Raw genomic sequence first — 72,089 nt, forward strand, 5'->3', positions numbered from 1 at the left:
TTGGACCCCAAGAAATAACATTCTTCTTAATTTGACATGATTGCTCGACTTCAGCTATTACACTGGGCTCTGTGGTAGTGCTTTATTTAAAAGTGTAGATAAATAAGTCAGTTTTAACTGTTGGCTCCAATCCTAGCCGTTAGCGCGCGCTGAAGAAATAGAGAAAAATTCGAAAACTACATTTCATTGACTTTCTAACGGTATCAGTCCGTTTGAGTTACAACGGTTGCGTCACATATTCGTACCAACATGTATTTAGCGATATGTTTCTGATGTTACTAGGTTGCATCGCTTTTAACGGTGGAACGATTGACTATGGGACTTAATTGAACTGTTTTTTAGGCTTTGAACTTATAAATGTCATAAATGAGACATGTGGATTCCCAGATGTAACATTCTTCTTAATTTGACATGATTGCTCGACTTCAGCTTTTACACTGGGCGCTGTGGTAGTGCTTTACTTAAAAATGTAGATAAATAAGTCATTTTTTACTGTGCGTCCAATCCTAACCGTTAGCGCGCGCTGAAAAAATAGAGAAAGTTTCTAAAACTACATTTCATTGACTTTCTAACGGTATCAGTCCGTTTGAGTCACAACGGTTGCGTCACATATTCGTATCAACATGTATTTAGCGATATGTTTCTGATAGTACTAGGTTCCATCGCTTTTAACGGTGAAACGATTGACTGTGGGATTTAATTGAACTGATTTTGGACTTTGACCTTGTTATTGTGATAAGTCAGCCGATTCGACTCTAAGAAATAACATTCTTCTTAATTTAACATGGTTGCTGTAACTTAGCGATGACACTAGTCGCTGTGATAGCGCTTTATTTAAAAGTGTAGATGAATAAGTCATTTTTTACTGTGGGACAAATCCTAGCCGTTAGCGCGCTGACGAAGTGGCATCAGTTTCAAAAACTGCATCTCATTGACTTACTAACGGTATCAGTCCGTTTCACCTACAACGGTTGCGTCACCTATATGTACCAACATGTATTTAGCGATATGTTTCTGATATTACGAGGTTGCATTGCTTTTAACGGTGAAACGATTGACTGTGGGACTTAATTGAACTGGTTTTGGACTTTGACCTTGTTAATGTGTTAAATGAGCCAATTCGACTCCAAGAAATTTTCATAATTTGACACGATTGTTGGAAATCAGCGATTACACTGGCCGCTGTGATAGCGCTTTATTTAAAACTGTAGATAAATAAGTCATTTTTTACTGTGGAACCAATCCTAACCGTTTGCTCGCGCTGAAGAAATAGAGAAAGTTTCAAGAACTACATTTCATTGTCTTTCTAACGGTATCAGTTTGTTTGAGTTTCAAGGGTTGTGTCACATATTCGTACCAACATGTATTTAGCGATATGTTTCTGATATTACTAGGTTCCATCGCTTTTAACAGTGAAACGATGACTGTGTGACTTAATTGAACTGATCTTAGACTTTGAACTTATAAATGTGATAAATGAGACAATTGAACCCCAAGAAATAACATTCTTCTTAATTTGACATGATTGCTCGACTTCAGCTTTAACACTGGGCTCTGCGGTAGTGCTTTATTTAAAAGTGTAGATAAATAAGTCAGTTTTAAATGTGGGACCAATCCTAGCCGTTACCGCACGCTGAAGAAATAGAGAAAGTTTGGAAAACTGCATTTCATTGACTTTCTAACGGTATCAGTCCGTTTGAGTTACAACGGTTGCGACACATATTTGTATCAACATGTATTTAGCGATATGTTTCTGATATTACTAGGTTTCATTGCTTTTAACGGCGAAACGATTGACTTTGGGTCTTAATTGAACTAATTTTGGACTTTGACCTTGTTAATGTGATAAATGAGTCAATTCGACTCCAAGAATTAACACTCTTCTTAATTTGACATGATTACGGGAACTCAGCGATAACACTGGCCGCTGTGATAGCGCTTTATTTAAAACTGTAGATAAATAGGTCATTTTTTACTGTGGAACCAATCCTAGCCGTTAGCGCGCGCTGACAAAACAGGATCAGTTTCAAAACCTACATTTCATTGACTTACTAACGGTGTCAGTCCGTTTCACCTACAACGGTTGCGTCACCTATATGTACCAACATGTATTTAGCGATATGTTTCTGATATTACGAGGTTGCATTGCTTTTAACGGTTAAACGATTGACTGTGGGACTTAATTGAAATGATTTTGGACTTTGACCTTGTTAATGTGATAAATGAGCCAATTCGACTCCAAGAAATAACATTCTTCTTATTTTGACATGATGGCTGTAACTCAGCGATAACAATGGCCGCTGTGGTAGTGCTTTATTTGAAAGTGTAGATAAAAAAGTCAGTTTTAACTGTGGGACCAATCCTAGCCGTTAGCGCGCGCTGAAGAAACAGAGAAAGTTTCGAAAACTACATTTCATTGCCTTTCTAACGGTATCAGTCCGTTTGAGTTACAACGGTTGCGTCACATATTCGTACCAACATGTATTTAGCGATACGTGTCTTATGTTACTAGGTTGCATCGCTTTTAACGGTGAAACGATTGACTGTGGGATTTAATTGAACTGATTTTGGACTTTGACCTTGTTATTGTGATAAGTCAGCCGATTCGACTCTAAGAAATAACATTCTTCTTAATTTAACATGGTTGCTGTAACTTAGCGATGACACTAGTCGCTGTGATAGCGCTTTATTTAAAAGTGTAGATGAATAAGTCATTTTTTACTGTGGGACAAATCCTAGCCGTTAGCGCGCTGACGAAGTGGCATCAGTTTCAAAAACTGCATCTCATTGACTTACTAACGGTATCAGTCCGTTTCACCTACAACGGTTGCGTCACCTATATGTACCAACATGTATTTAGCGATATGTTTCTGATATTACGAGGTTGCATTGCTTTTAACGGTGAAACGATTGACTGTGGGACTTAATTGAACTGGTTTTGGACTTTGACCTTGTTAATGTGTTAAATGAGCCAATTCGACTCCAAGAAATTTTCATAATTTGACACGATTGTTGGAAATCAGCGATTACACTGGCCGCTGTGATAGCGCTTTATTTAAAACTGTAGATAAATAAGTCATTTTTTACTGTGGAATCAATCCTAACCGTTTGCTCGCGCTGAAGAAATAGAGAAAGTTTCAAGAACTACATTTCATTGTCTTTCAAACGGTATCAGTTTGTTTGAGTTTCAAGGGTTGTGTCACATATTCGTACCAACATGTATTTAGCGATATGTTTCTGATATTACTAGGTTCCATCGCTTTTAACAGTGAAACGATGACTGTGTGACTTAATTGAACTGATCTTAGACTTTGAACTTATAAATGTGATAAATGAGACAATTGAACCCCAAGAAATAACATTCTTCTTAATTTGACATGATTGCTCGACTTCAGCTTTAACACTGGGCTCTGCGGTAGTGCTTTATTTAAAAGTGTAGATAAATAAGTCAGTTTTAAATGTGGGACCAATCCTAGCCGTTACCGCACGCTGAAGAAATAGAGAAAGTTTGGAAAACTGCATTTCATTGACTTTCTAACGGTATCAGTCCGTTTGAGTTACAACGGTTGCGACACATATTCGTATCAACATGTATTTAGCGATATGTTTCTGATATTACTAGGTTTCATTGCTTTTAACGGCGAAACGATTGACTTTGGGTCTTAATTGAACTAATTTTGGACTTTGACCTTGTTAATGTGATAAATGAGTCAATTCGACTCCAAGAATTAACACTCTTCTTAATTTGACATGATTGCGGGAACTCAGCGATAACACTGGCCGCTGTGATAGCGCTTTATTTAAAACTGTAGATAAATAGGTCATTTTTTACTGTGGAACCAATCCTAGCCGTTAGCGCGCGCTGACAAAACAGGATCAGTTTCAAAACCTTCATTTCATTGACTTACTAACGGTGTCAGTCCGTTTCACCTACAACGGTTGCGTCACCTATATGTACCAACATGTATTTAGCGATATGTTTCTGATATTACGAGGTTGCATTGCTTTTAACGGTTAAACGATTGACTGTGGGACTTAATTGAAATGATTTTGGACTTTGACCTTGTTAATGTGATAAATGAGCCAATTCGACTCCAAGAAATAACATTCTTCTTATTTTGACATGATTGCTGTAACTCAGCGATAACAATGGCCGCTGTGGTAGTGCTTTATTTGAAAGTGTAGATAAATAAGTCAGTTTTAACTGTGGGACCAATCCTAGCCGTTAGCGCGCGCTGAAGAAACAGAGAAAGTTTCGAAAACTACATTTCATTGCCTTTCCAACGGTATCAGTCCGTTTGAGTTACAACGGTTGCGTCACATATTCGTACCAACATGTATTTAGCGATACGTGTCTTATGTTACTAGGTTGCATCGCTTTTAACGGTGGAACAATTGACTATGGGACTTAATTGAACTGATTTTAGACTTTGAACTTATAAATGTGATAAATGAGACTATTGGATCCCCAGAAGTACCATTCTTCTTAATTTGACATGATTGCTCGACTTCAGCTTTCACACTGGGCGCTGTGGTAGAGCTTTACTTAAAATTGTAGATAAATATGTCATTTTTTACTGTGAGACCAATCCTAACCGTTAGCGCGCGCTGAAGAAATAGAGAAAGTTTCGAAAACTACATTTCATTGACTTTCTAACGGTATCAGTCCGTTTGAGTTACAACGGTTGCATCACATATTCGTACCAACATGTGTTTACCGATATGTTTCTGATATTACTAGATTCCATCGCTTTTAACAGTGAAACGATTGACTGTGTGACTTACTGGAACTGATTTTAAACTTTGAACTTATAAATGTGATAAATGAGACAGTTGGATCCCCGGAAGTAACATTCTTCTTAATTTGACATGATTGCTCGACTTCAGCTTTCACACTGGGCGCTGTGGTAGCGCTTAACTTAAAATTGTAGATAAATAAGTCAGTTTTTACTGTGGGATCAATCCTAACCGTTAGCGCGCGCTGAAGAAATAGAGAAAGTTTCGAAAACTACATTTCATTGACTTTCTAATGGTATCAGTCCGTTTGAGTTACAACGGTTGCGTCACATATTCGTACCAACATGTATTTAGCGATACGTTTCTGATGTTACTAGGTTGCATCGCTTTTAACAGTGAAACGATTGACTGTGTGACTTACTGGAACTGATTTTAAACTTTGAACTTATAAATGTGATAAATGAGACAGTTGGATCCCCGGAAGTAACATTCTTCTTAATTTGACATGATTGCTCGACTTCAGCTTTCACACTGGGCGCTGTGGTAGCGCTTAACTTAAAATTGTAGATAAATAAGTCAGTTTTTACTGCGGGATCAATCCTAACCGTTAGCGCGCGCTGAAGAAATAGAGAAAGTTTCGAAAACTACATTTCATTGACTTTCTAATGGTATCAGTCCGTTTGAGTTACAACGGTTGCGTCACATATTCGTACCAACATGTATTTAGCGATACGTTTCTGATGTTACTAGGTTGCATCGCTTTTAACGGTGGAACGATTGACTATGGGACTTAATTGAACTGATTTTAGACTTTGAACTTATAAATGTGATAAATGAGACAATTGGATCCCCAGAAGTAACATTCTTCTTAATTTGACATGATTGCTCGACTTCAGCTATTACACTGGGCTCTGTGGTAGTGCTTTATATAAAAGTGTAGATAAATAAGTCAGTTTTAACTGTGGGACCAATCCTAGCCGTTAGCGCGCGCTGAAGAAATAGAAAAAGTTTCGAAAACTACATTTCATTGACTTTCTAACGGTATCAGTCCGTTTGAGTTACAACGGTTGCGTCACATATTCGTACCAACATGTATTTAGCGATATGTTTCTGATGTTACTAGGTTGCATCGCTTTTAACGGTGGAACGATTAACTATGGGACTTAATTGAACTGATTTTAGGCTTTGAACTTATAAATGTCATAAATGAGACAATTGGATTCCCAGATGTAACATTCTTCATAATTTGACATGATTGCTCGACTTCAGCTTTTACACTGGGCGCTGTGGTAGTGCTTTACTTAAAAATGTAGATAAATAAGTCATTTTTTACTGTGCGTCCAATCCTAACCGTTAGTGCGCGCTGAAGAAATAAAGAAAGTTTCTAAAACTACATTTCATTGACTTTCTAACGGTATCAGTCCGTTTCAGTTACACCGGCTGCGTCACATATTCGTACCAACTTATATTGAGCGATATTTTTCTGATATTGCTAGGTTGCATCGCTTTTAACAGTGAAAAGATTGACTGTGGGACTTAATTGAACTGATTTTAGACTTTGACCTTGTTAATGTGATAAATGAGCCAATTCGACTCCAAGAAAAAACATTCTTCTTATTTTGACATGATTGCTGTAACTCAGCGATAACAATGGCCGCTGTGGTAGTGCTTTATTTAAAAGTGTAGATGAAAAAGTCATCTTTTACTGTGGGACAAATCCTAGCCGTTAGCGCGCGCTGAAGAAACAGAGAAAGTTTTGAAAACTACATTTCATTGACTTTCTAACGGTATCAGTCCGTTTGAGTTACAACGGCTGCGTCACATATTCTTACCAACTTATATTGAGCGATATTTTTCTGATGTTACTAGGTTGCATCGCTTTTAACGGTGGAACGGTTGACTATGGGACTTAATTGAACTGATTTTAGGCTTTGAACTTATAAATGTCATAAATGAGACAATTGGATTCCCAGATGTAACATTCTTCATAATTTGACATGATTGCTCGACTTCAGCTTTTACACTGGGCGCTGTGGTAGTGCTTTACTTGAAAATGTAGATAAATAAGTCATTTTTTACTGTGCGTCCAATCCTAACCGTTAGTGCGCGCTGAAGAAATAGAGAAAGTTTCTAAAACTACATTTCATTGACTTTCTAACGGTATCAGTCCGTTTGAGTTACACCGGCTGCGTCACATATTCGTACCAACTTATATTGAGCGATATTTTTCTGATATTGCTAGGTTGCATCGCTTTTAACAGTGAAAAGATTGACTGTGGGACTTAATTGAACTGATTTTAGACTTTGACCTTGTTAATGTGATAAATGAGCCAATTCGACTCCAAGAAAAAACATTCTTCTTATTTTGACATGATTGCTGTAACTCAGCGATAACAATGGCCGCTGTGTTAGTGCTTTATTTAAAAGAGTAGATGAAAAAGTCATCTTTTACTGTGGGACAAGTCCTAGCCGTTAGCGCGCGCTGAAGAAACAGAGAAAGTTTTGAAAACTACAATTCATTGACTTTCTAACGGTATCAGTCCGTTTGAGTTACAACGGCTGCGTCACATATTCTTACCAACTTATATTGAGCGATATTTTTCTGATATTGCTAGGTTGCATCGCTTTTAACAGTGAAAAGATTGACTGTGGGACTTAATTGAACTGATTTTGGACTTTGACCTTGTTAATGTGATAAATGAGCCAATTCGACTCCAAGAAATAACATTCTTCTTATTTTGACATGATTGCTGTAACGCAGCGATAACAAGGGCCGCTGTGGTAGTGCTTTATTTAAAATTGTAGATAAATAAGTCAGTTTTAACTGTGGGACCAATCCTAGCCGTTAGCGCGCGCTGAAGAATCAGAGAAAGTTTCGAAAAAAACATTTCAATGACTTTCTAACGGTATCAGTCCGTTTGAGTTACAACGGTTGCGTCACATATTCGTACCAACATGTATTTAGCGATACGTGTCTGATGTTACTAGGTTGCATCGCTTTTAACGGTGGAACGATTGACTATGGGAATTAATTGAACTGATTTTAAACTTTCAATTTATAAATGTGATAAATGAGACAATTGGATCCCTAGAAGTAACATTCTTTTTATTTTGACATGATTGCTCGACTTCAGCTTTCACACTGGGCGCTATGGTAGCGCTTTACTTAAAATTGTAGATAAATAAGTCATTTTTTACTGTAGGACCAATCCTAACCGTTAGCGCGCGCTGAAGAAATAGAGAAAGTTTCGAAAACTACATTTCATTGACTTTCTAACGGTATCAGTCCGTTTGAGTTACAACGGTTGCGTCACATATTCGTACCAACATGTATTTAGCGATACGTTTCTGATGTTACAGGGTTGCATCGCTTTTAACGGTGGTACGATTGACTATGGGACTTAATTGAACTGATTTTAGACTTTGAACTTATAAATGTGATAAATGAGATAATTGGATCCCCAGAAGTAACATTCTTCTTAATTTGACATGATTGCTCGAGTTCAGCTTTCACATTGGGCGCTGTGGTAGCGCTTTACTTAAAAATGTAGATAAATAAGTCATTTTTTACTGTGGGACCAATCCTAGCTGTTAGCTCGCGCTGAAGAAATAGAGAAAGTTTCAAGAACTACATTTCATTGTCTTTCTAACTGTATCAGTTTGTTTGAGCTTCAAGGGTTGTGTCACATATTCGTACCAACATGTATTTAGCGATATGTTTCTGATGTTACTAGGTTGCATCGCTTTTAAGGGTGGAACGATTGACTATGGGACTTAATTGAACTGATATTAGACTTTGAACTTATAAATGTGATAAATGAGACAATTGGACCCCAAGAAATAACATTCTTCTTAATTTGACATGATTGCTCGACTTCAGCTATTACACTGGGCTCTGTGGTAGTGCTTTATTTAAAAGTGTAGATAAATAAGTCAGTTTTAACTGTGGGACCAATCCTAGCCGTTAGCGCGCGCTGAAGAAATAGAGAAAGTTTCGAAAACTACATTTCATTGACTTTCTAACGGTATCAGTCCGTTTGAGTTACAACGGTTGCGTCACATATTCGTACCAACATGTATTTAGCGATATGTTTCTGATGTTACTAGGTTGCATCGCTTTTAACGGTGGAACGATTGACTATGGGACTTAATTGAACTGATTTTAGGCTTTCAACTTATAAATGTCATAAATGAGACAATTGGATTCCCAGATGTAACATTCTTCTTAATTTGACATGATTGCTCGACTTCAGCTTTTACACTGGGCGCTGTGGTAGTGCTTTACTTAAAAATGTAGATAAATAAGTCATTTTTTACTGTGCGTCCAATCCTAACCGTTAGCGCGCGCTGAAGAAATAGAGAAAGTTTCTAAAACTACATTTCATTGACTTTCTAACGGTATCAGTCCGTTTGAGTTACAACGGTTGCGACACATATTCGTATCAACATGTATTTAGCGATATGTTTCTGATATTACTAGGTTTCATTGCTTTTAACGGCGAAACGATTGACTGTGGGTCTTAATTGAACTAATTTTGGACTTTGACCTTGTTAATGTGATAAATGAGCCAATTCAACTCCAAGAATTAACATTCTTCTTAATTTGACATGATTGCTGGAACTCAGCGATAACACTGGCCGCTGTGATAGCGCTTTATTTAAAACTGTAGATAAATAGGTCATTTTTAACTGTGGAACCAATCCTAGCCGTTAGCGCGCGCTGACAAAACAGGATCAGTTTCAAAACCTACATTTCATTGACTTACTAACGGTGTCAGTCCGTTTCACCTACAACGGTTGCGTCACCTATATGTACCAACATGTATTTAGCGATATGTTTCTGATATTACGAGGTTGCATTGCTTTTAACGGTTAAACGATTGACTGTGGGACTTAATTGAAATGATTTTGGACTTTGACCTTGTTAATGTGATAAATGAGCCAATTCGACTCCAAGAAATAACATTCTTCTTATTTTGACATGATTGCTGTAACTCAGCGATAACAATGGCCGCTGTGGTAGTGCTTTATTTGAAAGTGTAGATAAATAAGTCAGTTTTAACTGTGGGACCAATCCTAGCCGTTAGCGCGCGCTGAAGAAACAGAGAAAGTTTCGAAAACTACATTTCATTGCCTTTCTAACGGTGTCAGTCCGTTTGAGTTACAACGGTTGCGTCACATATTCGTACCGACATGTATTTAGCGATACGTGTCTGATGTTACTAGGTTGCATCGCTTTTAACGGTGGAACGATTGACTATGGGACTTAATTGAACTGATTTTAGACTTTGAACTTATAAATGTGATAAATGAGACTATTGGATCCCCAGAAGTACCATTCTTCTTAATTTGACATGATTGCTCGACTTCAGCTTTCACACTGGGCGCTGTGGTAGCGCTTTACTTAAAATTATTGATAAAAAAGTCATTTTTTACTGTGGGACCAATCCTAACCGTTAGCGCGCGCTGAAGAAATAGAGAAAGTTTCGAAAACTACATTTCATTGACTTTCTAACGGTATCAGTCCGTTTGAGTTACAACGGTTGCATCACATATTCGTACCAACATGTGTTTAGCGATATGTTTCTGATATTACTAGATTCCATCGCTTTTAACAGTGAAACGATTGACTGTGTGACTTAATGGAACTGATTTTAAACTTTGAACTTATAAATGTGATAAATGAGACAGTTGGATCCCCGGAAGTAACATTCTTCTTAATTTGACATGATTGCTCGACTTTAGCTTTCACACTGGGCGCTGTGGTTGCGCTTAACTTAAAATTGTAGATAAATAAGTCAGTTTTTACTGTGGGATCAATCCTAACCGTTAGCGCGCGCTGAAAAAATAGAGAAAGTTTTGAAAACTACATTTCATTGACTTTCTAATGGTATCAGTCCGTTTGAGTTACAACGGTTGCGTCACATATTCGTACGAACATGTATTTAGCGATACGTTTCTGATATTACTAAGTTGCATCGCTTTTAACGGTGGAACGATTGACTATGGGACTTAATTGAACTGATTTTAGACTTTGAACTTATAAATGTGATAAATGAGACAATTGGATCCCCAGAAGTAACATTCTTCTTAATTTGACATGATTGCTCGACTTCAGCTTTCACACTGGGCGCTGTGGTAGCGCTTTACTTAAAAATGTAGATAAATAAGTCATTTTTTACTGACGGACCAATTCTAGCCGTTAGAGCGCGCTGAAGAAATAGAGACAGTTTGGAAAACTACATTTCATTGACTTTCTAACGGTATCAGTCCGTTTGAGTTACAACGGTTGCGTCAGATTTTCGTACCAACTTATATTTAGCGATATGTTTCTGATATTACTAGGTTACATCGCTTTTAACAGTGAAATAACTGACTGTGGGATTTAATTGAACTGATTTTGGACTTTGACCTTATAAATGTGTTAAATGAGCCAATTGGACTCCAAGAAAGAACATTTTTCAAAATTTGACACGATTGTTGGAACTCAGCGATTACACTGGCCGCTGTGATAGCGCTTTATTTAAAACTGTAGATAAATAAGTCATTTTTCACTGTGGAACCAATCCTAGCCGTTAGCTCGCACTGAAGAAATAGAGAAAGTTTCAAGAACTACATTTCATTGTCTTTCTATCGGTATCAGTTTGTTTGAGTTACAACGGTTGCGTCATATATTCGTATCAACATGTATTTAGCGATATGTTCCTGATATTACGAGGTTGCATTGCTTTTAACGGTTAAACGATTGACTGTGGGACTTAATTGAAATGATTTTGGACTTTGACCTTGTTAATGTGTTAAATGAGCCAATTCGACTCCAAGAAATAACATTTTTCATAATTTTGACACGATTGTTGGAACTCAGCGATTACACTGGCCGCTGTGATAGCGCTTTATTTAAAACTGTAGATAAATAAGTCATTTTTTACTGTGGAACCAATCCTCGCCATTAACTCGCGCTGAAGAAATAGAGAAAGTTTCAAGAACTACATTTCATTGTCTTTCTAACGGTATCAGTTTGTTTGAGATTCAAGGGTTGTGTCACATATTCGTATCAACATGTATTTAGCGATATGTTTCTGATATTACTAGGTTCCATCGCTTTTAACAGTGAAACGATTGACTGTGGGACTTAATTGAACTGATTTTGGACTTTGACCTTATTAAGGTAATAAATCAGCCAAATCGACTCCAAGAAATAACATTGTTCTTAATTTGACATGATTGCTGTAACTCAGCGGTAACACTGGCCGCTGTGATAGCGCTTTATTTAAAAGTGTAGATGAATAAATCATTTTTTACTGTGGGACAAATCCTAGCCGTTAGCGCGCTGACGAAATAGGATCAGTTTCAAAAGCTACATTTCATTGACTTACTAACGGTGTCAGTCCGTTTCACTTACAACGGTTGCGTCACCTATTCGTACCAACATGTACTTAGCGATATTTTTCTGATATTACTAGTTTGCATCGCTTTTAACAGTTAAACGATTGACTGTGTGACTTAATTGAACTGATTTTAGACTTTGAACTTATAAATGTGATAAATGAGACAATTGCATCCCAAGAAATAACATTCTTCTTAATTTGACATGATTGCTCGACTTCAGCTTTTACACTGGGCGCTGTGGTAGCGCTTTACTTAAAAATGTAGATAAATAAGTCATTTTTTACTGTGGGACCAATCCTAACCGTTAGCGCGCGCTGAAGAAATAGAGAAAGTTTCTAAAACTACATTTCATTGACTTTCTAACGGTACCAGTCCGTTTGAGTTACAACGGTTGCGTCACATATTCGTACCAACATGTATTTAGCGATATGTTTCTGATATTACTAGGTTCCATCGCTTTTAACAGTGAAACAATTGACTGTGTGACTTAATTGAACTGATTTTTGACTTTGAACTTATAAATGTGATAAATGAGACAATTGGACCCCAAGAAATAACATTCTTCTTAATTTGACATGATTGCTTGACTTCAGCTTTAACACTGGGCTCTGCGGTAGTGCTTTATTTAAAAGCGTAGATAAATAAGTCAGTTTTAACTGTGGGACCAATCCTAGCCGTTAGCGCGCGCTGAAGAAATAGAGACTGTTTGGAAAACTACATTTCATTGAATTTCTAACGGTATCAGTCCGTTTGAGTTACAACGGTTGCGTCACATATTCGTACCAACATGTATTCAGCGATATGTTTCTGATAATACTAGGTTGCATTGCTTTTAACGGTGAAACGATTGACTGTGGGACTTAATTGAACTGATTTTGGACTTTGACCTTGTTAATGTGATTAATGAGACAATTGGATGCCGAGAAGTAACATTCTTCTTAATTTGACATGATTGCTCGACTTCAGCTTTTACACTGGGCGCTGTGGTGGCGCTTTACTTAAAAATGTAGATAAATAAGTCATTTTTTACTGTGGGATCAATCCTAACCGGTAGCGCGCGCTGAAGAAATAGAGAAAATTTCTAAAACTACATTTCATTGACTTTCTCACGGTATCAGTCCGTTTGAGTTACAACGGTTGCGTCACATATTCGTACCAACATGTATTTAGCGATATGTTTCTGATATTACTTGGTTCCATCGCTTTTAACAGTGAAACGATTGACTGTGTGACTTAATTGAACTGATTTTAGACTTTGAACTTATAAATGAGATAAATGAGACAATTGGATCCCCAGAACAAACATTCTTCTTAATTTGACATGATTGCTCGAACTCAGCGATTACACTGGGCGCTGTGGTAGCGCTTTACTTAAAAATGTAGATAAATAAGTCATTTTTTACTGTGGGATCAATCCTAACCGGTAGCGCGCGTAGAAGAAATAGAGAAAATTTCTAAAACTACATTTCATTGACTTTCTCACGGTATCAGTCCGTTTGAGTTACAACGGTTGAGTCACATATTCGTACCAACATGTATTTAGCGATATGTTTCTGATATTACTTGGTTCCATCGCTTTTAACAGTGAAACGATTGACTGTGTGCTTTAATTGAACTGATTTTTGACTTTGAACTTATAAATGTGATAAATGAGATAAATGGACCCCAAGAAATAACATTCTTTTTAATTTAACATGATTGCTTGACTTCAGCTTTAACACTGGGCTCTGCGGTAGTGCTTTATTTAAAAGTGTAGATAAATAAGTCAGTTTTAACTGTGGGACCAATCCTAGCCGTTAGCGCGCGCTGAAGAAATAGAGAAAGTTTGGAAAGCTACATTTCATTGAATTTCTAACGGTATCAGTCCGTTTGTGTTACAACGGTTGCGTCACATATCCGTACCAACATGTATTTAGCGATATGTTTCTGATAATACTAGGTTGCATTGCTTTTAACGGTGAAACGATTGACTGTGGGACTTAATTGAACTGATTTTGGACTTTGACCTTATTAAGGTAATAAATCAGCCAAATCGACTCCAAGAAATAACATTGTTCTTAATTTGACATGATTGCTGTAACTCAGCGGTAACACTGGCCGCTGTGATAGCGCTTTATTTAAAAGTGTAGATGAATAAATCATTTTTTACTGTGGGACAAATCCTAGCCGTTAGCGCGCTGACGAAATAGGATCAGTTTCAAAAGCTACATTTCATTGACTTACTAACGGTGTCAGTCCGTTTCACTTACAACGGTTGCGTCACCTATTCGTACCAACATGTACTTAGCGATATTTTTCTAATATTACTAGTTTGCATCGCTTTTAACAGTTAAACGATTGACTGTGTGACTTAATTGAACTGATTTTAGACTTTGAACTTATAAATGTGATAAATGAGACAATTGGATCCCAAGAAATAACATTCTTCTTAATTTGACATGATTGCTCGACTTCAGCTTTTACACTGGGCGCTGTGGTAGCGCTTTACTTAAAAATGTAGATAAATAAGTCATTTTTTACTGTGGGACCAATCCTAACCGTTAGCGCGCGCTGAAGAAATAGAGAAAGTTTCTAAAACTACATTTCATTGACTTTCTAACGGTACCAGTCCGTTTGAGTTACAACGGTTGCGTCACATATTCGTACCAACATGTATTTAGCGATATGTTTCTGATATTACTAGGTTCCATCGCTTTTAACAGTGAAACAATTGACTGTGTGACTTAATTGAACTGATTTTTGACTTTGAACTTATAAATGTGATAAATGAGACAATTGGACCCCAAGAAATAACATTCTTCTTAATTTGACATGATTGCTTGACTTCAGCTTTAACACTGGGCTCTGCGGTAGTGCTTTACTTAAAAATGTAGATAAATAAGTCATTTTTTACTGTGGGATCAATCCTAACCGGTAGCGCGCGCTGAAGAAATAGAGAAAATTTCTAAAACTACATTTCATTGACTTTCTCACGGTATCAGTCCGTTTGAGTTACAACGGTTGCGTCACATATTCGTACCAACATGTATTTAGAGATATGTTTCTGATATTACTTGGTTCCATCGCTTTTAACAGTGAAACGATTGACTGTGTGACTTAATTGAACTGATTTTAGACTTTGAACTTATAAATGAGATAAATGAGACAATTGGATCCCCAGAACAAACATTCTTCTTAATTTGACATGTTTGCTCGAACTCAGCGATTACACTGGGCGCTGTGGTAGCGCTTTACTTAAAAATGTAGATAAATAAGTCATTTTTTACTGTGGGATCAATCCTAACCGGTAGCGCGCGCTGAAGAAATAGAGAAAATTTCTAAAAGTACATTTCATTGACTTTCTCACGGTATCAGTCCGTTTGAGTTACAACGGTTGCGTCACATATTCGTATCAACATGTATTTAGCGATATGTTTCTGATATTACTTGGTTCCATCGCTTTTAACAGTGAAACGATTGACTGTGTGCTTTAATTGAACTGATTTTTGACTTTGAACTTATAAATGTGATAAATGAGATAAATGGACCCCAAGAAATAACATTCTTCTTAATTTAACATGATTGCTTGACTTCAGCTTTAACACTGGGCTCTGCGGTAGTGCTTTATTTAAAAGTGTAGATAAATAAGTCAGTTTTAACTGTGGGACCAATCCTTGCCGTTAGCGCGCGCTGAAGAAATAGAGAAAGTTTGGAAAGCTACATTTCATTGAATTTCTAACGGTATCAGTCCGTTTGTGTTACAACGGTTGCGTCACATATTCGTACCAACATGTATTTAGCGATATGTTTCTGATATTACTTGGTTGCATTGCTTTTAACGGTGAAACGATTGACTGTGGGACTTAATTAAACTGATTTTGGACTTTGACCTTGTTAATGTGATAAATGAGCCAATTCGACTCCAAGAAATATCATTCTTCTTAATTTGACATGATTGCTGTAACTTAGCGATAACACTGGCCGCTGTGATAGCGCTTTTTTTAAAAGTGTAGATGAATAAGTCATTTTTTACTGTGGGATCAATCCTAACCGTTAGCGCGCGCTGAAGAAATAGAGAAAATTTCTAAAACTACATTTCATTGAATTTCTAACGGTATCAGTCCGTTTGAGTTACAACGGTTGCGTCACATATTCGTACCAACATGTATTTAGCGATATGTTTCTGATATTACTTGGTTGCATTGCTTTTAACGGTGAAACGATTGACTGTGGGACTTAATTAAACTGATTTTGGACTTTGACCTTGTTAATGTGATAAATGAGACAATTGGATGCCGAGAAGTAACATTCTTCTTAATTTGACATGATTGCTCGACTTTAGCTTTTACACTGGGCGCTGTGGTAGCGCTTTACTTAAAAATGTAGATAAATAAGTCATTTTTTACTGTGGGATCAATCCTAACCGTTAGCGCGCGCTGAAGAAATAGAGAAAATTTCTAAAACTACATTTCATTGACTTTCTCACGGTATCAGTCCGTTTGAGTTACAACGGTTGCGTCACATATTCGTACCAACATGTATTTAGCGATATGTTTCTGATATTACTAGGTTCCATCGCTTTTAACAGTGAAACAATTGACTGTGTGACTTAATTGAACTGATTTTTGACTTTGAACTTATAAATGTGATAAATGAGACAATTGGACCCCAAGAAATAACATTCTTCTTAATTTGACATGATTGCTTGACTTCAGCTTTAACACTGGGCTCTGCGGTAGTGCTTTACTTAAAAATGTAGATAAATAAGTCATTTTTTACTGTGGGATCAATCCTAACCGGTAGCGCGCGCTGAAGAAATAGAGAAAATTTCTAAAACTACATTTCATTGACTTTCTCACGGTATCAGTCCGTTTGAGTTACAACGGTTGCGTCACATATTCGTACCAACATGTATTTAGCGATATGTTTCTGATATTACTAGGTTCCATCGCTTTTAACAGTGAAACAATTGACTGTGTGACTTAATTGAACTGATTTTTGACTTTGAACTTATAAATGTGATAAATGAGACAATTGGACCCCAAGAAATAACATTCTTCTTAATTTGACATGATTGCTTGACTTCAGCTTTAACACTGGGCTCTGCGGTAGTGCTTTACTTAAAAATGTAGATAAATAAGTCATTTTTTACTGTGGGATCAATCCTAACCGGTAGCGCGCGCTGAAGAAATAGAGAAAATTTCTAAAACTACATTTCATTGACTTTCTCACGGTATCAGTCCGTTTGAGTTACAACGGTTGCGTCACATATTCGTACCAACATGTATTTAGAGATATGTTTCTGATATTACTTGGTTCCATCGCTTTTAACAGTGAAACGATTGACTGTGTGACTTAATTGAACTGATTTTAGACTTTGAACTTATAAATGAGATAAATGAGACAATTGGATCCCCAGAACAAACATTCTTCTTAATTTGACATGATTGCTCGAACTCAGCGATTACACTAGGCGCTGTGGTAGCACTTTACTTAAAAATGTAGATAAATAAGTCATTTTTTACTGTGGGATCAATCCTAACCGGTAGCGCGCGCTGAAGAAATAGAGAAAATTTCTAAAAGTACATTTCATTGACTTTCTCACGGTATCAGTCCGTTTGAGTTACAACGGTTGCGTCACATATTCGTACCAACATGTATTTAGCGATATGTTTCTGATATTACTTGGTTCCATCGCTTTTAACAGTGAAACGATTGACTGTGTGCTTTAATTGAACTGATTTTTGACTTTGAACTTATAAATGTGATAAATGAGATAATTGGACCCCAAGAAATAACATTCTTCTTAATTTAACATGATTGCTTGACTTCAGCTTTAACACTGGGCTCTGCGGTAGTGCTTTATTTAAAAGTGTAGATAAATAAGTCAGTTTTAACTGTGGGACCAATCCTAGCCGTTAGCGCGCGCTGAAGAAATAGAGAAAGTTTGGAAAGCTACATTTCATTGAATTTCTAACGGTATCAGTCCGTTTGTGTTACAACGGTTGCGTCACATATTCGTACCAACATGTATTTAGCGATATGTTTCTGATATTACTTGGTTGCATTGCTTTTAACGGTGAAACGATTGACTGTGGGACATAATTAAACTGATTTTGGACTTTGACCTTGTTAATGTGATAAATGAGCCAATTCGACTCCAAGAAATATCATTCTTCTTAATTTGACATGATTGCTGTAACTTAGCGATAACACTGGCCGCTGTGATAGCGCTTTTTTTAAAAGTGTAGATGAATAAGTCATTTTTTACTGTGGGATCAATCCTAACCGTTAGCGCGCGCTGAAGAAATAGAGAAAATTTCTAAAACTACATTGCATTGAATTTCTAACGGTATCAGTCCGTTTGAGTTACAACGGTTGCGTCACATATTCGTACCAACATGTATTTAGCGATATGTTTCTGATATTACTTGGTTGCATTGCTTTTAACGGTGAAACGATTGACTGTGGGACTTAATTAAACTGATTTTGGACTTTGACCTTGTTAATGTGATAAATGAGACAATTGGATGCCGAGAAGTAACATTCTTCTTAATTTGACATGATTGCTCGACTTTAGCTTTTACACTGGGCGCTGTGGTAGCGCTTTACTTAAAAATGTAGATAAATAAGTCATTTTTTACTGTGGGATCAATCCTAACCGTTAGCGCGCGCTGAAGAAATAGAGAAAATTTCTAAAACTACATTTCATTGACTTTCTCACGGTATCAGTCCGTTTGAGTTACAACGGTTGCGTCACATATTCGTACCAACATGTATTTAGCGATATGTTTCTGATATTACTTGGTTCCATCGCTTTTAACAGTGAAACGATTGACTGTGTGCTTTAATTGAACTGATTTTTGACTTTGAACTTATAAATGTGATAAATGAGATAATTGGACCCCAAGAAATAACATTCTTCTTAATTTGACATGATTGCTTGACTTCAGCTTTAACACTGGGCTCTGCGGTAGTGCTTTATTTAAAAGTGTAGATAAATAAGTCAGTTTTAACTGTGGGACCAATCCTAGCCGTTAGCGCGCGCTGAAGAAATAGAGAAAGTTTGGAAAGCTACATTTCATTGAATTTCTAACGGTATCAGTCCGTTTGTGTTACAACGGTTGCGTCACATATTCGTACCAACATGTATTTAGCGATATGTTTCAGATAATACTAGGTTGCCTTGCTTTTAACGGTGAAACGATTGACTGTGGGACTTAATTTTAGTGATTTTTGACTTTGACCTTGTTAATGTGATAAATGAGCCAATTTGACTCCAAGAAATATCATTCTTCTTAATTTGACATGATTGCTGTAACTCAGCGATAACACTGGCCGCTGTGATAGCGCTTTTTTTAAAAGTGTAGATGAATAAGTCATTTTTTACTGTGGGAGAAATTCTAGCCGTTAGCGCGCGCTGACGAAATAGAATCAGTTTCAAAAGCTACATTTCATTGACTTACTAACGGTGTCAGTCTGTTTCACTTACAACGGCTGAGTCACCTATTCGTACCAACATGTGTTTAGCGATATTTTTCTGATATTACTAGGTTGCATCGCTTTTAACAGTGAAAAGATTGACTGTGTGACTTAATTGAACTGATTTTAGACTTTGAATTTATAAATGATATAAATGAGAAAATTGGATCCCCAGAACAAACATTCTTCTTAATTTGACATGATTGCTCGACTTCAGCTTTTACACTGGGCGCTGTGGTAGCGCTTTACTTAAAAATGTAGATAAATAAGTCATTTTTTACTGTGGGATCAATCCTAACCGTTAGCGCGCGCTGAAGAAATAGAGAAAATTTCTAAAACTACATTTCATTGACTTTCTCACGGTATCAGTCCGTTTGAGTTACAACGGTTGCGTCACATATTCGTACCAACATGTATTTAGCGATATGTTTCTGATATTACTTGGTTCCATCGCTTTTAACAGTGAAACGATTGACTGTGTGCTTTAATTGAACTGATTTTTGACTTTGAACTTATAAATGTGATAAATGAGATAATTGGACCCCAAGAAATAACATTCTTCTTAATTTGACATGATTGCTTGACTTCAGCTTTAACACTGGGCTCTGCGGTAGTGCTTTATTTAAAAGTGTAGATAAATAAGTCAGTTTTAACTGTGGGACCAATCCTAGCCGTTAGCGCGCGCTGAAGAAATAGAGAAAGTTTGGAAAGCTACACTTCATTGAATTTCTAACGGTATCAGTCCGTTTGTGTTACAACGGTTGCGTCACATATTCGTACCAACATGTATTTAGCGATATGTTTCTGATAATACTAGGTTGCATTGCTTTTAACGGTGAAACGATTGACTGTGGGACTTAATTTTAGTGATTTTGGACTTTGACCTTGTTAATGTGATAAATGAGCCAATTTGACTCCAAGAAATATCATTCTTCTTAATTTGACATGATTGCTGTAACTCAGCGATAACACTGGCCGCTGTGATAGCGCTTTTTTTAAAAGTGTAGATGAATAAGTCATTTTTTACTGTGGGAGAAATTCTAGCCGTTAGCGCGCGCTGACGAAATAGAATCAGTTTCAAAAGCTACATTTCATTGACTTACTAACGGTGTCAGTCCGTTTCACTTACAACGGCTGAGTCACCTATTCGTACCAACATGTGTTTAGCGATATTTTTCTGATATTACTAGGTTGCATCGCTTTTAACAGTAAAAAGATTGACTGTGTGACTTAATTGAACTGATTTTAGACTTTGAACTTATAAATGAGATAAATGAGACAATTGGATCCCCAGAACAAACATTCTTCTTAATTTGACATGATTGCTCGAACTCAGCGATTACACTGGGCGCTGTGGTAGCGCTTTACTTAAAAATGTAGATAAATAAGTCATTTCTTACTGTGGGACCAATCCTAACCGTTAGCGCGCGCTGAAGAAACAGAGAAAGTTTCGAAAACTACATTTCATTGACTTTCTAACGGTATCAGTCCGTTTGAGTTACAACGGCTGCGTCACATATTCGTACCAACTTATATTGAGCGATATTTTTCTGATATTGCTAGGTTGCATCGCTTTTAACAGTGAAAAGATTGACTGTGGGACTTAATTGAACTGATTTTGGACTTTGACCTTGTTAATGTGATAAATGAGCCAATTCGACTTCAAGAAATAACATTCTTCTTATTTTGACATGATTGCTGGAACTCAGCGATTACACTGGGAGCTTTGGTAGCGCTTTATTTAAAAATGTAGATAAAAATTTCATTTTTTACTGTGGGACCAATCCTAGCCGTTAGCACGCGCTTAAGAAATAGAGACAGCTTCAAAAACTACATTTAATTGACTTTCTAACGGTATCAGTCCGTGTGAGTTACGACGGTTGCGTCAGATATCCGTACCAACATGCATTTAGCGATATCTTTCTGATATTACTAGGTTCCATCGCTTTTAACAGTGAAACGATTGACTGTGTGACTTTAATGAACTGATTTTAGAATTTGAACTTATGAATGTGATAAATGAGATAATTGGACCCCAAGAAATAACATTCTTCTTAATTTGACATGATTGCTTGACTTCAGCTTTAACACTGGGCTCTGCGGTAGTGCTTTATTTAAAAGTGTAGATAAATAAGTCAGTTTTAACTGTGGGACCAATCCTAGCCGTTAGCGCGCGCTGAAGAAATAGAGAAAGTTTGGAAAGCTACATTTCATTGAATTTCTAACGGTATCAGTCCGTTTGTGTTACAACGGTTGCGTCACATATTCGTACCAACATGTATTTAGCGATATGTTTCTGATAATACTAGGTTGCATTGCTTTTAACGGTGAAACGATTGACTGTGGGACTTAATTTTAGTGATTTTCGACTTTGACCTTGTTAATGTGATAAATGAGCCAATTCGACTCCAAGAAATATCATTCTTCTTAATTTGACATGATTGCTGTAACTCAGCGATAACACTGGCCGCTGTGATAGCGCTTTTTTTAAAAGTGTAGATGAATAAGTCATTTTTTACTGTGGGATCAATCCTAACCATTAGCGCGCGCTGAAGAAATAGAGAAAATTTCTAAAACTACATTTCATTGAATTTCTAACGGTATCAGTCCGTTTGAGTTACAACAGTTGCGTTACATATTCGTACCAACATGTATTTAGCGATATGTTTCTGATATTACTTGGTTGCATTGCTTTTAACGGTGAAACGATTGACTGTGGGACTTAATTGAACTGATTTTGGACTTTGACCTTGTTAATGTGATAAATGAGACAATTGGATGCCGAGAAGTAACATTCTTCTTAATTTGACATGATTGCTCGACTTCAGCTTTTACACTGGGCGCTGTGGTAGCGCTTTACTTAAAAATGTAGATAAATAAGTCATTTTTTACTGTGGGATCAATCCTAACCGTTAGCGCGCGCTGAAGAAATAGAGAAAATTTCTAAAACTACATTTCATTGACTTTCTCACGGTATCAGTCCGTTTGAGTTACAACGGTTGCGTCACATATTCGTACCAACATGTATTTAGCGATATGTTTCTGATATTACTTGGTTCCATCGCTTTTAACAGTGAAACGATTGACTGTGTGCTTTAATTGAACTGATTTTTGACTTTGAACATATAAATGTGATAAATGAGATAATTGGACCCCAAGAAATAACATTCTTCTTAATTTGACATGATTGCTTGACTTCAGCTTTAACACTTTGCTCTGCGGTAGTGCTTTATTTAAAAGTGTAGATAAATAAGTCAGTTTTAACTGTGGGACCAATCCTAGCCGTTAGCGCGCGCTGAAGAAATAGAGAAAGTTTGGAAAGCTACATTTCATTGAATTTCTAACGGTATCAGTCCGTTTGTGTTACAACGGTTGCGTCACATATTCGTACCAACATGTATTTAGCGATATGTTTCTGATAATACTAGGTTGCATTGCTTTTAACGGTGAAACGATTGACTGTGGGACTTAATTTTAGTGATTTTGGACTTTGACCTTGTTAATGTGATAAATGAGCCAATTCGACTCCAAGAAATATCATTCTTCTTAATTTGACATGATTGCTGTAACTCAGCGATAACACTGGCCGCTGTGATAGCGCTTTTTTTAAAAGTGTAGATGAATAAGTCATTTTTTACTGTGGGATCAATCCTAACCGTTAGCGCGCGCTGAAGAAATAGAGAAAATTTCTAAAACTACATTTCATTGAATTTCTAACGGTATCAGTCCGTTTGAGTTACAACGGTTGCGTCACATATTCGTACCAACATGTATTTAGCGATATGTTTCTGATATTACTTGGTTGCATTGCTTTTAACGGTGAAACGATTGACTGTGGGACTTAATTGAAGTGATTTTGGACTTTGACCTTGTTAATGTGATAAATGAGACAATTGGATGCCGAGAAGTAACATTCTTCTTAATTTGACATGATTGCTCAACTTCAGCTTTTACACTGGGCGCTGTGGTAGCGCTTTACTTAAAAATGTAGATAAATAAGTCATTTTTTACTGTGGGATCAATCCTAACCGTTAGCGCGCGCTGAAAAAATAGAGAAAATTTTTAAAACAACATTTCATTGACTTTCTCACGGTATCAGTCCGTTTGAGTTACAACGGTTGCGTCACATATTCGTACCAACATGTATTTAGCGATATGTTTCTGATATTACTTGGTTCCATCGCTTTTAACAGTGAAACGATTGACTGTGTGCTTTAATTGAACTGATTTTTGACTTTGAACTTATAAATGTGATAAATGAGATAATTGGACCCGAAGAGATAACATTCTTCTTAATTTGACATGATTGCTTGACTTCAGCTTTAACACTGGGCTCTGCGATAGTGCTTTATTTAAAAGTGTAGATAAATAAGTCAGTTTTAACTGTGGGACCAATCCTAGCCGTTAGCGCGCGCTGAAGAAATAGAGAAAGTTTGGAAAGCTACATTTCATTGAATTACTAACGGTATCAGTCCGTTTGTTACAACAGTTGCGTCACATATTCGTACCAACATGTATTTAGCGATATGTTTCTGATAATACTAGGTTGCATTGCTTTTAACGGTAAAACGATTGACTGTGGGACTTAATTTTAGTGATTTTGGACTTTGACCTTGTTAATGTGATAAATGAGCCAATTCGACTCCAAGAAATATCATTCTTCTTAATTTGACATGATTGCTGTAACTCAGCGATAACACTGGCCGCTGTGATAGCGCTTTTTTTACAAGTGTAGATGAATAAGTCATTTTTTACTGTGGGAGAAATTCTAGCCGTTAGCGCGCGCTGACGAAATAGAATCAGTTTCAAAAGCTACATTTCATTGACTTACTAACGGTGTCAGTCCGTTTCACTTACAACGGCTGAGTCACCTATTCGTACCAACATGTGTTTAGTGATATTTTTCTGATATTACTAGGTTGCATCGCTTTTAACAGTGAAAAGATTGACTGTGTGACTTAATTGAACTGATTTTAGACTTTGAACTTATAAATGAGATAAATGAGACAATTGGATCCCCAGAACAAACATTCTTCTTAATTTGACATGATTGCTCGAACTCAGCGATTACGCTGGGCGCTGTGGTAGCGCTTTACTTAAAAATGTAGATAAATAAGTCATTTTTTACTGTGGGACCAATCCTAACCGTTAGCGCGCGCTGAAGAAACAGAGAACGTTTCGAAAACTACATTTCATTGACTTTCTAACGGTATCAGTCCGTTTGAGTTACAACGGCTGCGTCACATATTCGTACCAACTTATATTGAGTGATATTTTTCTGATATTGCTAGGTTGCATCGCTTTTAACAGTGAAAAGATTGACTGTGGGACTTAATTGAATTGATTTTGGACTTTGACCTTGTTAATGTGATAAATGAGCCAATTCGACTTCAAGAAATAACATTCTTCTTACTTTGACATGATTGCTGGAACTTAGCGATTACACTGGGAGCTTTGGTAGCGCTTTATTTAAAAATGTAGATAAAAATTTCATTTTTTACTGTGGGACCAATCCTAGCCGTTAGCACGCGCTTAAGAAATAGATACAGCTTCAAAAACTACATTTAATTGACTTTCTAACGGTATCAGTCCGTGTGAGTTACGACGGTTGCGTCAGATATCCGTACCAACATGCATTTAGCGATATCTTTCTGATATTACTAGGTTCCATCGCTTTTAACAGTGAAACGATTGACTGTGTGACTTTATTGAACTGATTTTAGAATTTGGACTTATGAATGTGATAAATGAGACAATTGGATACCCAGAAGTAACATTTCTCTTTATTTGACATGATTGCTCGACTTCAGCTTTCACACGGGGCGCTGTGGTAGCGCTTTACTTAAAAATGTAGATAAATAAGTCATTATTTACTGTGGGACCAATCCTAACCGTTAGCGCGCGCTGAAGAAACAGAGAAAGTTTCGAAAGCTACATTTCATTGACTTTCTAACGGTATCAGTCCGTTTGAGTTACAACGGCTGCGTCACATATTCGTACCAACTTATATTGAGCGATATTTTTCTGATGTTGCTAGGTTGCATCGCTTTTAACAGTGAAAAGATTGACTGTGGGACTTAATTGAAATGATTTTGGACTTTGACCTTTTTAATGTGATAAATGAGCCAATTCAACTCCAAGAAATAACATTCTTCTTATTTTGACATGATTGCTGGAACTCTGCGATTACACTGGGAGCTTTGGTAGCGCTTTATTTAAAAATGTAGATAAAAATTTCATTTTTTACTGTGGGACCAATCCTAACCGTTAGCGCGCGCTGAAGAAACAGAGAAAGTTTCGAAAGCTACATTTCATTGAATTTCTAACGGTATCAGTCCGTTTGAGTTACAACGGTTGCGTCACATATTCGTACCAACATGTATTTAGCGATATGTTTCTGATAATACTAGGTTGCATTGCTTTTAACGGTGAAACGATTGACTGTGGGATTTAATTGAACTGATCTTGGACTTTGACCTTGTTAATGTGATAAATGGGACAATTCGACTCCAAAAAATAACATTCTTCTTAATTTGACATGATTTCTGTAACTCAGCGATAACACTGGCCGCTGTGATAGCGCTTTTTTTAAAAGTGTAGATGAATAAGTCATTTTTTACTGTGGGACAAACTCTAGCCGTTAGCGCACCTGACGAAATAGAATCAGTTTCAAAAGCTACATTTCATTGACTTACTAACGGTGTCAGTCCGTTTCACTTACAACAGCTGAGTGACCTATTCGTACTAACATGTATTTAGCGATATTTTTCTGATATTACTAGGTTGCATCTCTTTTAACAGTGAAAAGATTGACTGTGTGACTTAATTGAACTGATTTTAGACTTTGAAACTATAAATGTGATAAATGAGACAATTGGATCTCCAGAACAAACATTCTTCTTAAGGTGACATGATTGCTCGACTTCAGCTATTACACTGGGCTCTGTGGTAGTGCTTTATTTAAAAGTGTAGATAAATAAGTCAGTTTTAACTGTGGGACCAATCCTAGCCGTTAGCACGCGCTGAAGAAATAGAGAAAGTTTCGAAAACTACATTTCATTGACTTTCTAACGGTATCAGTCCGTTTCACTTACAACGGCTGAGTCACCTATTCGTACCAACATGTGTTTAGCGATATTTTTCTGATATTACTAGGTTGCATCGCTTTTAACAGTGAAAAGATTGACTGTGTGACTTAATTGAACTGATTTTAGACTTTGAACTTATAAATGAGATAAATGAGACAATTGGATCCCCAGAACAAACATTCTTCTTAATTTGACATGATTGCTCGAACTCAGCAATTACACTGGGCGCTGTGGTAGCGCTTTACTTAAAAATGTAGATAAATAAGTCATTATTTACTGTGGGACCAATCCTAACCGTTAGCGCGCGCTGAAGAAACAGAGAAAGTTTCGAAAGCTACATTTCATTGACTTTCTAACGGTATCAGTCCGTTTGAGTTACAACGGCTGCGTCACATATTCGTACCAACTTATATTGAGCGATATTTTTCTGATGTTGCTAGGTTGCATCGCTTTTAACAGTGAAAAGATTGACTGTGGGACTTAATTGAAATGATTTTGGACTTTGACCTTTTTAATGTGATAAATGAGCCAATTCAACTCCAAGAAATAACATTCTTCTTATTTTGACATGATTGCTGGAACTCTGCGATTACACTGGGAGCTTTGGTAGCGCTTTATTTAAAAATGTAGATAAAAATTTCATTTTTTACTGTGGGACCAATCCTAACCGTTAGCGCGCGCTGAAGAAACAGAGAAAGTTTCGAAAGCTACATTTCATTGAATTTCTAACGGTATCAGTCCGTTTGAGTTACAACGGTTGCGTCACATATTCGTACCAACATGTATTTAGCGATATGTTTCTGATAATACTAGGTTGCATTGCTTTTAACGGTGAAACGATTGACTGTGGGATTTAATTGAACTGATCTTGGACTTTGACCTTGTTAATGTGATAAATGAGACAATTCGACTCCAAAAAATAACATTCTTCTTAATTTGACATGATTTCTGTAACTCAGCGATAACACTGGCCGCTGTGATAGCGCTTTTTTTAAAAGTGTAGATGAATAAGTCATTTTTTACTGTGGGACAAACTCTAGCCGTTAGCGCACCTGACGAAATAGAATCAGTTTCAAAAGCTACATTTCATTGACTTACTAACGGTGTCAGTCCGTTTCACTTACAACAGCTGAGTCACCTATTCGTACTAACATGTATTTAGCGATATTTTTCTGATATTACTAGGTTGCATCTCTTTTAACAGTGAAAAGATTGACTGTGTGACTTAATTGAACTGATTTTAGACTTTGACCTTTTTAATGTGATAAATGAGCCAATTCAACTCCAAGAAATAACATTCTTCTTATTTTGACATGATTGCTGGAACTCTGCGATTACACTGGGAGCTTTGGTAGCGCTTTATTTAAAAATGTAGATAAAAATTTCATTTTTTACTGTGGGACCAATCCTAACCGTTAGCGCGCTGAAGAAACAGAGAAAGTTTCGAAAGCTACATTTCATTGACTTTCTAACGGTGTCAGTCCGTTTCACTTACAACAGCTGAGTGACCTATTCGTACTAACATGTATTTAGCGATATTTTTCTGATATTACTAGGTTGCATCTCTTTTAACAGTGAAAAGATTGACTGTGTGACTTAATTGAACTGATTTTAGACTTTGAAACTATAAATGTGATAAATGAGACAATTGGATCTCCAGAACAAACATTCTTCTTAAGGTGACATGATTGCTCGACTTCAGCTATTACACTGGGCTCTGTGGTAGTGCTTTATTTAAAAGTGTAGATAAATAAGTCAGTTTTAACTGTGGGACCAATCCTAGCCGTTAGCACGCGCTGAAGAAATAGAGAAAGTTTCGAAAACTACATTTCATTGACTTTCTAACGGTATCAGTCCGTTTCACTTACAACGGCTGAGTCACCTATTCGTACCAACATGTGTTTAGCGATATTTTTCTGATATTACTAGGTTGCATCGCTTTTAACAGTGAAAAGATTGACTGTGTGACTTAATTGAACTGATTTTAGACTTTGAACTTATAAATGAGATAAATGAGACAATTGGATCCCCAGAACAAACATTCTTCTTAATTTGACATGATTGCTCGAACTCAGCAATTACACTGGGCGCTGTGGTAGCGCTTTACTTAAAAATGTAGATAAATAAGTCATTATTTACTGTGGGACCAATCCTAACCGTTAGCGCGCGCTGAAGAAACAGAGAAAGTTTCGAAAGCTACATTTCATTGACTTTCTAACGGTATCAGTCCGTTTGAGTTACAACGGCTGCGTCACATATTCGTACCAACTTATATTGAGCGATATTTTTCTGATGTTGCTAGGTTGCATCGCTTTTAACAGTGAAAAGATTGACTGTGGGACTTAATTGAAATGATTTTGGACTTTGACCTTTTTAATGTGATAAATGAGCCAATTCAACTCCAAGAAATAACATTCTTCTTATTTTGACATGATTGCTGGAACTCTGCGATTACACTGGGAGCTTTGGTAGCGCTTTATTTAAAAATGTAGATAAAAATTTCATTTTTTACTGTGGGACCAATCCTAACCGTTAGCGCGCGCTGAAGAAACAGAGAAAGTTTCGAAAGCTACATTTCATTGAATTTCTAACGGTATCAGTCCGTTTGAGTTACAACGGTTGCGTCACATATTCGTACCAACATGTATTTAGCGATATGTTTCTGATAATACTAGGTTGCATTGCTTTTAACGGTGAAACGATTGACTGTGGGATTTAATTGAACTGATCTTGGACTTTGACCTTGTTAATGTGATAAATGAGACAATTCGACTCCAAAAAATAACATTCTTCTTAATTTGACATGATTTCTGTAACTCAGCGATAACACTGGCCGCTGTGATAGCGCTTTTTTTAAAAGTGTAGATGAATAAGTCATTTTTTACTGTGGGACAAACTCTAGCCGTTAGCGCACCTGACGAAATAGAATCAGTTTCAAAAGCTACATTTCATTGACTTACTAACGGTGTCAGTCCGTTTCACTTACAACAGCTGAGTCACCTATTCGTACTAACATGTATTTAGCGATATTTTTCTGATATTACTAGGTTGCATCTCTTTTAACAGTGAAAAGATTGACTGTGTGACTTAATTGAACTGATTTTAGACTTTGACCTTTTTAATGTGATAAATGAGCCAATTCAACTCCAAGAAATAACATTCTTCTTATTTTGACATGATTGCTGGAACTCTGCGATTACACTGGGAGCTTTGGTAGCGCTTTATTTAAAAATGTAGATAAAAATTTCATTTTTTACTGTGGGACCAATCCTAACCGTTAGCGCGCTGAAGAAACAGAGAAAGTTTCGAAAGCTACATTTCATTGACTTTCTAACGGTATCAGTCCGTTTGAGTTACAACGGCTGCGTCACATATTCGTACCAACTTATATTGAGCGATATTTTTCTGATGTTGCTAGGTTGCATCGCTTTTAACAGTGAAAAGATTGACTGTGGGACTTAATTGAAATGATTTTGGACTTTGACCTTTTTAATGTGATAAATGAGCCAATTCAACTCCAAGAAATAACATTCTTCTTATTTTGACATGATTGCTGGAACTCTGCGATTACACTGGGAGCTTTGGTAGCGCTTTATTTAAAAATGTAGATAAAAATTTCATTTTTTACTGTGGGACCAATCCTAACCGTTAGCGCGCGCTGAAGAAACAGAGAAAGTTTCGAAAGCTACATTTCATTGAATTTCTAACGGTATCAGTCCGTTTGAGTTACAACGGTTGCGTCACATATTCGTACCAACATGTATTTAGCGATATGTTTCTGATAATACTAGGTTGCATTGCTTTTAACGGTGAAACGATTGACTGTGGGATTTAATTGAACTGATCTTGGACTTTGACCTTGTTAATGTGATAAATGAGACAATTCGACTCCAAAAAATAACATTCTTCTTAATTTGACATGATTTCTGTAACTCAGCGATAACACTGGCCGCTGTGATAGCGCTTTTTTTAAAAGTGTAGATGAATAAGTCATTTTTTACTGTGGGACAAACTCTAGCCGTTAGCGCACCTGACGAAATAGAATCAGTTTCAAAAGCTACATTTCATTGACTTACTAACAGTGTCAGTCCGTTTCACTTACAACAGCTGAGTCACCTATTCGTACTAACATGTATTTAGCGATATTTTTCTGATATTACTAGGTTGCATTTCTTTTAACAGTGAAAAGATTGACTGTGTGACTTAATTGAACTGATTTTAGACTTTGAAACTATAAATGTGATAAATGAGACAATTGGATCTCCAGAACAAACATTCTTCTTAAGGTGACATGATTGCTCGACTTCAGCTATTACACTGGGCTCTGTGGTAGTGCTTTATTTAAAAGTGTAGATAAATAAGTCAGTTTTAACTGTGGGACCAATCCTAGCCGTTAGCACGCGCTGAAGAAATAGAGAAAGTTTCGAAAACTACATTTCATTGACTTTCTAACGGTATCAGTCCGTTTCACTTACAACGGCTGAGTCACCTATTCGTACCAACATGTGTTTAGCGATATTTTTCTGATATTACTAGGTTGCATCGCTTTTAACAGTGAAAAGATTGACTGTGTGACTTAATTGAACTGATTTTAGACTTTGAACTTATAAATGAGATAAATGAGACAATTGGATCCCCAGAACAAACATTCTTCTTAATTTGACATGATTGCTCGAACTCAGCGATTACACTGGGCGCTGTGGTAGCGCTTTACTTAAAAATGTAGATAAATAAGTCATTATTTACTGTGGGACCAATCCTAACCGTTAGCGCGCGCTGAAGAAACAGAGAAAGTTTCGAAAGCTACATTTCATTGACTTTCTAACGGTATCAGTCCGTTTGAGTTACAACGGCTGCGTCACATATTCGTACCAACTTATATTGAGCGATATTTTTCTGATGTTGCTAGGTTGCATCGCTTTTAACAGTGAAAAGATTGACTGTGGGACTTAATTGAAATGATTTTGGACTTTGACCTTTTTAATGTGATAAATGAGCCAATTCAACTCCAAGAAATAACATTCTTCTTATTTTGACATGATTGCTGGAACTCTGCGATTACACTGGGAGCTTTGGTAGCGCTTTATTTAAAAATGTAGATAAAAATTTCATTTTTTACTGTGGGACCAATCCTAACCGTTAGCGCGCGCTGAAGAAACAGAGAAAGTTTCGAAAGCTACATTTCATTGACTTTCTAACGGTATCAGTCCGTTTGAGTTACAACGGTTGCGTCACATATTCGTACCAACATGTATTTAGCGATATGTTTCTGATAATACTAGGTTGCATTGCTTTTAACGGTGAAACGATTGACTGTGGGATTTAATTGAACTGATCTTGGACTTTGACCTTGTTAATGTGATAAATGAGACAATTCGACTCCAAAAAATAACATTCTTCTTAATTTGACATGATTTCTGTAACTCAGCGATAACACTGGCCGCTGTGATAGCGCTTTTTTTAAAAGTGTAGATGAATAAGTCATTTTTTACTGTGGGACAAACTCTAGCCGTTAGCGCACCTGACGAAATAGAATCAGTTTCAAAAGCTACATTTCATTGACTTACTAACGGTGTCAGTCCGTTTCACTTACAACAGCTGAGTCACCTATTCGTACTAACATGTATTTAGCGATATTTTTCTGACATTACTAGGTTGCATCTCTTTTAACAGTGAAAAGATTGACTGTGTGACTTAATTGATCTGATTTTAGACTTTGAAACTATAAATGTGATAAATGAGACAATTGGATCCCCAGAACAAACATTCTTCTTAAGGTGACATGATTGCTCGACTTCAGCTATTACACTGGGCTCTGTGGTAGTGCTTTATTTAAAAGTGTAGATAAATAAGTCAGTTTTAACTGTGGGACCAATCCTAGCCGTTAGCACGCGCTGAAGAAATAGAGAAAGTTTCGAAAACTACATTTCATTGACTTTCTAACGGTATCAGTCCGTTTGAGTTACAACGGCTGCGTCACATATTCGTACCAACTTATATTGAGCGATATTTTTCTGATATTGCTGGGTTGCATCGCTTTTAACAGTGAAAAGATTGACTGTGGGACTTAATTGAACTGACTTTGGACTTTGACCTTGTTAATGTGATAAATGAGCCAATTCGACTTCAAGAAATAACATTCTTCTTATTTTGACATGATTGCTGGAACTTAGCGATTACACTGGGAGCTTTGGTAGCGTTTTATTTAAAAATGTAGATAAAAATTTCATTTTTCACTGTGGGACCAATCCTAGCCGTTAGCACGCGCTTAAGAAATAGAGACAGCTTCAAAAACTACATTTAATTGACTTTCTAACGGTATCAGTCCGTGTGAGTTACGACGGTTGCGTCAGATATCCGTACCAACATGCATTGAGCGATATCTTTCTGATATTACTAGGTTCCATCGCTTTTAACAGTGAAACGATTGACTGTGTGACTTTATTGAACTGATTTTAGAATTTGAACTTATGAATGTGATAAATGAGACAATTGGATCCCCAGAAGTAACATTCTTCTTTATTTGACATGATTGCTCGACTTCAGCTTTCACACGGGGCGCTGTGGTAGCGCTTTACTTAAAATTGTAGATAAATAAGTCATTTTTTACTGTGGGACCAATCCTAACCGTTAGCGCGCGCTGAAGAAATAGAGAAAGTTTCGAAAACTACATTTCATTGACTTTCTAACGGTATCAGTCCGTTTGAGTTACATCGGTTGCGTCACATATTCGTACCAACATGTGTTTAGCGATATGTTTCTGATATTACTAGATTCCATTTCTTTTAACAGTGAAACGATTGACTATGGGACTTAATTGAACTGATTTTACACTTTGAACTTATAAATGTGATAAATGAGACAATTGGATCCCCAGAAGTAACATTCTTCTTAATTTGACATGATTGCTCGACTTCAGCTATTACACTGGGCTCTGTGGTAGTGCTTTATTTAAAAGTGTAGATAAATAAGTCAGTTTTAACTGTGGGACTAATCCTAGCCGTTAGCGCGCGCTGAAGAAATAGAGAAAGTTTCGAAAACTACATTTCATTGACTTTCTAACGGTATCAGTCCGTTTGATTTACAACGGTTGCGTCACATATTCGTACCAACATGTATTTAGCGATATGTTTCTGATAATACTAGGTTGCATTGCTTTTAACGGTGAAACGATTGACTGTGGGAATTAATTGAACTGATCTTGGACTTTGACCTTGTTAATGTGATAAATGAGCCAATTCGACTCCAAGAAATAACATTCTTCTTAATTTGACATGATTGCTGGAACTCAGCGATAACACTGGCCGCTGTGATAGCGCTTTAATTAAAAGTGTAGAAGAATAAGTAATTTTTTACTGTGGGACAAATCCTAGCCGTTAGTGCGCGCTGACGAAACAGTATCAGTTTCAAAAGCTACATTTCATTGACTTACTAACGGTGTCAGTCCGTTTCACCTACAACGGTTGCCTCACCTATATGTACCAACATGTATTTAGCGATATGTTTCTGATATTACAAGGTTGCATTGCTTTTAACGGTTAAACGATTGACTGTGGGACTTAATTGAACTGATTTTGGACTTTGACCTTGTTAATGTAATAAATCAGCCAATTCGACTCCAAGAAATAACATTCTTCTTAATTTGACATGATTGCTGTAACTCAGCGATAACACTGGCCGCTGTGATAGCGCTTTATTTAAAAGTGTAGATGAATAAGTCATTTTTTACTGTGGGACAAATCCTAGCCGTTAGCGCGCGCTGACGAAATAGGATCAGCTTCAAAAGCTATATTTCATTGACTTACTAACGGTGTCACTCCATTTCACTTACAACGGTTGCGTCACCTATTCGTACCAACGTGTACTTAGCGATACTTTTCTGATATTACTAGGTTGCATCGCTTTTAACGGTGAAACGGTTGACTGTGTGACTTAATTGAACTGATTTTTGACTTTGAACTTATAAATGTGATAAATGAGACAATTGGACCCCAAGAAATAACATTCTTCTTAATTTGACATGATTGCTTGACTTCAGCTTTAACACTGGGCTCTGCGGTAGTGCTTTATTTAAAAGTGTAGAAAAATAAGTCAGTTTTAACTGTGGGACCAATCCTAGCCGTTAGCGCGCGCTGAAGAAATAGAGACTGTTTGGAAACTACATTTCATTGAATTTCTAGCGGTATCAGTCCGTTTGAGTTACAACGGTTGCGTCACATATTCGTACCAACATGTATTGAGCGATATGTTTCTGATAATACTAGGTTGCATTGCTTTTAACGGTGAAACGATTGACTGTGGGAATTAATTGAACTGATCTTGGACTTTGACCTTGTTAATGTGATAAATGAGACAATTCGACTCCAAAAAATAACATTCTTCTTAATTTGACATGATTGCTTGACTTCAGCTTTAACACTGGGCTCTGCGGTAGTGCTTTATTTAAAAGTGTAGAAAAATAAGTCAGTTTTAACTGTGGGACAAACTCTAGCCGTTAGCGCGCGCTGACGAAATAGAATCAGTTTCAAAAGCTACATTTCATTGACTTACTAACGGTGTCAGTCCGTTTCACTTACAACAGCTGAGTCACCTATTCGTACTAACATGTATTTAGCGACATTTTTCTGATATTACTAGGTTGCATCTCTTTTAACAGTGAAAAGATTGACTGTGTGACTTAATTGAACTGATTTTAGACTTTGAAACTATAAATGTGATAAATGAGACAATTGGATACCCAGAACAAACATTCTTCTTAAGGTAACATGATTGCTCGAACTCAGCGATTACACTGGGCGCTGTGGTAGCGCTTTACTTAAAAATGTAGATAAATAAGTCATTTTTTACTGTGGGACCAATCCTAACCGTTAGCGCGCGCTGAAGAAACAGAGAAAGTTTCGAAAGCTACATTTCATTGACTTTCTAACGGTATCAGTCCGTTTGAGTTACAACGGCTGCGTCACATATTCGTACCAACTTATATTGAGCGATATTTTTCTTATGTTGCTAGGTTGCATCGCTTTTAACAGTGAAAAGATTGACTGTGGGACTTAATTGAAATGATTTTGGACTTTGACCTTGTTAATGTGATAAATGAGCCAATTCAACTCCAAGAAATAATATTCTTCTTATTTTGACATGATTGCTGGAACTCTGCGATTACACTGGGAGCTTTGGTAGCGCTTTATTTAAAAATGTAGATAAAAATTTCATTTTTTACTGTGGGACCAATCCTAACCGTTAGCGCGCGCTGAAGAAACAGAGAAAGTTTCGAAAACTACATTTCATTGACTTTCTAACGGTATCAGTCCGTTTGAGTTACAACGGTTGCGTCACATTTTCGTACCAACTTATATTTAGCGATATGTTTCTGATATTACTAGGTTGCATCGCTTTTAACAGTGAAACGACTGACTGTGGGATTTAATTGAACTGGTTTTGGACTTTGACCTTATAAATGTGTTAAATGAGCCAATTGGACTCCAAGAAAGAACATTTTTCATAATTTGACACGATTGTTGGAACTCAGCGATTACACTGGCCGCTGTGATAGCGCTTTATTTAAAACTGTAGATAAATAAGTCAGTTTTAACTGTGGGACCAATCCTAACCGTTAGCGTGCGCTGAAGACACAGAGAAAGTTTCGAAAACTACATTTCATTGACTTTCTAACGGTATCAGTCCGTTTGGGTTACAACGGTTGCGTCACATATTCGTACGAACATGTATTTAGCGATACGTTTCTGATGTTACTAGGTTGCATCGCTTTTAACGGTGGAACGATTGACTATGGGACTTAATTGAACTGATTTTAAACTTTGAACTTATAAATGTGATAAATGAGACAGTTGGATCCCCGGAAGTAACATTCTTCTTAATTTGACATGATTGCTCGACTACAGCTTTCACACTGGGCGCTGTGGTAGCCCTTTACTTAAAATTGTAGATAAATAAGTCATTTTTTACTGTGGGACCAATCCTAACCGTTAGCGCGCGCTGAAGAAATAGAGAAAGTTTCGAAAACTACATTTCATTGACTTTCTAACGGTATCAGTCCGTTTGAGTTACAACGGTTGCGTCACATATTCGTACCAACATGTATTTAGCGGTACGTTTCTGATGTTACTAGGTTGCATCGCTTTTAACGGTGGAACGATTGACTATGGGACTTAATTGAACTGATTTTAGACTTTGAGGTTATAAATGTGATAAATGAGACAATTGGATCCCCAGAAGTAACCTTCTTCTTAGATTGACAAGATTGCTCGACTTCAGCTTTTACACTGGGCGCTGTGGTAGCGCTTTACTTAAAAATGTAGATAAATAAGTCATTTTTTACTGTGGAACCAATCCTAGCCGTTAGCTCGCGTTAAAGAAATAGAGAAAGTTTCAAGAACTACATTTCATTGTCTTTCTAACGGTATCAGTTTGTTTGAGTTTCAACGGTTGCGTCACATATTCGTACCAACATGTGTTTAGCGATATGTTTCTGATATTACAAGATTCCATCGCGTTCAACAGTGAAACGATTGACTATGGGACTTAATTGAACTGATTTTAGACTTTGAACTTATAAATGTGATAAATAAGACAATTGGATCCCCAGAAGTAACATTCTTCTTAATTTGACATGATTGCTCGACTTCAGCTTTCACACTGGGCGCTGTGGTAGTGCTTTATTTAAAAGTGTAGATAAATAAGTCAGTTTTAACTGTGGGACCAATCCTAGCCGTTAGCGTGCGCTGAAGAAACAGAGAATGTTTCGAAAACTACATTTCATTGACTTTCTAACGGTATCAGTCCGTTTGGGTTACAACGGTTGCGTCACATATTCGTACGAACATGTATTTAGCGATACGTTTCTGATGTTACTAGGTTGCATCGCTTTTAACGGTGGAACGAGTGACTATGGGACTTAATTGAACTGATTTTAAACTTTGAACTTATAAATGTGATAAATGAGACAGTTGGATCCCCGGAAGTAACATTCTTCTTAATTTGACATGATTGCTCGACTACAGCTTTCACACTGGGCGCTGTGGTAGCCCTTTACTTAAAATTGTAGATAAATAAGTCATTTTTTACTGTGGGACCAATCCTAACCGTTAGCGCGCGCTGAAGAAATAGAGAAAGTTTCGAAAACTACATTTCATTGACTTTCTAACGGTATCAGTCTGTTTGAGTTACAACGGTTGCGTCACATATTCGTACCAACATGTATTTAGCGATACGTTTCTGATGTTACTAGGTTGCATCGCTTTTAACGGTGGAACGATTGACTATTGGACTTAATTGAACTGATTTTAGATTTTGAACTTATAAATGTGATAAATGAAACAATTGGATCCCCAGAAGTAACATTCTTCTTAATTTGACATGGTTGCTTGTTTTAAGCTTTCACACTGGGCGCTGTGGTAGCGCTTTACTTAAAAATGTAGATAAATAAGTCATTTTTTACTGTGGGACAAATCCTAACCGGTAGCGCGCGCTGAAGAAATAGAGAAAGTTTCGAAAACTACATTTCATTGACTTTCTAACGGTATCAGTCCGTTTGAATTACAACGGTTGCGTCACATTTTCGTACCAACATGTACTTAGCGATATGTTTCTGATTTTACTAGGTTGCATCGCTTTTAACGGTGGAACGATTGACTATGGGACTTAATTGAACTGATTTTAGACTTTGAGGTTATAAATGTGATAAATGAGACAATTAGATCCCCAGAAGTAACCTTCTTCTTAATTTGACAAGATTGCTCGTCTTCAGCTTTTACACTGGGCGCTGTGGTAGCGCTTTATTTAAAAATGTAGATAAATAAGTCATTTTTTACTGTGGGACCAATCCTAACCGTTAGAGCGCGCTGAAGAAATAGAGACAGTTTGGAAAACTACATTTCATTGACTTTCTAATGGTATCAGTCCCTTTGAGTTCCAACGGTTGCGTCACATATTCGTACCAACATGTATTTAGCGATATGTTTCTGATATTACGAGGTTGCATTGCTTTTAACGGTTAAACGATTGACTGTGGGACTTAATTGAACTGATTTTGGACTTTGACCTTGTTAATGTAAAAAATCAGCCAATTCGACTCCAAGAAATAACATTCTTCTTAATATGACATGATTGCTGTAACTCAGCGATAACACTGGCCGCTGTGATAGCGCTTTATTTAAAAGTGTAGATGAATAAGTCATTTTTTACTGTGGGACAAATCCTAGCCGTTAGCGCGCGCTGACGAAATAGGATCAGTTTCAAAAGCTACATTTCATTGACTTACTAACGGTGTCAGTCCGTTTCACCTACAACGGTTGCGTCACCTATTCGTACCAACATGTACTTAGCGATATTTTTCTGATATTACTAGTTTGCATCGCTTTTAACAGTTAAACGATTGACTATGTGACTTAATTGAACTGATTTTGAACTTTGACCTTATATATGTGATAAATGAGCCAATTCGACTCCAAGAAATAACATTCTTCTTATTTTGACATGATTGCTGTAACTCAGCGATAACAATGGCCGCTGTGGTAGTGCTTTTTTTAAAAGTGTAGATAAATAAGTCAGTTTAACTGTGGGACCAATCCTAGCCGTTAGCGCGCGCTGAAGAAACAGAGAAAGTTTCGGAAACTACATTTCATTGACTTTCTAACGGTGTCAGCCGTTTGAGTTACAACGGTTGCGTCACATACTCGTACCAACATGTATTTAGCGATACGTGTCTGATGTTACTAGGTTGCATCGCATTTAACGGTGGAACGATTGACTGTGGGACTTAATTGAACTGATTTTGGACTTTGACCTTGTTAATGTGATAAATGAGCCAATTTGACTCCAAGAAATAACATTCTTCTTAATTTGACATGATTGCTGGAACTCAGCGATAACACTGGCCGCTGCGATAGCGCTTTAATTAAAAGTGTAGATGAATAAGTCATTTTTTACTGTGGGACCAATCCTAACCGTTAGCGGGCGCTGAAGAAATAGAGAAAGTTTCAAGAACTACATTTCATTGTTTTTCTAACAGTATCAGTTTGTTTGAGTTTCAAGGGTTGTGTCACATATTCGTACCAACGTGTATTTAGCGATATGTTTCTGATATTACGAGGTTGCATTGCTTTTAACGGTTAAACGATTGACTGTGAGACTTTATTGAACTGATTTTGGACTTTGACATTATATATGGGATGAATGAGCCTATTGGACTCCAAGAAATATCATTCTTCTTAATTTGACATGATTGCTGTAACTCAGCGATAACACTGGCCGCTGTGATAGCGCTTTTTTTAAAAGTATAGATGAATAAGTCATTTTTTACTGCGGTACATATTCTAGCCGTTAGCGCGTGCTGACAAAATAGAATCAGTTTCAAAAGCTACATTTCATTGACTTACTAACGGTGTCAGTCCGTTTCACTTACAACGGTTGAGTCACCTATTCGTACCAACATGTATTTAGCATTATTTTTCTGATATTACTAGGTTGCATCGCTTTTAACAGTGAAAAGATTGACTGTGTGACTTAATTGAACTGATTTTAGACTTTGAACTTATAAATGTGATAAATGAGACAATTGGATACCCAGAACAAACATTCTTCTTAATTTGACATGATTGCTCGAACTCAGCGATTACACTGGGCGCTGTGGTAGCGCTTTACTTAAAAATGTAGATAAATAAGTCATTTTTTACTGTGGGACCAATCCTAACCGTTAGCGCGCGCTGAAGAAAGAGAGAAAGTTTCGAAAACTACATTTCATTGACTTTCTCACGGTGTCAGTCCGTTTGAGTTACAACGGCTGCGTCACATATTCGTACCAACTTATATTGAGCGATATTTTTCTGATATTGCTAGGTTGCATCGCTTTTAACAGTGAAAAGATTGACTGTGGGACTTAATTGAACTGATTTTGGACTTTGACCTTGTTAATGTGATAAATGAGCCAATTCGACTCCAAGAAATAACATTCTTCTTATTTTGACATGATTGCTGTAACTCAGCGATAACAATGGCCTATGTGGTAGTGCTTTATTTAAAAGTGTAGATAAATAAGTCAGTTTTAACTGTGGGACCAATCCTAGCCGTTAGCGCGCGCTGAAGAAACAGAGAAAGTTTCGAAAACTACATTTCATTGACTTTCTAACGGTGTCAGCCGTTTGAGTTACAACGGTTTCGTCACATACTCGTACCAACATGTATTTAGCGATACTTGTCTGATAATACTAGGTTGCATTGCATTTAACGGTGGAACGATTGACTATGGGACTTAATTGAACTGATTTTAGACTTTGAACTTATAAATGTGATAAATGAGACAATTGGATCCCCAGAAGTAACATTCTTCTTAATTTGACATGATTGCTCGAGTTCAGCTTTCACACTGGGCGCTGTGGTAGCGCTTTACTAAAAATTGTAGATAAATAAGTCATTTTTTACTGTGGGACCAATCCTAACCGTTAGCGCGCGCTGAAGAAATAGAGAAAGTTTCAAGAACTACATTTCATTGTCTTTCTAACGGTATCAGTTTGTTTGAGTTTCAAGGGTTGTGTCACATATTCGTACCAACATGTGTTTAGCGATATTTTTCTGATATTACTAGGTTCCATCGCTTTTAACAGTGAAACAATTGACTGTGTGACTTAATTGAACTGATTTTAGACTTTGAACTTATAAATGTAATAAATGAGACAATTGGACCCCAAGAAATAACATTCTTCTTGACATGATTGCTCGACTTCAGCTATTACACTGGGCTATGTGGTAGAGCTTTATTTAAATGTCTAGATAAATAAGTCAGTTTTAACTGTGGGACCAATCCTAGCCGTTAGCGCGCGCTAAAGAAATAGAGAAAGTTTCGAAAACTACATTTCATTGTCTTTCTAACGATATCAGTCTGTTTGAGTTACAACGGTTGCGTCACATATTCGTACCAACATGTATTTAGCGATATGTTTCTGATGTTACTAGGTTGCATCGCTTTTAACGGTGGAACGATTGACTATGGGACTTAATTGAACTGATTTTAGACTTTAAACTTATATATGTGATAAATGAGACAATTGGATGCCAAGATGTAACATTCTTCTTAATTTGACATGATTGCTCGACTTCAGCTTTTACACTGGGCGCTGTGGTAGCGCTTTACTTAAAAATGTAGATAAATAAGTCATTTTTAACTGTGGGACCAATCCTAGCCGTTAGCGCACGCTGAAGAAATAGAGAAAGTTTCTAAAACTACATTTCATTGACTTTCTAACGATATCAGTCCGTTTAAATTCCATTGGTTGCGTCACATATTCGTACCAACATGTATTTAGCGATATGTTTCTGATGTTACTAGGTTGCATCGCTTTTAACGGTGGAACGATTGACTGTGAGACTTAATTGAACTGATTTTGGACTTTGACCTTGTTAATGTAATAAATGAGCCAATTCGACTCCAAGAAATAACATTCTTCTTAATTTGACATGATTGCTGGAACTCAGCGATAACACTGGCCGCTGTGATAGCGCTTTAATTAAAAGTGTAGATGAATAAGTCATTTTTTACTGTGGGACCAATCCTAGCCGTTAGCGCGCGCTGAAGAAACAGAGAAAGTTTCGAAAACTACATTTCATTGACTTTCTAACGGTGTCAGCCGTTTGAGTTACAACGGTTGCGTCACATACTCGTACCAACATGTATTTAGCGATACGTGTCTGATGTTACTAGGTTGCATCACATTTAACGGTGGAACGATTGACTATGGGACTTAATTGAACTGATTTTAGACTTTGAACTTATAAATGTGATAAATGAGACAATTGGATCCCCAGGCGTAACATTCCTCTTAATTTGACATGATTGCTCGACTTCAGCTATCACACTGGGCGCTGTGGTAGCGCTTTACTTAAAATTGTAGATAAATAAGTCATTTTTTACTGTGGGACCAATCCTAACCGTTAGCGCGCGCTGAAGAAATAGAGAAAGTTTAAAGAACTACATTTCATTGTCTTTCTAACGGTATCAGTTTGTTTGTGTTTCAAGGGTTGTGTCACATATTCGTACCAACATGTGTTTAGCGATATTTTTCTGATATTACTAGATTCCATCGCTTTTAACAGTGAAACATTTGACTGTGTGTCTTAATTGAACTGATTTTAGACTTTGAACTTATAAATGTAATAAATGAGACAATTGGACCCCAAGAAATAACATTCTTCTTAATTTGACATGATTGCTCGACTTCAGCTATTACACTGGGCTATGTGGTAGTGCTTTATTTAAATGTCTAGATAAATAAGTCAGTTTTAACTGTGGGACCAATCCTAGCCGTTAGCGCGCGCTAAAGAAATAGAGAAAGTTTCGAAAACTACATTTCATTGACTTTCTAACGATATCAGTCTGTTTGAGTTACAACGGTTGCGTCACATATTCGTACCAACATGTATTTAGCGATATGTTTCTGATGTTACTAGGTTGCATCGCTTTTAACGGTGGAACGATTGACTATGGGACTTAATTGAACTGATTTTAGACTTTGAACTTATATATGTGATAAATGAGACAATTGGATGCCAAGATGTAACATTCTTCTTAATTTGACATGATTGCTCGACTTCAGCTTTTACACTGGGCGCTGTGGTAGCGCTTTACTTGAAAATGTAGATAAATAAGTCATTTTTAACTGTGGGACCAATCCTAGCCGTTAGCGCACGCTGAAAAAATAGAGAAAGTTTCTAAAACTACATTTCATTGACTTTCTAACGATATCAGTCCGTTTGAGTTCCAACGGTTGCGTCACATATTCGTACCAACATGTATTTAGCGATATGTTTCTGATGTTACTAGGTTGCATCGCTTTTAACGGTGGAACGATTGACTGTGAGACTTAATTGAACTGATTTTGGACTTTGACCTTGTTAATGTAATAAATGAGCCAATTCGACTCCAAGAAATAACATTCTTCTTAATTTGACATGATTGCTGGAACTCAGCGATAACACTGGCCGCTGTGATAGCGCTTTAATTAAAAGTGTAGATGAATAAGTCATTTTTTACTGTGGGACCAATCCTAGCCGTTAGCGCGCGCTGAAGAAACAGAGAAAGTTTCGAAAACTACATTTCATTGACTTTCTAACGGTGTCAGCCGTTTGAGTTACAACGGTTGCGTCACATACTCGTACCAACATGTATTTAGCGATACGTGTCTGATGTTACTAGGTTGCATCACATTTAACGGTGAAATGATTGACTATGGGACTCAATTGAACTGATTTTAGACTTTGAACTTATAAATGTGATAAATGAGACAATTGGATCCCCAGAAGTAACATTCCTCTTAATTTGACATGATTGCTCGACTTCAGCTTTCACACTGGGCGCTGTGGTAGCGTTTTACTTAAAATTGTAGATAAATAAATCATTTTTTACTGTGGGACCAATCCTAACCGTTAGCGCGCCCTGAAGAAATAGAGAAAGTTTCAAGAACTACATTTCATTGTCTTTCTAACGGTATCAGTTTGTTTGAGTTTCAAGGGTTGTGTCACATATTCGTACCAACATGTGTTTAGCGATATTTTTCTGATATTACTAGATTCCATCGCTTTTAACAGTGAAACAATTGACTGTGTGTCTTAATTGAACTGATTTTAGACTTTGAACTTATAAATGTAATAAATGAGACAATTGGACCCCAAGAAATAACATTCTTCTTAATTTGACATGATTGCTCGACTTCAGCTATTACACTGGGCTATGTGGTAGTGCTTTATTTAAATGTCTAGATAAATAAGTCAGTTTTAACTGTGGGACCAATCCTAGCCGTTAGCGCGCTCTAAAGAAATAGAGAAAGTTTCGAAAATTACATTTCATTGACTTTCTAACGATATCAGTCTGTTTGAGTTACAACGGTTGCGTCACATATTCGTACCAACATGTATTTAGCGATATGTTTCTGATGTTACTAGGTTGCATCGCTTTTAACGGTGGAACGATTGACTATGGGACTTAATTGAACTGATTTTAGACTTTGAACTTATATATGTGATAAATGAGACAATTGGATGCCAAGATGTAACATTCTTCTTAATTTGACATGATTGCTCGACTTCAGCTTTTACACTGGGCGCTGTGGTAGCGCTTTACTTAAAAATGTAGATAAATAAGTCATTTTTAACTGTGGGACCAATCCTAGCCGTTAGCGCACGCTGAAGAAATAGAGAAAGTTTCTAAAACTACATTTCATTGACTTTCTAACGATATCAGTCCGTTTGAGTTCCAACGGTTGCGTCACATATTCGTACCAACATGTATTTAGCGATATGTTTCCGATGTTACTAGGTTGCATCGCTTTTAACGGTGGAACGATTGACTGTGGGACTTAATTGAACTGATTTTGGACTTTGACCTTGTTAATGTGATAAATGAGCCAATTCGACTCCAAGAAATAACATTCTTCTTAATTTGACATGATTGCTGGAACTCAGCGATAACACTGGCCGCTGTGATAGCGCTTTAATTAAAAGTGTAGATGAATAAGTCATTTTTTACTGTGGGACAAATCCTAGCCGTTAGCGCCCTGACGAAACAGGATCAGTTTCAAAAGCTACATTTCATTGACTTACTAACGGTGTCAGTCCGTTTCACCTACAACGGTTGCGTCACCTATATGTACAACATGTATTTAGCGATATGTTTCTGATATTACGAGGTTACATTGCTTTTAACGGTTAAACGATTGACTGTGGGACTTAATTGAACTGATTTTGGACTTTGACCTTGTTAATGTAATAAATCAGCCAATTCGACTCCAAGAAAAAACATTCTTCTTAATATGACATGATTACTGTAACTCAGCAATAACACTGGGCGCTGTGATAGCGCTTTATTTAAAACTGTAGATAAATAAGTCATTTTTTAATGTGGGACCAATCCTAGCCGTTAGCTGGCGCTGAAGAAATAGAGACAGTTTCAAAGACTATGTTTCTTTGACTTTCTAACAGTATCAGTCCGTTTGAGTTACAAGGTTTCTTCACATATTCGTACCAAAATGGATGTAGCAATATGTTTCTGATATTGCTAGGTTGCATCGCTTTTATCAGTGAAAAGATTGACTGTGGGACTTAATTGAACTGATTTGGACTTTGACCTTGTTAATGTGATAAATGAGCCAATTCGACTCCAAGAAATAACATTCTTCTTAATTTGACATGATTGCTGGAACTCAGCGATAACACTGGCCGCTGTGATAGCGCTGTAATTAAAAGTATAGATGAATAAGTCATTTTTTACTGTGGGACCAATCCTAACCGTTAGCGCGGGGTGAAGAAATAGAGAAAGTTTCAAGAACTACATTTCATTGTCTTTCTAACGGTATCAGTTTGTTTGAGTTTCAAGGGTTGTGTCACATATTCGTACCAACATGTATTTAGCGATATGTTTCTGATATTACGAGGTTGCATTGCTTTTAACGGTTAAACGATTGACTGTGGGACTTAATTGAACTGATTTTGGACTTTGACATTATATATGGGATGAATGAGCCTATTGGACTCCAAGAAATATCATTCTTCTTAATTTGACATGATTGCTGTAACTCAGCGATAACACTGGCCGCTGTGATAGCGCTTTTTTTAAAAGTGTAGATGAATAAGTCATTTTTTACTGCGGTACATATTCTAGCCGTTAGCGCGCGCTGACGAAATAGAATCAGTTTCAAAAGCTACATTTCATTGACTTACTAACAGTGTCAGTCCGTTTCACTTACAACGGCTGAGTCACCTATTCGTACCAACATGTATTTAGCGATATTTTTCTGATATTACTAGGTTGCATCGCTTTTAACAGTGAAAAGATTGACTGTGTGACTTAATTGAACTGATTTTAGACTTTGAACTTTTAAATGTGATAAATGAGACAATTGCATCCCCAGAACAAACATTCTTCTTAATTTGACATGATTGCTCGAACTCAGCGATTACACTGGGCGCTATGGTAGCGCTTTACTTAAAAATGTAGATAAATAAGTCATTTTTTACTGTGGGACCAATCCTAACCGTTAGCGCGCGCTGAAGAAACAGAGAAAGTTTCGAAAACTACATTTCATTGACTTTCTAACGGTGTCAGTCCGTTTGAGTTACAACGGCTGCGTCACATATTCGTACCAACTTATATTGAGCGATATTTTTCTGATATTGCTAGGTTGCATCGCTTTTAACAGTGAAACAATTGACTGTGTGACTTAATTGAACTGATTTTAGACTTTGAACTTATAAATGTAATAAATGAGACAATTGGACCCCAAGAAATAACATTCTTCTAAATTTGACATGATTGCTCGACTTCAGCTATTACACTGGGCTATGTGGTAGTGCTTTATTTAAATGTCTAGATAAATAAGTCAGTTTAAACTGTGGGACCAATCCTAGCCGTTAGCGCGCGCTAAAGAAATAGAGAAAGTTTCGAAAACTACATTTCATTGACTTTCTAACGGTGTCAGCCGTTTGAGTTGCAACGGTTGCGTCACATACTCGTACCAACATGTATTTAGCGATACGTGTCTGATGTTACTAGGTTGCATCGCATTTAACGGTGAAACGATTGACTATGGGACTTAATTGAACTGATTTTAGACTTTGAACTTATAAATGTGATAAATGAGACAATTGGACTCCAAGAAATATCATTCTTCTTAATTTGACATGATTGCTGTAACTCAGCGATAACACTGGCCGCTGTGGTAGCGCTTTACTTAAAAATGTAGATAAATAAGTCATTTTTTACTGTGGGACCAATCCTAACCGTTAGCGCGCGCTGAAGAAACAGAGAAAGTTTCGAAAACTAAATTTCATTGACTTTCTAACGGTGTCAGTCCGTTTGAGTTACAACGGCTGTGTCACATATTCGTACCAACTTATATTGAGCGATATTTTTCTGATATTGATAGGTTGCATCGCTTTTAACAGTGAAAAGATTGACTGTGGGACTTAATTGAACTGATTTTGGACTTTGACCTTGTTAATGGGATGAATGAGCCTATTGGACTCCAAGAAATATCATTCTTCTTAATTTGACATGATTGCTGTAACTCAGCGATAACACTGGCCGCTGTGATAGCGCTTTTTTTAAAAGTGTAGATGAATAAGTCATTTTTTACTGCGGTACATATTCTAGCCGTTAGCGCGCGCTGACGAAATAGAAGCAGTTTTAAAAGCTACATTTCATTGACTTACTAACGGTGTCAGTCCGTTTCACTTACAACGGCTGAGTCACCTATTCGTACCAACATGTATTTAGCGATATTTTTCTGATATTACTAGGTTGCATCGCTTTTAACAGTGAAAAGATTGACTGTGTGACTTAATTGAACTGATTTTAGACTTTGAACTTATAAATGTGATAAATGAGACAATTGGATCCCCAGAACAAACATTCTTCTTAATTTGAAATGATTGCTCGAACTCAGCGATTACACTGGGCGCTGTGGTAGCGCTTTACTTAAAAATGTAGATAAATAAGTCAGTTTTAACTGTGGGACCAATCCTAACCGTTAGCGCGCGCTGAAGAAATAGAGAAAGTTTCAAGAACTAAATTTCATTATCTTTCTAACGGTATCTGTTTGTTTGAGTTTCAAGGGTTGTGTCACATATTCGTACCAACATGTGTTTAGCGATATCTTTCTGATATTACTAGGTTCCATCGCTTTTAACAGTGAAACAATTGACTGTGTGACTTATTTGAACTGATTTTAGACTTTGAACTTATAAATGTAATAAATGAGACAATTGGACCCCAAGAAATAACATTCTTCTTAATTTGACATGATTGCTCGACTTCAGCTATTACACTGGGCTATGTGGTAGTGCTTTATCTAAATGTCTAGATAAATAAATCAGTTTTAACTGTGGGACCAATCCTAGCCGTTAGCGCGCGCTAAAGAAATAGAGAAAGTTTTGAAAACTACATTTCATTGACTTTCTAACGATATCAGTCCGTTTGAGTTACAACGGTTGCGTCACATATTCGTACCAACATGTATTTAGCGATATGTTTGTGATGTTACTAGGTTGCATCGCTTTTAACGGTGGAACGATTGACTGTGGGACTTAATTGAACTGATTTTGGACTTTGACCTTGTTAATGTGATAAATGAGCCAATTCGACTCCAAGAAATAACATTCTTCTTAATTTGACATGATTGCTGGAACTTAGCGATAACACTGGCCGCTGTGATAGCGCTTTAATTAAAAGTGTAGAGAAATAAGTCATTTTTTACTGTGGGACAAATCCTAGCCGTTAGCGCGCTGACGAAACAGGATCAGTTTCAAAAGCTACATTTCATTGACTTACTAACAGTCTCAGTCCGTTTCACCTACAACGGTTGCGTCACCTATATGTACAACATGTATTTAGCGATATGTTTCTGATATTACGAGGTTGCATTGCTTTTAACGGTTAAACGATTGACCGTGGGATTTAATTGAACTGATTTTGGACTTTGACCTTGTTAATGTAATAAATCAGCCAATTCGACTCCAAGAAATAACATTCTTCTTAATATGACATGATTACTGTAACTCAGCGATAACACTGGCCGCTGTGATAGCGCTTTATTTAAAAGTGTAGATGAATAAATTATTTTTACTGTGGGACAAATCCTAGCCGTTAGCGCGCGCTGACGAAATAGGATCAGTTTCAAAAGCTACATTTCATTGACTTACTAACGGTGTCAGTTCGTTTCACTTACAACGGTTGCGTCACCTATTCGTACCAACATGTACTTAGCGATATTTCTGATGTTACTAGTTTGCATCGCTTTTAACAGTTAAACGATTGACTGTGTGACTTAATTGAACTGATTTTAGATTTCAAACTTATAAATGTGATAAATGAGACAATTGGATCCCAAGAAATAACATTCTTCTTAATTTGACATGATTGCACGACTTCAGCTATTACACTGGGCTCTGTGGTAGTGCTTTATTTAAAAGTGTCAATAAATAAGTCAGTTTTAACTGTGGGACCAATCATAGCCGTTAGCGCGCGCTGAAGAAATAGAGAAAGTTTCGAAAACTACATTTCATTGACTTTCTAACGGTATCAATCCGTTTGAGTTACAACGGTTGCGTCACATATTCGTACCAACATGTATTTAGCGATATGTTTCTGATGTTACTAGGTTGCATCGCTTTTAACGGTGGAACGATTGACTATGGGACTTAATTGAACTGATTTTAGACTTTGAACTTATAAATGTGATAAATGAGAGAATTGGATGCCCAGAAGTAACATTCTTCTTAATTTGACATAATTGCTCGACTTCAGCTTTTACACTGGGCGCTGTGGTAGCGCTTTACTTAAAAATGTAGATAAATAAGTCATTTTTTACTGTGGGACCAATCCTAACCGTTAGCGCGCGCTGAAGAAATAGGGAAAGTTTCAAGAACTACATTTCATTGTCTTTCTAACAGTATCAGTTTGTTTGAGCTTCAAGTGTGGTGTCACATATTCGTACCAACATGTATTTAGCGATATGTTTCTGATGTTACTATGTTCCATCGCTTTTAACAGTGAAACGATTGACTGTGTGACTTAATTGAACTTATTTTTGACTTTGAACTTATAAATGTGATAAATGAGCCTATTGGACTCCAAGAAATAACATTCTTCTTAATTTTATATGATCGCTCGACTTCAGCTTTTACACTGGGCTCTGTGGTAGTGCTTTATTTAAAAGTGTAGATAAGTAAGTCAGTTTTAACTGTGGGACCAATCCTAGCCGTTTGCGCGCGCTGCAGAAATAGAGAAAGTTTCGAAAACTACATTTCATTGACTTTCCAACGGCATCAGTCCGTTTGAGTTACCATGGTTGCGTCACATATTCGTACCAACATGTATTTAGCGATATGTTTCTGATGTTACTAGGTTGCATCGCTTTTAACAGTGAAAAGATTGACTGTGGGACTTAGTTGAACTGATTTTGGACTTTGACCTTATATATGTGATAAATGAGCCTATTGGACTCCAAGAAATAACATTCTTCTTAATTTGACATGATTGCTGGAACTCAGCGATTACACTGGCCGCTGTGATAGCGCTTTATTTAAAACTGTAGATAAATAAGTTATTTTTTACTGTGGGACCAATTCTAGCCGTTAGCCCGCGCTGAAGAAATAGAGACAGTTTGGAAAACTACATTTCATTGACTTTCTAACGGTATCAGTCCGTTTGAGTTACAACGGTTGCGTCACATATTCGTACCAACATGTATTTAGCGATATGTTTCTGATATTACTAGGTTGCATTGCTTTTAACGGTGAAACGATTGACTGTGGGACTTAATTGAAGTGATTTTGGACTTTGACCTTATAAATGTAATAAATGAGACAATTGGACCCCAAGAAATAACATTCTTCTTAATTTGACATGATTGCTCGACTTCAGCTATTACACTGGGCTATGTGGTAGTGCTTTATTTAAATGTCTAGATAAATAAATCAGTTTTAACTGTGGGACCAATCCTAGCCGTTAGCGCGCGCTAAAGAAATAGAGAAAGTTTTGAAAACTACATTTCATTGACTTTCTAACGATATCAGTCCGTTTGAGTTACAACGGTTGCGTCACATATTCGTACCAACATGTATTTAGCGATATGTTTGTGATGTTACTAGGTTGCATCGCTTTTAACGGTGGAACGATTGACTGTGGGACTTAATTGAACTGATTTTGGACTTTGACCTTGTTAATGTAATAAATCAGCCAATTTGACTCCAAGAAATAACATTCTTCTTAATATGACATGATTACTGTAACTCAGCGATAACACTGGCCGCTGTGATAGCGCTTTATTTAAAAGTGTAGATGAATAAGTCATTTTTACTGTGGGACAAATCCTAGCCGTTAGCGCGCGCTGACGAAATAGGATCAGTTTCAAAAGCTACATTTCATTGACTTACTAACGGTGTCAGTTCGTTTCACTTACAACGGTTGCGTCACCTATTCGTACCAACATGTACTTAGCGATATTTCTGATGTTACTAGTTTGCATCGCTTTTAACAGTTAAACGATTGACTGTGTGACTTAATTGAACTGATTTTAGATTTCAAACTTATAAATGTGATAAATGAGACAATTGGATCCCAAGAAATAACATTCTTCTTAATTTGACATGATTGCACGACTTCAGCTATTACACTGGGCTCTGTGGTAGTGCTTTATTTAAAAGTGTCAATAAATAAGTCAGTTTTAACTGTGGGACCAATCATAGCCGTTAGCGCGCGCTGAAGAAATAGAGAAAGTTTCGAAAACTACATTTCATTGACTTTCTAACGGTATCAATCCGTTTGAGTTACAACGGTTGCGTCACATATTCGTACCAACATGTATTTAGCGATATGTTTCTGATGTTACTAGGTTGCATCGCTTTTAACGGTGGAACGATTGACTATGGGACTTAATTGAACTGATTTTAGACTTTGAACTTATAAATGTGATAAATGAGAGAATTGGATGCCCAGAAGTAACATTCTTCTTAATTTGACATAATTGCTCGACTTCAGCTTTTACACTGGGCGCTGTGGTAGCGCTTTACTTAAAAATGTAGATAAATAAGTCATTTTTTACTGTGGGACCAATCCTAACCGTTAGCGCGCGCTGAAGAAATAGGGAAAGTTTCAAGAACTACATTTCATTGTCTTTCTAACAGTATCAGTTTGTTTGAGCTTCAAGTGTGGTGTCACATATTCGTACCAACATGTATTTAGCGATATGTTTCTGATGTTACTATGTTCCATCGCTTTTAACAGTGAAACGATTGACTGTGTGACTTAATTGAACTTATTTTTGACTTTGAACTTATAAATGTGATAAATGAGCCTATTGGACTCCAAGAAATAACATTCTTCTTAATTTTATATGATCGCTCGACTTCAGCTTTTACACTGGGCTCTGTGGTAGTGCTTTATTTAAAAGTGTAGATAAGTAAGTCAGTTTTAACTGTGGGACCAATCCTAGCCGTTTGCGCGCGCTGCAGAAATAGAGAAAGTTTCGAAAACTACATTTCATTGACTTTCCAACGGCATCAGTCCGTTTGAGTTACCATGGTTGCGTCACATATTCGTACCAACATGTATTTAGCGATATGTTTCTGATGTTACTAGGTTGCATCGCTTTTAACAGTGAAAAGATTGACTGTGGGACTTAGTTGAACTGATTTTGGACTTTGACCTTATATATGTGATAAATGAGCCTATTGGACTCCAAGAAATAACATTCTTCTTAATTTGACATGATTGCTGGAACTCAGCGATTACACTGGCCGCTGTGATAGCGCTTTATTTAAAACTGTAGATAAATAAGTTATTTTTTACTGTGGGACCAATTCTAGCCGTTAGCCCGCGCTGAAGAAATAGAGACAGTTTGGAAAACTACATTTCATTGACTTTCTAACGGTATCAGTCCGTTTGAGTTACAACGGTTGCGTCACATATTCGTACCAACATGTATTTAGCGATATGTTTCTGATATTACTAGGTTGCATTGCTTTTAACGGTGAAACGATTGACTGTGGGACTTAATTGAAGTGATTTTGGACTTTGACCTTATAAATGTAATAAATGAGACAATTGGACCCCAAGAAATAACATTCTTCTTAATTTGACATGATTGCTCGACTTCAGCTATTACACTGGGCTATGTGGTAGTGCTTTATTTAAATGTCTAGATAAATAAATCAGTTTTAACTGTGGGACCAATCCTAGCCGTTAGCGCGCGCTAAAGAAATAGAGAAAGTTTTGAAAACTACATTTCATTGACTTTCTAACGATATCAGTCCGTTTGAGTTACAACGGTTGCGTCACATATTCGTACCAACATGTATTTAGCGATATGTTTCTGATGTTACTATGTTCCATCGCTTTTAACAGTGAAACGATTGACTGTGTGACTTAATTGAACTTATTTTTGACTTTGAACTTATAAATGTGATAAATGAGCCTATTGGACTCCAAGAAATAACATTCTTCTTAATTTTATATGATCGCTCGACTTCAGCTTTTACACTGGGCTCTGTGGTAGTGCTTTATTTAAAAGTGTAGATAAGTAAGTCAGTTTTAACTGTGGGACCAATCCTAGCCGTTTGCGCGCGCTGCAGAAATAGAGAAAGTTTCGAAAACTACATTTCATTGACTTTCCAACGGCATCAGTCCGTTTGAGTTACCATGGTTGCGTCACATATTCGTACCAACATGTATTTAGCGATATGTTTCTGATGTTACTAGGTTGCATCGCTTTTAACAGTGAAAAGATTGACTGTGGGACTTAGTTGAACTGATTTTGGACTTTGACCTTATATATGTGATAAATGAGCCTATTGGACTCCAAGAAATAACATTCTTCTTAATTTGACATGATTGCTGGAACTCAGCGATTACACTGGCCGCTGTGATAGCGCTTTATTTAAAACTGTAGATAAATAAGTTATTTTTTACTGTGGGACCAATTCTAGCCGTTAGCCCGCGCTGAAGAAATAGAGACAGTTTGGAAAACTACATTTCATTGACTTTCTAACGGTATCAGTCCGTTTGAGTTACAACGGTTGCGTCACATATTCGTACCAACATGTATTTAGCGATATGTTTCTGATATTACTAGGTTGCATTGCTTTTAACGGTGAAACGATTGACTGTGGGACTTAATTGAAGTGATTTTGGACTTTGACCTTATAAATGTAATAAATGAGACAATTGGACCCCAAGAAATAACATTCTTCTTAATTTGACATGATTGCTCGACTTCAGCTATTACACTGGGCTATGTGGTAGTGCTTTATTTAAATGTCTAGATAAATAAATCAGTTTTAACTGTGGGACCAATCCTAGCCGTTAGCGCGCGCTAAAGAAATAGAGAAAGTTTTGAAAACTACATTTCATTGACTTTCTAACGATATCAGTCCGTTTGAGTTACAACGGTTGCGTCACATATTCGTACCAACATGTATTTAGCGATATGTTTGTGATGTTACTAGGTTGCATCGCTTTTAACGGTGGAACGATTGACTGTGGGACTTAATTGAACTGATTTTGGACTTTGACCTTGTTAATGTGATAAATGAGCCAATTCGACTCCAAGAAATAACATTCTTCTTAATTTTACATGATTGCTGAAACTTAGCGGTAACACTGGCCGCTGTGATAGCGCTTTAATTAAAAGTGTAGATGAATAAGTCATTTTTTACTGTGGGACAAATCCTAGCCGTTAGCGCGCTGACGAAACAGGATCAGTTTCAAAAGCTACATTTCATTGACTTACTAACGGTCTCAGTCCGTTTCACCTACAACGGTTGCGTCACCTATATGTACAACATGTATTTAGCGATATGTTTCTGATATTACGAGGTTGCATTGCTTTTAACGGTTAAACGATTGACCGTGGGACTTAATTGAACTGATTTTGGACTTTGACCTTGTTAATGTAATAAATCAGCCAATTTGACTCCAAGAAATAACATTCTTCTTAATATGACATGATTACTGTAACTCAGCGATAACACTGGCCGCTGTGATAGCGCTTTATTTAAAAGTGTAGATGAATAAGTCATTTTTACTGTGGGACAAATCCTAGCCGTTAGCGCGCGCTGACGAAATAGGATCAGTTTCAAAAGCTACATTTCATTGACTTACTAACGGTGTCAGTTCGTTTCACTTACAACGGTTGCGTCACCTATTCGTACCAACATGTACTTAGCGATATTTCTGATGTTACTAGTTTGCATCGCTTTTAACAGTTAAACGATTGACTGTGTGACTTAATTGAACTGATTTTAGATTTCAAACTTATAAATGTGATAAATGAGACAATTGGATCCCAAGAAATAACATTCTTCTTAATTTGACATGATTGCTCGACTTCAGCTATTACACTGGGCTCTGTGGTAGTGCTTTATTTAAAAGTGTCGATAAATAAGTCAGTTTTAACTGTGGGACCAATCATAGCCGTTAGCGCGCGCTGAAGAAATAGAGAAAGTTTCGAAAACTACATTTCATTGACTTTCTAACGGTATCAATCCGTTTGAGTTACAACGGTTGCGTCACATATTCGTACCAACATGTATTTAGCGATATGTTTCTGATGTTACTAGGTTGCATCGCTTTTAACGGTGGAACGATTGACTATGGGACTTAATTGAACTGATTTTAGACTTTGAACTTATAAATGTGATAAATGAGAGAATTGGATGCCCAGAAGTAACATTCTTCTTAATTTGACATAATTGCTCAACTTCAGCTTTTACACTGGGCGCTGTGGTAGCGCTTTACTTAAAAATGTAGATAAATAAGTTATTTTTTACTGTGGGACCAATCCTAGCCGTTAGCCCGCGCTGAAGAAATAGAGACAGTTTGGAAAACTACATTTCATTGACTTTCTAACGGTATCAGTCCGTTTGAGTTACAACGGTTGCGTCACATATTCGTACCAACATGTATTTAGCGATATGTTTCTGATATTACTAGGTTGCATTGCTTTTAACGGTGAAACGATTGACTGTGGGACTTAATTGAAGTGATTTTGGACTTTGACCTTGTTAATGTGATAAATGAGCCAATTCGACTCCAAGAAATATCATTCTTCTTAATTTGACATGATTGCTGTAACTCAGCGATAACACTGGCGCTGTGGTAGCGCTTTACTTAAAAATGTAGATAAATAAATCATTTTTAACTGTGGGACCAATCCTAGCCGTTAGCGCGCGCTGAAGAAATAGAGAAAGTTTCTAAAACTACATTTCATTGACTTTCTAACGATATCAGTCCGTTTGAGTTCCAACGGTTGCGTCACATATTCGTACCAACATGTATTTAGCGATATGTTTCTGATATTACTAGGTTCCATCGCTTTTAACAGTGAAACAATTGACTGTGTGACTTAATTGAACTGATTTTAGACTTTGAACTTATAAATGTAATAAATGAGACAATTGGACCCCAAGAAATAACATTCTTCTTAATTTGACATGATTGCTCGACTTCAGCTATTACACTGGGCGCTGTGGTAGCGCTTTACTTAAAAATGTAGATAAATAAGTCATTTTTTACTGTGGGACCAATCCTAACCGTTAGCGCGTGCTGAAGAAATAGAGAAAGTTTCTAAAACTACATTTCATTGACTTTCTAACGGTATCAGTCCGTTTGAGTTACAACAGTTGCGTCACATATTCGTACCAACATGTATTTAGCGATATGTTTCTGATGTTACTAGGTTGCATCGCTTTTAACGGTGGAACGATTGACTATGGGACTTAATTGAACTGATTTTAGTCTTTGAACTTATAAATGTGATAAATGAGACAAGTGGATGCCCAGAAGTAATATTCTTCTTAATTTGACATGATTGCTCGACTTCAGTTTTTACACTGGGCGCCGTGGTAGCGCTTTACTTAAAAATGTAGATAAATAAGTCATTTTTTACTGTGGGACCAATCCTAACCGTTAGCGTGCGCTGAAAAAATAGGGAAAGTTTCAAGAACTACATTTCATTGTCTTTCTAACAGTATCAGTTTGTTTGAGCTTCAAGGGTTGTGTCACATATTCGTACCAACATGTATTTAGCGATATTTTTCTGATATTACTAGGTTGCATCGCTTTTAACAGTGAAAAGATTGACTGCGTGACTTAATTGAACTGATTTTGGACTTTGACATTATATATGGGATGAATGAGCCTATTGGACTCCAAGAAATAACATTCTTCTTAATTTGACATGATTGCTGGAACTCAGCGATTACACTGGCCGCTGTGATAGCGCTTTATTTAAAACTGTAGATAAATAAGTCATTTTTTAATGTGGGAGCAATCCTAGCCGTTAGCTCGCGCTGAAGAAATAGACACAGATTCAAAGACTATATTTCTTTGACTTTCTAACTGTATCAGTCCGTTTGAGTTACAAGGTTGCTTCACATATTCGTACCAAAATGGATGTAGCAATATGTTTCAGATATTACTAGGTTACATCGCTTTTAACAGTGAAACGATTGACTGTGGGACTTAATTGAACTGATTTTGGACTTTGACCTTATTAATGTGATAAATGAGCCAATTCGACTCCAAGAAATAACATTCTTCTTAATTTGACATGATTGCTGTAACTCAGCGATTACACTAGTCCGTGTGATAGCGCTTTATTTAAAAGTGTAGATGAATGAGTAATTTTTTACTGTGGGACAAATTCTAACCGTTAGCGCGCGCTGACGAAGTAGAATCAGTTTTAAAAACTACATATCATTGACTTACTAACGGTGTCAGTCCGTTTCACTTACAACGGTTGCGTCACCTATTCTTACCAACAAGTACTTAGCGATATTTTTCTGTATTACTAGTTTGCATCGCTTTTAACAGCTAAATGATTGACTGTGTGACTTAATTGAACTGACTTTGAACTTTGACCTTATATATGTGATAAATGAGCCTATTGGACTCCAAGAATTAACATTCTTCTTAATTTCACATGATTGCTCGACTTCAGCTTTTACACTGGGCTCTGTGGTAGTGCTTTATTTAAAAGTGTAGATAAGTAAGTCAGTTTTAACTGTGGGACCAATCCTAGCCGTTAGCGCGCGCTGAAAAAATAGAGAAAGTTTCGAAAACTACATTTAATTGACTTTCTAACGGCATCAGTCCGTTTGAGTTACAACGGTTGCGTCACATATTCGTACCAACATGTATTTAGCGATATGTTTCTGATGTTACTAGGTTGCATCGCTTTTAACAGTGAAAAGATTGACTGTGGGACTTAGTTGAACTGATTTTGGACTTTGACCTTATATATGTGATAAATGAGCCTATTGGACTCCAAGAAATATCATTCTTCTTAATTTGACATAATTGCTGGAACTCAGCGATTACACTGGCCGCTGTGATAGCGCTTTATTTAAAACTGTAGATAAATAAGTTATTTTTTACTGTGGGACCAATCCTAGCCGTTAGCCCGCGCTGAAGAAATAGAATTAGTTTCAAAAGCTACATTTCATTGACTTACTAACGGTGTCAGTCCGTTTCACTTACAACGGCTGAGTCACCTATTCGTACCAACATGTATTTAGCGATATTTTTCTGATATTACTAGGTTGCATCGCTTTTTACAGTGAAAAGATTGACTGTGTGACTTAATTGAACTGATTTTAGACTTTGAACTTATAAATGTGATAAATGAGCCTATTGGACTCCAAGAAATAACAGTCTTCTTAATTTGGCATGATTGCTGGAACCCGATTACACTGGGCGCTGTGGTAGCGCTTTACTTAAAAATGTAGATGAATAAGTCATTTTTTACTGTGGGACCAATCTTAACCGTTAGCGCGCGCTGAAGAAACAGAGAAAGTTTGGAAAACTACATTTCATAGACTTTCTAACGGTATCAGTCCGTTTGAGTTACAACGGTTGCGTCACATATTCGTACCAACATGTATTTAGCGATATGTTTCTGATATTACTAGGTTGCATTGCTTTTAACGGTGAAACGATTGACTGTGGGACTTAATCGAAGTGATTTTGGACTTTGACCTTGTTAATGTGATAAATGAGCCAATTTGACTCCAAGAAATATCATTCTTCTTAATTTGACATGATTGCTGTAACTCAGCGATAACACTGGCCGCTGTGATAGCGTTTTTTTTAAAAGTGTAGATAAATAAGCCAGTTTTAACTGTGGGACCAATCCTAGCCGTTAGGGCGCGCTGAAGAAACAGAGAAAGTTTCGAAAACTACATTTCATTGACTTTCTAACGGTATCAGTCCGTTTGAGTTACAACGGTTGCGTCACATACTCGTACCAACATGTATTTAGCGATACGTGTCTGATGTTACTAGGTTGCATCGCTTTTAACGGTGGAACGATTGACTATGGGACTTAATTGAACTGGTTTTAGACTTTGAACTTATAAATGTGATAAATGAGACAATTGGATCCCCAGAAGTAACATTCTTCTTAATTTGACATGATTGCTCGACTTCAGCTTTGACACTGGGCGCTGTGGTAGCGCTTTACTTAAAATTGTAGATAAATAAGTCATTTTTTACTGTGGGACCAATCCTAACCGTTAGCGCGCGCTAAAGAAACAGAGAAAGTTTCGAAAACTACATTTCATTGACTTTCTAACGGTGTCAGTCCGTTTGAGTTACAACGGCTGCGTCACATATTCGTACCAACTTTTATTGAGCGATATATTTCTGATATTGCTAGGTTGCATCGCTTTTAACAGTGAAAAAATTGACTGTGGGACTTAATTGAACTGATTTTGGACTTTGACCTTGTTAATGTGATAAATGAGCTAATTCGACTCCAAGAAATAACATTCTTCTTATTTTGACATGATTGCTGTAACTCAGCGATAACAATGGCCGCTGTGGTAGTGCTTTATTTAAAATTGTAGATAAATAAGTCATTTTTTACTGTGGGACCAATCCTAACCGTTAGCGCGCGCTGAAGAAATAGAGAAAGTTTCGAAAACTACATTTCATTGACTTTCAAACGGTATCAGTCCGTTTGAGTTACAACGGTTGCGTCACATATTCGTACCAACATGTGTTTAGCGATATGTTTCTGATATTACTAGATTCCATCGCTTTTAACAGTGAAACGATTGACTGTGTGACTCAATTGAACTGATTTTAGACTTCAAACTTATAAATGTGATAAATAAGGCAATTGGACCCCAAGAAATAACATTCTTCTTAATTTGACATGATTGCTGATTTCAGCTATTACACTGGGCTCCGTGGTAGTGCCTTATTTAAAAGTGTAGATAAATAAGTCAGTTTTAACTGTGGGACCAATCCTAGCCGTTAGCGCGCGCTGAAGAAATAGAGAAAGTTTCGAAAACTACATTTCATTGACTTTCTAACGGTATCAGTCCGTTTGAGTTACAACGGTTGCGTCACATATTCGTACCAAAATGTGTTTAGCGATATGTTTCTGATATTACTAGATTCCATCGCTTTTAACAGTGAAACGATTGACTGTGTGACTCAATTGAACTGATTTTAGACTTCAAACTTATAAATGTGATAAATAAGGCAATTGGACCCCAAGAAATAACATTCTTCTTAATTTGACATGATTGCTCGATTTCAGCTATTACACTGGGCTCTGTGGTAGTGCCTTATTTAAAAGTGTAGATAAATAAGTCAGTTTTAACTGTGGGACCAATCCTAGCCGTTAGCGCGCGCTGAAAAAATAGAGAAAGTTTCGAAAACTACATTTCATTACGGTATCAGTCCGTTTGAGTTACAACAGTTGCGTCACATATTCGTACCAACATGTATTTAGCGATACGTTTCTGATGTTACTAGGTTGCATCGCTTTTATCGGTGGAACGAGTGACTATGGGACTTAATTGAACTGATTTTAGACTTTTATTTTATAAATGTGATAAATGAGACAATTGGATCCCCAGAAGTAACATTCTTCTTAATTTGACATGATTGCTCGACTTCAGCTTTCACACTGGGCGCTGTGGTAGTGCTTTATTTAAAAGTGTAGATAAATATGTCAGTTTTAACTGTGGGACCAATCCTAGCCGTTAGCGCGCGCTGAAGAAACAGAGAAAGTTTCGAAAACTACATTTCATTGACTTTCTAATGGTATCAGTCCGTTTGAGTTACAACGGTTGCGTCACATATTCGTACCAACATGTATGTAGCGATACGTTTCTGATGTTACTAGGTTGCATCGCTTTTAACCGTGGAACGATTGACTATGGGACTTAATTGAACTGATTTTGGACTTTGAACCTATAAATGTGATAAATGAGACAATTGGATCCCCAGAAGTAACATTCTTCTTAATTTGACATGATTGCTCGACTTCAGCTTTCACACTGGGCGCTGTGGTAGCGCTTTACTTAAAAATGTAGATAAATAAGTCATTTTTTACTGTTGGACCAATCCTAACCGTTAGAGCGCGCTGAAGAAATAGAGACAGTTTGGAAAACTACATTTCATTGACTTTCTAACGGTATCAGTCCGTTTGAGTTACAACGGTTGCGTCACATTTTCGTACCAACTTATATTTAGCGATATGTTTCTGATATTACTAGGTTGCATCGCTTTTAACAGTGAAACGGCTGACAGTGGGATTTAATTGAACTGATTTTGGACTTTGACCTTATAAATGTGTTAAATGAGCCAATTGGACTCCAAGAAAGAACATTTTTCATAATTTGACACGATTGTTGGAACTCAGCGATTACACTCGCCGATGTGATAGCGCTTTATTTAAAACTGTAGATAAATAAGTCAATTTTTACTGTGGAACCAATCCTAGCCGTTAGCTCGCGCTGAAGAAATAGAGAAAGTTTCAAGAACTACATTTCATTGTCTTTCTATCGGTATCAGTTTGTTTGAGTTTCAAGGGTTGTGTCACATATTCGTACCAACATGTATTTAGCGATATCTTTCTGATATTACTAGGTTCCATCGCTTTTAACAGTGAAACCATTGACTGTGTGACTTAATTGAACTGATTTTAGACTTTGAACTTATAAATGTGATAAATGAGACAATTGGATCCCAAGAAATAACATTCTTCTTAATTTGACATGATTGCTCGACTTCAGCTGTTACACTGGGCTCTGTGGTAGTGCTTTATTTAAAAGTGTAGATAAATAAGTCAGTTTTAACTGTGGGACCAATCCTAGCCGTTAGCGCGCGCTGAAGAAATAGAGAAAGTTTCGAAAACTACATTTCATTGACTTTCTAACGGTATCAGTCCGTTTGAGTTACAACGGTTGCGTCACATATTCGCACCAACATGTATTTAGCGATATGTTTCTGATGTTCCTAGAATGCATCGCTTTTAACGGTGGAACGATTGACTATGGGACTTAATTGAACTGATTTTAGACTTTGAACTTATAAATGTGATAAATGAGACAATTGGATGCCCAGATGTAACATTCTTCTTAATTTGACATGATTGCTCGACTTCAGCTTTTACACTGGGCGCTGTGGTAGCGCTTTACTTAAAAATGTAGATAAATAAGTCATTTTTAACTGTGGTACCAATCCTAGCCGTTAGCGCACGCTGAAGAAATAGAGAAAGTTTCTAAAACTACATTTCATTGACTTACTAACGGTGTCAGTCCGTTTCACCTACAACGGTTGCGTCACCTATTTGTACCAACATGTATTTAGCGATATTTTTCTGATATTACGAGGTTGCATTGCTTTTAACGGTTAAACGATTGACTGTGGGACTTAATTGAAATGATTTTGGACTTTGACCTTGTTAATGTGTTAAATGAGCCAATTCGACTCCAAGAAATAACATTCTTCTTATTTTGACATGATTGCTGTAACTCAGCGATAACAATGGCCGCTGTGGTAGCGCTTTATTTAAAAGTGTAGATAAATAAGTCAGTTTTAACTGTGGTACCAATCCTAGCCGTTAGCGCGCGCTGAAGAAACAGAGAAAGTTTCGAAAACTACATTTCATTGACTCTCTAACGGTATCAGTCCGTTTGAGTTACAACGGTTGCGTCACATATTCGTACCAACATGTATTTAGCGATACGTGTCTGATGTTACTAGGTTGCATCGCTTTTAACGGTGGAACGATTGACTATGGGACTTAACTGAACTGATGTTAGACTTTGAACTTAAAAATGTGATAAATGAGACAATTGGATCCCCAGAAGTAACATTCTTCTTAATTTGACATGATTGCTCGACTTCAGCTTTCACACTGGGCGCTGTGGTAGCGCTTTACTTAAAAATGTAGATAAATAAGTCATTTTTTACTGTTGGACCAATCCTAACCGTTAGAGCGCGCTGAAGAAATAGAGACAGTTTGGAAAACTACATTTTATTGACTTTCTAACGGTATCAGTCCGTTTGAGTTACAACGGTTGCGTCACATTTTCATACCAACTTATATTTAGTGATATGTTTCTGATATTACTAGGTTGCATCGCTTTTAACAGTGAAACGGCTAACAGTGGGATTTAATTGAACTGATTTTGGACTTTGACCTTATAAATGTGTTAAATGAGCCAATTGGACTCCAAGAAAGAACATTTTTCATAATTTGACACGATTGTTGGAACTCAGCGATTACACTCGCCGCTGTGATAGCGCTTTATTTAAAACTGTAGATAAATAAGTCACTTTTTACTGTGGAACCAATTCTAGCCGTTAGCTCGCGCTGAAGAAATAGAGAAAGTTTCAAGAACTACATTTCATTGTCTTTCTATCGGTATCAGTTTGTTTGAGTTTCAAGGGTTGTGTCACATATTCGTACCAACATGTATTTAGCGATATCTTTCTGATATTACTAGGTTCCATCGCTTTTAACAGTGAAACCATTGACTGTGTGACTTAATTGAACTGATTTTAGACTTTGAACTTATAAATGTGATAAATGAGACAATTGGATGCCCAGATGTAACATTCTTCTTAATTTGACATGATTGCTCGACTTCAGCTTTTACACTGGGCGCTGTGGTAGCGCTTTACTTAAAAATGTAGATAAATAAGTCATTTTTAACTGTGGGACCAATCCTAGCCGTTAGCGCACGCTGAAGAAATAGAGAAAGTTTCGAAAACAACATTTCATTGACTTTCTAACGGTATCAGTCCGTTTGAGTTACAACGGTTGCGTCACATATTCGTACCAACTTATATTGAGCGATATTTTTCTGATATTGTTATGGTTGCGTCGCTTTTAACAGTGAAAAGATTGACTGTGGGACTTAATTGAACTGATTTTGGACTTTGACCTTGTTAATGTGATAAATGAGCCAATTCGACTCCAAGAAATAACATTCTTCTTATTTTGACATGATTGCTGTAACTCAGCGATAACAATGGCCGCTGTGGTAGTGCTTTATTTAAAAGTGTAGATAAATAAGCCAGTTTTAACTGTGGGACCAATCCTAGCCGTTAGCGCGCGCTAAAGAAACAGAGAAAGTTTCGAAAACTACATTTCATTGACTTTCTAACGGTATCAGTCCGTTTGAGTTACAACGGTTGCGTCACATACTCGTACCAACATGTATTTAGCGATACGTGTCTGATGTTACTAGGTTGCATCTCTTTTAACGGTGTAACGATTGACTATGGGACTTAATTGAACTGATTTTAGACTTTGAACTTAAAAATGTGATAAATGAGACAATTGGATCCCCAGAAGAAACATTCTTCTTAATTTGACATGATTGCTCGACTTCAGCTTTCACACTGGGCGCTGTGGTAGTGCTTTATTTAAAAGTGTAGATAAATAAGTCAGTTTTAACCGTGGGAACAATCCTAGCCGTTAGCGCGCGCTGAAGAAACAGAGAAAGTTTCAAAAACTACATTTCATTGACTTTCTAACGGCATCAGTCCGTTTGAGTTACAACGGTTGCGTCACATATTCGTACCAACATGTATTTAGCGATATGTTTCTGATATTACTAGGTTGCATCGCTTTTAACAGTGAAACGGCTGGCAGTGGGATTTAATTGAACTGATTTTGGACTTTGACCTTATAAATGTGTTAAGTGAGCCAATTGGACTCCAAGAAAGAACATTTTCATAATTTGACACGCTTGTTGGAACTCAGCGATTACACTCGCCGCTGTGATAGCGCTTTATTTAAAACTGTAGATAAATAAGTCACTTTTTACTGTGGAACCAATCCTAGCCGTTAGCTCGCGCTGAAGAAATAGAGAAAGTTTCAAGAACTACATTTCATTGTCTTTCTATCGGTATCAGTTTGTTTGAGTTTCAAGGGTTGTGTCACATATTCGTACCAACATGTATTTAGCGATATCTTTCTGATATTACTAGGTTCCATCGCTTTTAACGATGGAACGATTGACTATGGGACTTAATTGAACTGATTTTAGACTTTGAACTTATAAATGTGATAAATGAGACAATTGGATCCCCAGAAGTAACATTCTTCTTAATTTGACATGATTGCTCGACTTCAGCTTTCACACTGGGCGCTGTGGTAGCGCTTTACTTAAAAATGTAGATAAATAAGTCATTTTTTACTGTTGGACCAATCCTAACCGTTAGAGCGCGCTGAAGAAATAGAGACAGTTTGAAAAACTAAATTTCATTGACTTTCTAACGGTATCAGTCCGTTTGAGTTACAACGGTTGCGTCACATTTTCGTACCAACTTATATTTAGCGATATGTTTCTGATATTACTAGGTTGCATCGCTTTTAACAGTGAAACGGCTGACAGTGGGATTTAATTGAACTGATTTTGGACTTTGACCTTATAAATGTGTTAAATGAGCCAATTGGACTCCAAGAAAGAACATTTTTCATAATTTGACACGATTGTTGGAACTCAGCGATTACACTCGCCGCTGTGATAACGCTTTATTTAAAACTGTAGATAAATAAGTCACTTTTTACTGTGGAACCAATCCTAGCCGTTAGCTCGTGCTGAAGAAGTAGAGAAAGTTTCAAGAACTACATTTCATTGTCTTTCTATCGGTATCAGTTTGTTTGAGTTTCAAGGGTTGTGTCACATATTCGTACCAACATGTATTTAGCGACATCTTTCTGATATTACTAGGTTCTATCGCTTTTAACAGTGAAACCCTTGACTGTGTGACTTAATTGAACTGATTTTAGACTTTGAACTTATAAATGTGATAAATGAGACAATTGGATCCCAAGAAATAACATTCTTCTTAATTTGACATGATTGCTCGACTTCAGCTATTACACTGGGCTCTGTGGTAGTGCTTTATTTAAAAGTGTAGATAAATAAGTCACTTTTAACTGTGGGACCAATCCTAGCCGTTAGCGCGCGCTGAAGAAATAGAGAAAGTTTCTAAAACTACATTTCATTGACTTTCTAACGGTATCAGTCCGTTTGAGTTACAACGGTTGCGTCATATATTCGTATCAACATGTATTTAGCGATATGTTTCTGATATTACTAGGTTGCATTGCTTTTAACGGAGAAACGATTGACTGTGGGACTTAATTGAACTGTTTTTTGACTTTGACCTTGTAAATGTGATAAATGAGCCAATTCGACTCCAAGAAATAACATTCTTCTTAATTTGACATGATTGCTGGAACTCAGCGATTACAATCGCCGCTGTGATAGCGCTTTATTTGAAACTGTAGATAAATAAGTCTTTTTTTACTGTGGAACCAATCCTAGCCGTTAGCTCGCGCTGAAGAAATAGAGAAAGTTTCAAGAACTACATTTCATTGACTTTCTAACGGTATCAGTCCGTTTGAGTTACAACGGTTGCGTCACATATTCGTACCAACATGTATTTAGCGATACGTTTCTGAAGTTACTAGGTTACATCGCTTTTAACGGTGGAACGACTGACTATGGGACTTAATTGAACTGATTTTAGACTTTGAACTTATAAATGTGATAAATGAGACAATTGGATCCCCAGAAGTAACATTCTTCTTAATTTGACATGATTGCTCGACTTCAGCCTTCACACTGGGCGCTGTGGTAGCGCTTTACTTAAAAATGTAGATAAATAAGTCATTTTTTACTGTTGGACCAATCTTAACCATTAGAGCGCGCTGAAGAAATAGAGACAGTTTGAAAAACTAAATTTCATTGACTTTCTAACGGTATCAGTCCGTTTGAGTTACAACGGTTGCGTCACATTTTCGTACCAACTTATATTTAGCGATATGTTTCTGATATTACTAGGTTGCATCGCTTTTAACAGTGAATTGGCTGACAGTGGGATTTAATTGAACTGATTTTGGACTTTGACCTTATAAATGTGTTAAATGAGCCAATTGGACTCCAAGAAAGAACATTTTTCATAATTTGACACGATTGTTGGAACTCAGCGATTACACTCGCCGCTGTGATAGCGCTTTATTTAAAACTGTAGATAAATAAGTCACTTTTTACTGTGGAACCAATCCTAGCCGTTAGCTCGCGCTGAAGAAATAGAGAAAGTTTCAAGAACTACATTTCATTGTCTTTCTATCGGTATCAGTTTGTTTGAGTTTCAAGGGTTGTGTCACATATTCGTACCAACATGTATTTAGCGATATCTTTCTGATATTACTAGGTTCCATCGCTTTTAACAGTGAAACCATTGACTGTGTGACTTAATTGAACTGATTTTAGACTTTGAACTTATAAATGTGATAAATGAGACAATTGGAGGCCCAGATGTAACATTCTTCTTAATTTGAAATGATTGCTCGACTTCAGCTTTTACACTGGGCGCTGTGGTAGCGCTTTACTTAAAAATGTAGATAAATAAGTCATTTTTAACTGTGGGACCAATCCTAGCCGTTAGCGCACGCTGAAGAAATAGAGAAAGTTTCTAAAACTACATTTCATTGACTTTCTAACGGTATCAGTCCGTTTGAGTTACAACGGTTGCGTCATATATTCGTATCAACATGTATTTAGCGATATGTTTCTGATATTACTAGGTTGCATTGCTTTTAACGGCGAAACGATTGACTGTGGGACTTAATTGAACTGATTTTGGACTTTGACCTTGTTAATGTGATAAATGAGCCAATTCGACTCCAAGAAATAACATTCTTCTTAATTTGACATGATTGCTGGAACTCAGCGATTACACTCGCCGCTGTGATAGCGCTTTATTTAAAACTGTAGATAAATAAGTCACTTTTTACTGTGGAACCAATCCTAGCCGTTAGCTCGCGCTGAAGAAATAGAGAAAGTTTCAAGAACTACATTTCATTGTGTTTCTATCGGCATCAGTTTGTTTGAGTTTCAAGGGTTGTGTCACATATTCGTACCAACATGTATTTAGCAATATCTTTCTGATATTACTAGGTTCCATCGCTTTTAACAGTGAAACCATTGACTGTGTGACTTAATTGAACTGATTTTAGACTTTGAACTTATAAATGTGATAAATGAGACAATTGGATCCCAAGAAATAACATTCTTCTTAATTTGACATGATTGCTCGACTTCAGCTATTACACTGGGCTCTGTGGTAGTGCTTTATTTAAAAGTGTAGATAAATAAGTCATTTTTAACTGTGGGACCAATCCTAGCCGTTAGCGCACGCTGAAGAAATAGAGAAAGTTTTTAAAACTACATTTTATTGACTTTCTAACGGTATCAGTCCGTTTGAGTTACAACGGTTGCGTCATATATTCGTATCAACATGTATTTAACGATATGTTTCTGATATTACTAGGTTGTATTGCTTTTAACGGCGAAACGATTGACTGTGGGACTTAATTGAACTGATTTTGGACTTTGACCTTGTTAATGTGATAAATGAGCCAATTCGACTCCAAGAAATAACATTCTTCTTAATTTGACATGATTGCTGGAACTCAGCAATAACACTGGACGCTGTGATAGTGCTTTAATTAAAAGTGTAGATGAATAAGTCATTTTTTACTGTGGGACAAATCCTAGCCGTTAGCGCGCGCTGACGAAACAGGATCAGTTTCAAAAGCTACCTTTCATTGACTTACTAACGGTCTCAGTCCGTTTCACCTACAACGGTTGCGTCACCTATATGTACCAACATGTATTTAGCGATATTTTTCTGATATTACGAGGTTGCATTGCTTTTAACGGTTAAACGATTGACTGTGGGACTTAATTGAAATGATTTTGGACTTTGACCTTTTTAATGTGTTAAATGAGCCAATTCGACTCCAAGAAATAACATTCTTCTTATTTTGACATGATTGCAGTAACTCAGCGATAACAATGGCCGCTGTGGTAGTGCTTTATTTAAAAGTGTAGATAAATAAGTCAGTTTTAACTGTGGTAGCAATCCTAGCCGTTAGCGCGCGCTGAAGAAACAGAGAAAGTTTCGAAAACTACATTTCATTGACTTTCTAACGGTATCAGTCCGTTTGAGTTACAACGGTTGCGTCATATATTCGTATCAACATGTATTTAGCGATATGTTTCTGATATTACTAGGTTGCATTGCTTTTAACGGCGAAACGATTGACTGTGGGACTTAATTGAACTGATTTTGGACTTTGACCTTGTTAATGTGATAAATGAGCCAATTCGACTCCAAGAAATGAAATTCTTCTTAATTTGACATGATTGCTGGAACTCAGCGATTACACTCGCCGCTGTGATAGCGCTTTATTTAAAACTGTAGATAAATAAGTCACTTTTTACTGTGGAACCAATCCTAGCCGTTAGCGCGCGCTGAAGAAACAGAGAAAGTTTCGAAAACTACATTTCATTGACTTTCTAACGGTATCAGTCCGTTTGAGTTACAACGGTTGCGTCACATATTCGCACCAACATGTGTTTAGCGATATGTTTCTGATATCACTAGATTCCATCGCTTTTAACAGTGAAACGATTGACTGTGTGACTTAATTGAACTGATTTTAGACTTCAAACTTATAAATGTGATAAATGAGACAATTCGACTCCAAGAAATAACATTCTTCTTAATTTGACATGATTGCTGGAACTCAGCAATAACACTGGACGCTGTGATAGTGCTTTAATTAAAAGTGTAGATGAATAAGTCATTTTTTACTGTGGGACCAATCCTAGCCGTTAGCGCGCGCTGAAGAAATAGAGAAAGTTTCGAAAACTACATTTCATTGACTTTCTAACGGTATCAGTCCGTTTGAGTTACAACAGTTGCGTCACATATTCGTAACAACATGTATTTAGCGATACGTTTCTGATGTTACTAGGTTGCATCGCTTTTATCGGTGGAACGATTGACTATGGGACTTAATTGAACTGATTTTAGACTTTGAACTTATAAATGTGATAAATGAGACAATTGGATCCCCAGAAGTAACATTCTTCTTAATTTGACATGATTGCTCGACTTCAGCGATTACACTGGGCGCTGTGGTAGTGCTTTATTTAAAAGTGTAGATAAATAAGCCAGTTTTAACTGTGGGACCAATCCTAGCCGTTAGCGCGCGCTGAAGAAACAGAGAAAGTTTCGAAAACTACATTTCATTGACTTTCAAACGGTATCAGTCCGTTTGAGATACAACGGTTGCGTCACACATTCGTACCAACATGTATTTAGCGATACGTTTCTGATGTTACTAGGTTGCATCGCTTTTAACGGTGGAACGATTGACTATGGGACTTAATTGAACTGATTTTATACTTTGAACTTATAAATGTGATAAATGAGACAATTGGATCCCTGGAAGTAACAATCTTCTTAATTTTACATGATTGCTCGACTTCAGCTATTACACTGGGCTCTGTGGTAGTGCTTTATTTAAAAGTGTAGATAAATAAGTCAGTTTTAACTGAGGGACCAATCCTAGCCGTTAGCACGCGCTGAAGAAATAGAGAAAGTTTCGAAAACTACATTTCATTGACTTTCTAACGGTATCAGTCCGTTTGAGTTACAACGGTTGCGTCGCATTTTCGTACCAACTTATATTTAGCGATATGTTTCTGGTATTACTAGGTTGCATCGCTTTTAACAGTGGAACGACTGACTGTGGGATTTAATTGAACTGATTTTGGACTTTGACCTTATAAAATGTTAAATGAGCCAATTGGACTCCAAGAAAGAACTTTTCTCATAATTTGACACGATTGTTGGAACTCAGCGATTACACTGGCCGTTGTGATAGCGCTTTATTTAAAACTGTAGATAAAAAAGTCATTTTTTACTGTGGAACCAATCCTAGCCGTTAGCTTGCGCTGAAGAAATAGAGAAAGTTTCAAGAACTACATATCATTGTCTTTCTAACGGTATCAGTCCGTTTGAGTTACAACAGTTGCGTCACATATTCGTAACAACATGTATTTAGCGATACGTTTCTGATGTTACTAGGTTGCATCGCTTTTATCGGTGGAACGATTGACTATGGGACTTAATTGAACTGATTTTAGACTTTGAACTTATAAATGTGATAAATGAGACAATTGGATCCCCAGAAGTAACATTCTTCTTAATTTGACATGATTGCTCGACTTCAGCGATTACACTGGGCGCTGTGGTAGTGCTTTATTTAAAAGTGTAGATAAATAAGCCAGTTTTAACTGTGGGACCAATCCTAGCCGTTAGCGCGCGCTGAAGAAACAGAGAAAGTTTCGAAAACTACATTTCATTGACTTTCAAACGGTATCAGTCCGTTTGAGATACAACGGTTGCGTCACACATTCGTACCAACATGTATTTAGCGATACGTTTCTGATGTTACTAGGTTGCATCGCTTTTAACGGTGGAACGATTGACTATGGGACTTAATTGAACTGATTTTATACTTTGAACTTATAAATGTGATAAATGAGACAATTGGATCCCTGGAAGTAACAATCTTCTTAATTTTACATGATTGCTCGACTTCAGCTATTACACTGGGCTCTGTGGTAGTGCTTTATTTAAAAGTGTAGATAAATAAGTCAGTTTTAACTGTGGGACCAATCCTAGCCGTTAGCACGCGCTGAAGAAATAGAGAAAGTTTCGAAAACTAC

The sequence above is a fragment of the Hydractinia symbiolongicarpus genome, chromosome 5 (assembly GCF_029227915.1).
Source record: "Hydractinia symbiolongicarpus strain clone_291-10 chromosome 5, HSymV2.1, whole genome shotgun sequence".
In the NCBI taxonomy this organism is placed as follows: Eukaryota; Metazoa; Cnidaria; class Hydrozoa; order Anthoathecata; family Hydractiniidae; genus Hydractinia; species Hydractinia symbiolongicarpus.